Raw genomic sequence first — 66,070 nt, forward strand, 5'->3', positions numbered from 1 at the left:
CTTCCGGTAAAACAATTCCAAATTAGTTAAAGGATTGATTTTTATCGTTGAACTTGGGAAAACAGTCCCGTAAACAAACACATATTGCCCGTCCGGTTTGGCAACACACCCCGTTGATGTACGTACTGTAGGTAAGGTTAATTGGGAAATCACCGCTCATTAATCTTTGCATGGAAGTATAATACTTGACTCTATAGGAAAAATAAATTTACAACTATTTTTCAATTGTAAATTCAACGGTTGAATTTCCAGGCAATTAATGCAAAAATCAGTTTCGATTTTAAAATGTTTACGAAACGGCGAAGAAAGATATTTTCAACCAAAACAAATAAAACAATGTTTGTCACAAATACTTTAAACAACACATGAATGATGTTATTATCAAATAGGAAAAGAGATATGGCAAGATTATTATTTCTTATTTTTTTATATAAATTTATACTATTTAATGTCCGATTTTTCTCATTTAAAATCAAATTCCTAGCCAGTTACTTCGCTACCTCATTGGAAATAGTTTTATGTAAATGACATGTTCTAATCCTTTGAACAGCTAGAAACTCTTTGTTAATATTCACTGAAAGTACACTTTAAAGTATACGTTAATTGAGCAAATATCGAACAAGAGTAAACTTGTTGTCCGTTGCTTCAAATCTAAATTATACATGATTTAAATGAAAAACACAATTCTTGATGCAACCTTCTTTTTAATAAGTTACTTTATCTATAGTTACTTTATATATAATTGCAATGAGTTTCTATCTCATTAAAGCAAAGTTAACATAAAGTTTGTATAACATCAAAGCTCTTTATGTATTTTAATAAAGGCTTACCTGTTTCACATGGCTGACGTTGTTTAATGTTTTGTTTAGGCACGACTGGTTCTCGAGGCGGAGTTAAAAGGAACTAAAGAAGACTTGAATCGAGTTGAAAGGGTAAGCAGTGATAGCTAAAATACAACGTAAGGGCAAAAAGAACAGTGCTTGTTTACGATTGATTAATGTAATAATATACGAAACAGCGATGGCTTAACGTCTATTGGTAAAATATATAGTCATGCTCTGTTTGTTACGTTGTGTATATCACTCGAAATGCGTTGATAAATCAACCATAAATAATGAAAGTCATTGATTAGTTATATGTTTTTAGGAAAGAGCAATATTCCAGGCGAAGTTTCCACACGTTAAGGAACACTTGAATTGTAAGTTACCCTTAAATGACCTCGTACTATACAGGTACTTAAACATCAGTAATTGACAAGGAATTTCAATCTTGATTATTGTAAAGTGAATTAAATTAAATTGCTTTATTATGCTTGAAGTAGTTTTAAATGTTTTCTCTAATAATTAGGGAAATGTAAGCTGGTACGTGTAGCTCTTTAATTAGATAATGATATCAATGTTTAAAGCAATAATAGATGCGTTCCATTCTAGCCTATTTAGTATGTTGTTGATAGGATTTTCGGAATCACAATGCGTGATTAAATCTGTTATTGAACGGACATTAATAACTGTTATTTGGTTTCTAAGGGACTCAACCCAATGGAACAGTTGAAGTCAAGACCAGCATAGAATACCCTAGAGATTGCGCTACGCGTATCATCGTGTTGAATTTTACATTCCCGGATAGCATACAGATGGTAATACATTTATGTAAATGTCTTTTTTTATAAATAATGTGTTTCATGCTAATATATACTTACACAAAAGTTGGATATGCTTACAATATATTATCACATAAGTGAGCACGTAAACCAACGTGGTGTGCATTGTTTGCCATTTACGGATTTATACTCGACTCATAAAACGTTTAATTTATTTATTTTCAAAAAGTTATTTTTCACAAATGGAAGAAAGAAAATTGATATAGAAAAAAATCTGAAAAAACTTGCACTTACGCAGTGGAATTATTCCAGAACTTCCGTCAAACTGCAACGTAATCGAAAACAGACCAGAACAGTTGGAGCAGATCAATGTACATAAATGTCGTTAAATCGGCAAACTGAGTTATGAAAGTCATAGTTACGAGCTTTTTCAAAAACAATTAATGTCAATTAATAAGTATATATATATGTTATATATGTATATATATATGTAGCCCTGTGAATATTCCAACATTCTTTAAAAGTGTTGTCTGCTGCATTTCTCATATTTTGTGTTGTCTGATTCCCTTGATTGATATTTGATGTTGTGAGAATAGCAATCTACAGGGTTTTGGCACATTTTACTTCTTTGGTTTTAACTGAGATCTAGAGTCATTTCCATAGAGCATTTCGATGTTAGGTATGTATTAATTGAATTCTAGGGAGTTATTCTTTTAATTGCAATAGTTGTATTGGTTGTGCATTTTGTATTTTTGAAAGGTTTAGTAAATTCTCTTTCTTTATCAGTATTTCAATATAGCAGCTCTTTTTAGGTAACCCTTTGCATGTGTTTCACTGTTTGCATACTTGTTTAAAGAAGTAACCAGTTTCATAGTTATCATGGATGTGAGATGAGAGATACAGAGGTTGCCAGTGAGAACACTCAAAACTATTGTTCGAATATAAATCCGATGCTAGAGCGCGTATTCACTATGTTTTCAAGCTGTCTGACTTTGTTCTACGAATTTACGTGGAAATTAGTCCAACAATTAACTGAAATGCCAACCACACGTCTGTTGATAGCTACCAATGCTTGCATGGGATGTGGTGTGCTGAGCTAGTAACAAATCTGTTGATAGCTACCAGTACATACATGGGATGTGGTATGATATGCTGGTAACACGTCTGTTGATAGCAACCAGTGCATGCACGAGTTGTTGTATGATATGCTAGTAACACGTCCGTGTATAGCTACCAGTGCATGCATGGGATGTGGTATGATACGGTAGTAACACGTCTGTTAAAAGCTACCAGTGCATGCATTGGGTGTTTTATGGTATGCTAGTTACACGCCTGTTGATAGCTACCAGTGCATGTATCGGATGTGGTATGATATGCTAGTAACACGTCTGTTGATAGCTACCAGTACATACATGGGATGTGGTATGACATGCTAGTAACACGTCTGTTGATAGCTACCAGTGCACGTATGAGATGTGGTATGATATGCTAGTAACACGTCTGTTGAAAGCTACCAGTGCATGCATGGGATGTGGTATGATATGCTAGTAACCCGTCTGTTGATAGCTTCTAGTGCAATGCATGGGATGTCGTATGATATGCTAGTAACACGTCTGTTGATAGCTACCAGTGCATGTATGGGATGTGGTATAATATGCTAGTAACACGTCTGTTGATAGCTACCAGTGCATGCATGGGATGTGGTATAATATGATAGTAACACGTCTGTTGATAGCTACCAGTACATTCATGGGATGTGGTATAATATGCTAGTAACACGTCTGTTGATAGCTACCAGTACATACATGGGATGTGGTATGATATGCTAGTAACAGGTCTGTTGATAGCTACCAGTGCATATATGAGATGTGGTATGATATGCTAGTAACACGTCTGTTGATAGCTACCAGTGCATGTATGGGATGTGGTATGATATGCTAGTAACACGTCTGTTGATAGCTACCAGTACATACATGGGATGTGGTATGATATGCTAGTAACACGTCTGTTGATAGCTACCAGTTCATGTATGGGATGTGGTATGATATGCTAGTTACAAGTCTGTTGATAGCCACCAGTTCATGCATGGAATGTGGTATGATATCCTAGTTACACGTCTGTTGATAGCTACCAGTGCATGTATGGGATGTGGTATGATATGCTAGTAGCACGTCTGTTGATAGCTACCAGTGCATGTATGGGATGTGGTATGATATGCTAGTAACACGTCTGTTGAAAGCTACCAGTTCATGTATGGAATGTGATATGATATGCTAGTAACACGTCTGTTGATAGCTTCCAGTGCATGTATGGGATGTGGTATGATATTCTAGTAACACGTCTGTTGATAGTTACCAGTGGATGTGGTATGATATGCTAGTAACCCGTCTGTTGATAGCTGCCAGTGCAATGCATGGGATGTGGTATGATATGCTAGTAACGCGTCTAATGATAGCTACCAGTGCATGCATGGGATGTGGTATGCTATGCTAGTAACACGTTTAATGATAGCTGCCAGTGCATGCATGGGATGTGGTATGATATGCTAGTGACACGTCTAATGATTGCTACCAATGCATGCATGGGATGTGGTATGGTATGCTAGTAACACGTCTAATGATAGCTACCAGTGCATGCATGGGATCTGGTATAACTTGCTAGTAGCTCGTCTGTTGATAGCTACCAGTGCATGCATGAGATGTTGAATGATATGATAGTAACACGTCTGTGTATAGCTACCAGTACATGCATTTGGATGTGGTATGATATGCTAGTATCCCGTCTGTTGATAGCTACCAGTGCATGTATGGGATGTGGTATGATATGCTAATAACACGTCTGTTGATAACTGCCAGTGCAATGCATGGGATGTGGTATTATATGCCAAAAGCTCATAACATAAAGCAATTATTGCATAAACTTAAAAGTGACACAAGTGTGTAGCAAGATAAATTTAAATTGGTTTAACGGCTAGCATGTGTTTGCAAGAATTCTGTTGAAACGAAATTGACAAGCCCAATAGTCGAAATTCAAATAGTGTTAGCAATATAGGTATTCCAATTATGTTATGTATTTATTGTCTCAAAGGATGAATATATAAATTATACAGTACACCAATTTTATGTTTGCCGCGGCGACATCAACATGCATTAAATGTTCACATACCATGTTGTAATCCGCATTTATATAGTAGATTGTAAAATGTCTTTTTGCACAAGTAAAATTAAAAAAAAAACAGTTTGAATGCCACTCGAAATAACATATGTATTTGAATGCTATACGATGTACAAGCTACATAAATGGCATTTTTCCTACTCCTGTAAGCAATACAATTAACAGAAATGTATCTTGGTTCCTGTGTTATTGTTTCTACTAAAATAGCCGAGCAATAGTTATACATATCCATTAAAATCATGTCTTTTCTCCCTTAATTAAAGTTGCTTGACAATGAATACACGTCGAATAATCGATACATTGTAGCAATAAGATAAGTTTTGTAACTAACTTATTGTTTGAAAATGGCTGTTAATTTAAGTTGTACGTTGTTTGGTAAAGAATGTTGTACTAGATTTGTCCTGAAAATATTTATTTCTTTTTTGAAATAAAAGGTTATTTTGATTATTATATCAAACTAAGCGCAAAAAGACCTGATATCATTATACAGTGCTAGAAGTTTAAAATGATATTGGAATGGTAGTATGGTAGTGCTTGTAGTCAAGTCAGAGAGTGACGACTTTTAAACAGTATATTATGTATGACGTCAGCGTAATATGTGACGGTATTTTGCGGAATATCATTGATAAACGTGGAAGAAATCATGATGTGAATAATACATTGTTTTAAAATGTTTGTAAATGAACATCTGTGACGGTGCACCGTCCTTAATTTCCAGATTTTTCTAAAACTGTTTATATTCAATACACATTAAATGTACAGACTTATTTTATATAGTCTATGCAAAACACTTTGAATAAGATGTTGATGAATTCGTAAAATATTTGGACGGAAAGTATAGAAAAAGTCCACGTAACTCTGGATCGCCCCTAGAACTCAAACTGTCATATTTTACTTGCATATACGTAAAATAGTTCGTCATGATACTCCATAATGCATGTAAGTATACATCCTTAAAACTTAACAAGGTATTAATATAAAAAATTATTTGACAAACTGATTGAAATATAACTTTTTAAATACAAAAACAGGAAAATAAGAGTTAACTTAGCTCATCAATATATTATCTTTTTTGCAGAAAGAAACAGATTAAAATCATTCGCTATATTTCCTAGCAGCACAAACGTCATATTAACGATTTTAATACCAACTTTTATTTTAAAAATCCATAACGTTCCGTTCTTATGTAAAGGTACAAATTTGAATTCCGAAATTACATTATACTCATTTCAAAATATTAGTTTGCAATCATGTTTATATTCATATATATATATATATATATATATATATATATATATATATATATATATATATATATATATATATATATATATATATATATATATATACATACATACATATGTTCAAGTACGTTGGGTTGTATTTATACACATACTATCTATTGTCCTATAGAAGTTAATCGATATATGTACTATTGTGGTAAAATGATTTACACACCAGCACACTTATCAAATATAGTTGTGTTGTTTTTTTATTTGGTTAAAATATATCCCAAAATCGGGATTTTATAAAAATAAATCACCGCAGAACAAGATAATATGCTACGTTCAAAGAATGGGCGATTTTATTATACTTATATATTATATAAGCGTCCATTAAACAGCTTAGTAATGCAACATAACATTTGCCTTGTTTTAAGTAATTGAATTCACCAAATATAGCCTGTATGCAGTAACGTAATATGAACATTTTTGCGTGTACTTTTTTGAAAACAAATAAACTTGTAGATATCACAATGTATTCCGTATAAATAAAACCTATTTAAATATACATAACAATGCCTGTGCCTTTGCTTAAATGTCATTTATTAAACCATTAATATTATTCCACCTGCCTTTGTTGTACAATATAGTGATTATTATACACGGAAAAGCATACATTAAGAACAGACATATCAGGGATGCTTAAATTAATATCAAAGTACTATTGTATCTTTGTACCATGTATTCATTTTCCTGTCCAATACATTGTATGTTATATTTGTACTAAGTAGTTATATCCATTTCATCACGTCTTATACAACGTTTGTCTTCCCTACTTGCAGATGCACCATCCGTCCCCGGGAAACCCGATAACAGGCTGCACGTTCAAAGGATGCTTGAGGTTGAACTATGAGGGCGAGCTGCTATGTAGAATGTTAAAGGCAGCATTTAGGAGAGGGTTGATGTTCATGTTGGGGAAGGAAGGAAAAGTTGTTTTGAATGGCGTCTCATTGTATGATGATTATGTGTATACTCACGGGTAAGAATAATCTTATATGTATAATAAGAATCAGCAAAGTGTGTTCAGTGTTTAGTGTTGTGAAGTAGGAGGAAGTGTTCTGAATGCCGTTTCGTTAAGGAATCCATGCATGAAAGTTTTAGGCTAGTATTACTTTTTAGCGTACAGTAATCAAATGCATCACATATATTAAGCAGTTTATAAGTTGTAGTCTGGGTAAGCCAATATTGATAGCATATACAGTTTCCATAGGCCAATGATGGAGTTCAATAAAGGTAAAATTAGTTAGGTATACATGTCGGATAATTTAAGGAAAGAATGAAGATGAGGAAAATAAGGAGTTTTATCAGTGAAAGATCTGCAGTTAAATACCGATTTGATAAAAAAAAACTTCAAACTTAGGAGTGACAAAATCAAATTCAAGAACTATTAAAGCAATTGTATTAACTTCCCTTTATAAAATACGGCACTTTATAATCTGTAACTCATGAAAAATAATCATTGATCGTAAAGACAGATTGCATATGTTTCAATAAAAATATTTTTAGAAAAAAACCACACAACTAATCGCTTATTAGGGAAATGGCACTCCCAATTTTCGAACGTTTTGTTTCAAAACATTTCCTTTTGTACAAAACATTAGACGGAAACTATTGTTCGAACTTTACGACAATGTTATACCATGTATTCAATAAAAAAAAATCTTCTTTCATATTTGTCTCACATTTTAATACGAACTTCCTGGGAAATGCACAAAACAATAGAATGATAAATTGAAACACCCCACTCATCGTCATTTCACCGACGACAAGTAGTGTAAAAGGTAAAATATGATTTTCTGAAACATGCAAATATAATTCTCGTACCCATCTAATATTCTGTATTAAGCATTGAAAGTGTACGATGCAAAGTATACGGATGATATCAGACTAATTTAAGTTTGGACTTTTATATAAATTATTCAAGCAATATAATTATTATATTCAAAAACAAATCTCAAATTATCTAGTACATGTATGCATAGTTCCATCAACTTTTTTGTTTATAAAGGGGTTTAAAGTTTAAAAAAAACAACCATGTATAGTGTACACAAAGCACGACGTCGACGTCCATGAGTTTGGTATTTATGTTGTCCTTGTATAAAATGATGTCGATATTATTTACGTAATATTCAGCCTGAAGCGTCAGTTGGATCATATAGTGATTTTCCTACAGTACCAATAATGACGAAGTTTCCGCGCGTTTCAAAGTATTTACGAGCTACGTATCAGTGAAAAAAGCATACCCATTCCACCAAATGTGTTCTGTATTTAATGACAGTTTTAGTCAGCGAACTCACATTTGCATTATACATTAAACAAAGGCGCACGTAAAGCACGGCCATTCAATTGACGCCATGGATTCTTGAATGTTTGCAGTCAAATCCTTAACATATAAACATTAGTTTTAAATGTAATAGGAAATTGATATACAGGTATTCAAATTGTGATTCCTTAATAGCAGTTGCTTTTGCATGATATTTCTAGAAAGATAAAATGCGATACAGGGAATTAATTAGCATGCATGACTTATTTTTGGTGTGTTTCGCAAAAGGTCTTATATCTCGTTTAAATTGCTCTTTCAGTTGGTCAAATTGTACGTTAACGCTGGTTCGTCTATGTATAAACAGTCGGGTGAATATTTGTAAAAACAGTAAGAAACGTAGCTAAATATATGCATAAAGACACATATGCTGAAATTCCTTACATATCACAATTTATGACTTTAAAATAATTCACTCTCTATAAGTAGTAATAAGTTATTTTGATTCGTTATTGAAGTTCAAATGAATATTCGTTTTTTCGTTTGTTTCATCTTCTAGTTGAAATTGCGTTAAACAACCCTATCAGAATAAGTTTAATTATCAAAACCTTTAAAACACAAATCACAGGTTTACCTTCTAGGATCCGGTTCACGATCGGATAATACAATATATTTAGAACATTGGAGATTGTTTTTTTTTTATTTCTTAAGAAAGAAGAACTTTTGACAAAAAAGCAATACCACTGGTTCAAAATTGCTGATTCAATTTTATAATCATGTATGAAATATCACAAATGTGTTTGTGCTCATGCTATATTTTGAGTGCAATGCAATGTTCACAATATTTTGTTGTTTTTATTCAATGTTTGTTAGAAATGTCATAATGCATGTATCATAATGCGTTTTTAACTATTTGATACGCACATTTAATTCTTGGTTATTCATGACAACCGTATTTTTTTAGCAAGAACATCTTTACACATACTCTCATAAAATTTATGAGCTTGTGTTAGAAGTCGCATCACAACATAGTGTTTGAGTTATGCCCCTCTAATTTAGTGACCTCAAAGTGAAACGGATGAGCGTTGAACATCCAAGTACAGTGCTTTTGTTTAGTAATTATATTGCTTGTATACCGTATGTTAAGGTATAATATATTGTCTGCTAAATGGTAATTTATATTTTGCAAATAACATAAATTGTGTTGTTGTATCTATATACACATTAAAGCATTTGACTTACGTGTTGTCTTCATGCAAATAATTTATCGAGTGTCATTAGTACCATGGAACCTTTTATTAAATGCAATACCACTCCTTCACCGTTTTGTTGAGAAAACTATATTGTCTTCATTTCGGTCGCTTTCAAAGTGTTTTGAATGAATCCGAAAATAATTAATTCATGCTCTTAATTGAAACGTTGACGAAAATAAATACATATTTAATGTAAGTTTTGCTTGGAAATCCTTGAAAATAAAAAATGCTGACCAGCATATTTTTACTGTCACAATTGCTGTGATATTTATTATTGTTGAACACTACAGCAAAAAAATAAATATAATAATTACATTTTTAACGGAAGTATCAAACAAATGTGATCTGCTCGTCTTTTATTAGGCGGACAGAGTTAGGTGACTTCAGAAGTTGCGTGCTTATAAATATGCTCTGTCTGTAGTGTTGAAGTTAACTTCTACTTATAGAGGGCGGTGTCGTTATTCTCAATACAAACAGTCGTTGGAAGTGGTGCTTGCATCCAAAGGCATCACAGCGGCGAACGTAGTTGAGACGGGCAGCCTGGAAGAGACTTTCGCTGTTGATGGTCTGTAACATTATTTAGTCTTATGTTGTCAAAAGTCTTACCACTAATGCCAATCTGGTGTCATTCTCACATTTATCGAGTTCGCTTTTGTGCCAGTGTTGAGATAAATTTTTAATATTATGTCTACTAGGATAAAATAATTGTTAAATTAAAATATTCCTAGCGGCATCATTGGTTTCCATAAATACGATGAACTATTGTGCCAGTTTACATCTTAAAACTCTTATTGATAATAATAATAATAATAATAATAATAATAATAATAATAATAATAATAATAATAATAATAATAAGAATAATAATAATAATAAAAAATGGCTATACTTCACTTAATTGTATTTCTTTGTAAAAGTATAAAAACAGGGGGGTTTTATCATTATTTTTATCATTTCTAAGAAAATAAATGAAAAGGTATATTGTGTTTCCATGTCACAATAGTTCCTGTTTTGGTTTGAGTATACAATGTACATGTGAACAATTATTTTTGAAGTGTATCAAAACACAATCAGAATAGGTATAATATTACATTGATAAAAGAAAATTCATTGTATCCTTTACAATTAATAATATCTTGACACAATTTTGTTTCCCGTTTTGTTTACCACTGTTCTATTGTGTTATGTCTCCATGTCTCAATATTTCAAAATTGATGTAATAGCTTTGATTTCATATTGTTTGACAATTTGAGTGAATGCAACAAAGATGATAAATACTGTTGATAAACATTTGTTTAATTATTGCGGTATAATAAAATGTTTCATTACCTTATTTTTATTTTTGCTCGAAGCTGCACGCAGTTCATAAGTACGATGATAGCTGAGTTTGCAGACTAGTTAATAACAGAGGCGAATGCAGAACTTGAATATTGAAAAGAGATGTTCACGGTCGTCTGTCTGTTGTTCGAGGTCGTATGTAGTGGATTTTTTTTCAAATACTTGGTTTTGAAATAGTTTAAATGAATATTAATCCATTACGTGTGTAACCTAGAATAATTTATACAAATATTTTGATTTGTGTGAATTGTTTCTAGGGTGATTTAACTGTTTCTGTGGTGATATTCTTTTTGTTAAAAGTGTTTAGTGCATGTAAGGTCAAAACGTGTTGATTGTACGTTTTGTGTATCTAGTGTATTTTAGGACCTAGCTGTTTGCCTATTCAGAGTTTTTGTTCAATTGTGTGACCATAAGACTTGGCCCTGAAGTTTGCATTGTATTAGTACAATTAGATAAAGAGAGATTTCGTGTTAAAGTGAAACTTGTGGTAGCATTACACTAGATGAAAAGTTGTAGATTTGTTATGTTACAAACAAGCTAAGGACAATCATATTATAAGTATCAACATTTTCAAAGATATTTATTGAACAATGTGTTTTATGTATACATAATTTGTTATACTATATGCAGTGCATGTATTCATTTGTATATGACTTTAAACAAAACGTCAATTCTCTAGGAACGATGTTTTTACATTAGCAAACATAAACTTTTTTACTTCAGTTGTAATTCACCTAAACTGAGATTTAGATGTACTATAGTTTTATCATCTATGTCAACTCGTAATACTGTAATAAACATTTCGTTAGGTGATACTAGTAACTAGTTGCGAGGTTAATATAGCGTGACAAACTATTTTATAGAAAACAAACGTACTGCTATGCAGTTAAAATTTTATATTGTCTTATCTGATCTTACAATGTACAATTTTGTTTTGGAAGCGCTGCCAGAAACCGTTTCATAATATACACCCTGAAGGTAGTCATTTCTTTACTTTGTTTGCAAACTTAATGTTAATTGTAAAAATGCTTTGTATTACGTGTTATTATATATTTTCTTTTTTTTAAAAGTACATCATGTAAATCAGAAAATATCGATTGCTTTACATGCTTTAGTGACAACTTGACCTTGAATTTTCATAACCCCTACTTGTTTTAAAGATATATAAAGCTTTTTTAAGATGACCAATGTCAGGTTAGCCATTATGTTTTCAGTAAATATATTAATCCAAATGACTTTTTTAACTCTACCGGCATCGGTTCGCTCTCCACTGTCACCAGGATTTTTTCTTAAAATTGTTAGTTTTGTCTACAATTTTGGTATCAAAGAGTCAAATGGTTATTATATTAGTGCTTTTAGACGCATTACGGGAAAAAACTGTTTAAGGCGTAAATTGTGATTTAATCCTTTAAACAGAAAAAGTTTGCCAACTACCAAATTGATCATAACTTTGTTAATAAAATCTTTACTACGTTGTTTAAAGAGAACGTTCACCAAATTTTAACCAAAACTGTTTATTCCGATGTCTGATACCATAAAGCCTTATTTAGGTTTTAGGCAGTTATGACTCAACAATCGATGGTTGGAGCCAGGTATGGACGCTAGAGGTTGCGTAACTTAGGGACAAAACCTTTTGACATATACCCGCCCTCAGAACCAATAATTAAATGGTTTAAAATGTTGGAAGGGTTGCCCCCTTTACCTTTTTAACAATTCCCAGTTTGTCATGTTGCTTTATCAGCTTATTTTATTTCTCTGTTCTCCCATCTTGACATTGAAAGCTAATATGGATGATTTTAGTGGAGGGAGTGGAGCACAATGGATGCGCCCAAGCCAAATCCACAAGCGATGACATTCATTGAAATCGTGTCTGTGACCTAGTGGTTAGGTCGCTCACGAAACGTAAGGTCTTGGGGTCGTTGGTTTACTCAGTACTGAATTAAACCAGGAAAGTTGTACTCCGTGTATCGGTGATTTACAGTGAAACCCTAAAAGAACCAAGGGGTCCCATTCTGAGGGGATTTTACTGATTTACCATGCACTGTTGACCGTAAAATTACTATATGCCACTTTTAAAGATGAAGGCCAAAACATTCAGTCTTAGTTTGTAAAGCTCTTACTTTGTATACTTTTATATTGAGGACAATGACATAGCGATACACAGGTACAAATACTTCTTTGTTTGACATGAGATGTGTTATTTCTGAAATACCTAGGTAAATACTTCTCCCATCCCCCAAACATTTTTTCAACAGACTTGAGTGTTTGACTGTCAATTGTTAAAACTGAATATTTGTATTGGTGAATTTTTTAAGCAAGAATAACTATTAACTAATCAAATCATGTAAATGTGCAAAATTCCCGACACATGACCTTTGGTCAACATATTCAAATCGACGTATACAAACACGTGCGTCTATATTATTACTTTATAATAGCAGAACAGAATATAGCATGACAGAACATCTATTGTTAATTTGAACATTTACCGTTCACAGTTGTTATGAAAGCATAAACACATGTTTTAACGATCGCAAACTGCAAACTATCCATTAAATACGTCACTTACCAGGTCATTTTATGTACGAACACGGATCTAGTATTCTATGGAGGCTCAAGTGCACTTAAAGATCGGCCCACGGTATATTGACAAATATTTAGAATCTGATCTAACGGTCATGAGTATGTACAAAAAAAAATAATGTGTTATTAAAATTATGTAAAAGGTTTTACTTAAGATTAGTATGTTTACCATTGCATTCCTTCACGTCTGTACATTATAAACTTTGACAGTAACATCTAACTCAAAATGTTAATCTTTAACGTGAAATATTAGTACGTAGCTCGGCCCTAGTGTTTCATGATTAAATCGCTATATTGTATTTAAAACATGTATCTGAAATATTTTTTAATTAAATCGTTGGGAACGAAAGAACAGAGAAGGCCTTATTTAATTTTATGTCATTAATTTTAACAACATTTAAAAAAAAAGAAATATGCAGATGCTGTTGAATACTTTCAAATATTTTAACGCCGAAACAGTCACTTCTGTTCTGGGGTTGTCCCCGTCATTCAGTAATTAAATTATTTTGACAAATGAAGATATATTTATGTATACGGCAGAGAATCGTTTTCACGTCAGTCTGTAAAACTAAGAATTAGCGCGATTGTTTTTTTTTACAAAACACGTAATTAACCACATCTTGAATACCTTGTTTCCCCAAAACGTCATTGACAACTAATGAATAGCATGAATTGAAAATTTCGAAAAACCTTCTGATACAGTGAATACGCACAAGAACCATAACATGCAGTTAGTTCTATAATTATAATACCCAAATCTGATTTACTCTTTATTATATTACATCGTTTATGTGTACTGACGTATCCCTATTATTGCTCACATCAATAGTTGACTGTCCACATGATAATTATGTGATATTTTGATTACACAATTAAATATCTTTGTTCAGCAGTTAAATCAGTTGGGTCACTATCAACTTACCTAAGATAAACGGTCCAATATGAAACGCTTTCGGAGACAAATCAAGATGAGGTATAAGAACACTGATAGTCCCCTACTCAGCTACGAGTGATCCAAGTACCTAAATCATGATATCAATTGCTATCTGAAAGCTACCTAATTTTATCTATTAATTTTCTTATTCTATTTCCATAATCCGAATTTAATGACAGATTGAGATATTCATAATCAGCTAGGTTCGCCTTTGATATCCACATATGTTTAAATGATTTCACTTGAAACAATGTAATGTCTTAAAACATGCGAATTAAAGGTAATTCTATAAAACAGTATCACAAGCGATTTGAAGTTAATATCTTAAAACAATGCCAAATGCAAATTGATTGTAATCACGTAAAACCCAGTCAAATGCAAATAAAAGGTAATCTCGTAAAATAGTATCACAAGTGAAATTAAGGTAACATCATATAACTTTACCACATATAATTTAAACGTATTCTTGTATAACAGTGTAACAAACGGCATTCCGTTTGGGCCATCGCCTATGAATGTGTTAATCTGAAACGCGATACTCGATAGTACGATGATGAGATCGTGAAATCATTAAACTACGATAGTAAAACGCGACAGTACGATGTTGAAAACGCCATCGTACTTTCTCATTTTCACAATTGTAATGTCGTGATTACGCGTTTTCAACATCGTGCAATCGCGTTTTCACCATCGTACTATCGCGTTTTCATTATCGTACTGTCATGTTTTCATTATCGTATTGTCGTGTTTTAATCATCGTACTATCGCGTTTTCATCACCGTACTGTCGTGTTTTCATCATTGTACTATCGCGATTTTATCTTCGTACTATCGCGTTTTCATCATCGTACTGTCGCGTTTTCAACATCGTACTATCGCGTTTTCACCATTGCGTTCTCATCATCGTACTTTCGTTTTTTTCAATGTCATACTATCACCTTCCGGTGCGCATGCGCATAGAAATATTGTCGGTTTCAGGGGTGCTTGTGTTAAATCATTGAAACATATCTTCAACTAAAGCTTTTAATAAATAAATAAGGAAAATAAACGTACACCACTGTATCTATTCACTTTCTTAGAAAAAAATATGCAATATTTGTTTACCTAAAATATATGAATCTGTATATCAATGCGTTGGATAGCGTCCTTGAAAAAGCACACATCTCCAAAAAAGGAAGGATGAGTTTTCTATCTTTAACCTCTTGTTTAACAACTTATACAGCATAAGTTCACATAATATAAAACAATTTTATGGGTGATTAGAAACAGGAAAGGCGATTTTGATATATGTATATGCTGCATTGCTTTTAAGATATAATGCATAATGTTTTCGTTTAAGATTTGTATGCATAGTCGCGTATGGTCACTGTCGGTTGATACACTTTAGCGACCTATGGCTCAAAATTTCGCTTCGCCGGTGTTGTTCATAATTTTATAATTTGGCTTTGACCATTTAAGGTTTAATAATTGGTGTATGCAGTATCTGCTGACAAATCTAACAGTACAAGTTACTGGGTAACCATCATTGTACAATTTACGCATCTGAATATTTATATTAAACAGTAAAAAATAATAAATATTACAAATTATTACCTATCAAAAAGTCCAGAAACGAGTTTCAATCGTCCTCCAATCGTTTTCCATTCATTAGTGTTTCCTTTTCCTTTTGTTGCATGTTATGAGGTGCTCCTGATAACATATGCCGAAAATAAATTTCATCTTTGTTAAATACTATTTACATTTCTGGCATAACATACACTTTGAAACTTTGAATTTTAACAACTTATATTTCAGTTTCATAAAACTGGTCAATCATATGTCTTTCTTAACCTTTGCAAAATAAGAAGAAATTTCTCTCATTGTTTGTTTTTGTTCAAATAATTATCAGGAGCGAAAGCTAGAGGCATTGGATGTACAAATTTTACTATTTGGTCCAGTAAGACTTAATGGTATGACCGATTTTAATTGAAGTACTGCAAGCATACCTGACTACTATACCACAGGTTTACAAATATTGCAGATATTAAAATATAAGCGTTTTAATTTCAGACTGTCCCTATCTTGGTATATCTTTGGTAGAATAGCTTCGAGTTGAAAATGCGAAAAAGAGAACATATTTAAGATTACGATGTTAAAAATGACGAAACTTATTCTGTTAACCAAAATAACACCTGATCCATACAAACGTTTATCTTATATAAAAAGAACTAGTTTAATGCTATGTTCATTAAGTAAACCATGCCTGGTATATCATAGCTTGGTGTGAGACAGTGAATGCTTATTTACCCTCACAGTAATAATGATATCTTCACTACTACCAAGCTTGCTTACATATATATATAAATTGAAACGTTAATATAAAGTGTATTGAAACTTATGTAAGAGAAAACTATAATGTTTATAATTCCGAGCTTCAGTAATTAAGCATTAAGGGGTGGTATTTACTATTATCCAAAATCTATTCTGATAGCGTGTGATAACATACCAATACAGCAAATAAGATCTATGATGTGTATCCGTTAGACTTGGCAAAACAGTAAAGAAATCCCAGAAAAATCAGATACCAAACAGTTTTATTGTTTTTATTTTGTTTTAAAATGAAAACGAATAATAAGTGTCCAATAATTGAACCAAAATGTTCTTTTGGATGCTTTAAATATGCATTACGGTATAGGCTTTCTGTACTTTTATAAAATTATACAGTAATTACATCCCAAGTTCATGCCGTATAGGATGAGATTAGCGATGATTATATATATTTGTAAATTGGCATTTTAAACAATAGCCAGTCTGGATAGTTATATATATATAACTCCTAAATATAACAGTTATTCATTATATCCCATCAGTTCAATGTCAGTTAATTCACTCTAGTTAGTTATTTTGTATAAAAGCATACGCTGTTCTAAACGGTAAACATGTGTTTTATTCACATCAGAAAATGAATCACTTACACCCCACGAAAACGGTTATTCTGATACATACTCGAATGTGAGAACAGTAATTGAAAACAATGATTACATGGTCGATTACACAAGATATCCATTTTATTACATATTACACTCTAGTTTCCTCCCGTGAGCTTATTTCCTACCTAGATGCATACTTTCTATCGAGATCATATGACATGACTACGCATTTACCCGCTTGTCGAGTGCTAATATGGAACAAAGAAGTAAATATTATTTTAACCTCGACTATTCGAAAAATATGGAGAGCTATACTACTCACCCAAGCGTCGGCGTCGGCGTCGGCGTTGGCGTCACACCTTGGTTAAGGTTTTGTGTGCAAGCACACATAGGTTAATATCTCAGCAACTAATCGAGGTATTGCATTGAAACTTTATACAATGGTACTTAACTATCCAACCTACTTAATTAACCTTGCATTAAATAACAAAATAGGCGTTTATTATTCGACGTAGAAATTCTGGTTAAGGTTTTGCGTGCAAGCACACATAGGTTAATATCTTAGCAACTACTTGAGGTATTGCATTGAGACTTTATACAATGGTACTTAACTATCCAACCTACTTAATTAACCTTGCATTAAATAACAAAATAGGCGTTAATTATTCGACGTAGAAATTCTGGTTAAGGTTTTGCGTGCAAGCACACATAGGTTAATATCTTAGCAACTACTTGAGGTAATGCATTGAGACTTTGTTCAATGGAACTTAACCAGCCAACCTACTTAATTAACCAAGTTAGATAACTCTAACTTGCATTTAATGCAAAAAATAGGCCTTTTATTATTCGACTTAGAAATTCTGGTTAAAGTTTTTCGTTCAAGCACACATAGGATAATATCTTCGCAACTTCTTGATGTATTCCATTGAGACTTGATAACTTCCAACTTACTAAATTACCCAAGTTAGATAACTCTACTTTGCATTTAATGCAAATAATAGGCCTTTATTATTCGACTTAGAAATTCTGGTTAGGCTTTTGCGTGCAAGCACATATAGGTTAATATCTCAGCAACAACTTGAGTTATTGCATGGAGACATGATACAATTGTACTCAACCATCCAACCTAATTATTAACCAAGTTAAATAACTCTACTTTGCATTTTATGCAAATAATAGGCCTTTATTTTTCGACTTAGATATTCTAGTTAAGGTTTTGCGTGCAAGCACACATAGGTTAATATCTCAGCAACTAATCGAGGTATTGCATTGAGACTTTATACAATGGTACTTAACTATCCAACCTACTTAATTAACCTTGCATTTAATAACAAAATAGGCGTTTATTATTCGACGTAGAAATTCTGGTTAAGGTTTTGCGTGCAAGCACACATAGGTTAATATCTTAGCAACTACTTGAGGTATTGCATTGAGACTTTATTCAATGGTACTTAACCATCCAACCTACGTAATTAACCAAGTTAGATAACTCTAACTTGCATTTAATGCAAAAAATAGGCCTTTTATTATTCGACTTAGAAATTCTGGTTAAAGTTTTTCGTTCAAGCACACATAGGTAAATTTTATGCAAATAATAGGCCTTTATTATTCGACTTAGATATTCTAGTTAAGGTTTTGCGTGCAAGCACACATAGGTAAATATCTCAGCAACTACTTGAAGTATTTTATTCAGACTTGATACAATGGTACTCAACCATCCAACCTACTTAATTAACCATGTAAGATAACTCTATTTTCATTTAGTGCAAATAATTGCCCTTTATTATTCGACATAGAAATTCTGGTTAAGGGTTTGCGTGTAAGCACACATAGGGTAATTTCTCAGCGACTACTCGATGTATTGCATGAATGTTATTCAACCACTCAATGTAATTGAATAACCAAGATATCTGTATTTTGCAAATAATTGCCCTTCATTATTAGAATTGAAAATTCTGGTTGAAATTTTCAATGTAACCATATTAATGTTAATATCTAAGCACATCATGAATTGCATTGAAATCTTATCTAACAGTGATCCATGCATGTCTCTGTGACAGCTCTTGTTATTGTTTACACTTTACTTGCGAAACTACGTTCTAGGGTGTAACATGACAAGTTTATGTAAGTATGCTTTAACAGGAATTATGCTTAATCTTCGGTATGATCTTTCTATGTCTATATTTGTAATGTTAAACATAAAAGGATTTATGTTACACATGCTGTATGACATTTAATACTGATTGATAAACACCCTTTAATTGAGATAATCAATGGCACATTAACTAGCATGTAGCTAAAAAGTAGAATGTCCTACTTAATGAACTGCATTAGGTCATAGCGACTTACCTTAGTTAAGTTTTGTCGGCTATATAACTGTATTATGTCATACCGACTTACCTGGTTATGTTATGTCGGTTATGGACGTATATTAGGCCAAACCGACGTAAATTGTAAAGCAAGTTTTTTTTTCTTCTTTTATTGTGTATTTTTAAACCTAAGCAGGAGTGGCTTCATTCACTTTTCATCACTCACGGTGTATATTTTTTTTCTTTTTAAATAGTGCCCTATCCCTGAAGTTTGTACATTGTATATTATGACGAGCCTGTATTGGTCCCTGACGTGACTTATGAGTTTTGTGTCCAAATATGTATTAATGTAATATCTATAACTTAATCTAAAATGTAATACTTTATGCTAGAAATCGCCCATTTCAAATGGTTCTGTAAACAGGAGCCAACTTTTTGGTTATTTAAATTATTTTCAGGATTTTTGAGCCTCAGCATCGACAAGTATCTACGTGTACACCCACCCTAAAAAAGGTTGTATCAGTTACATTGATCAACAGTCGTACTAATTCAACACTAGTATTACAATTATGAGTACATTGAAGCATTATTGTGCGTATACACAAAATTTTGCAAAGGCTGTAGCATGATATTTTGATTGTAATTATAGTGTGATGCTACCAATATTTTTAACAAATACATTGAATAAAATATTTTTCTTTACTGTACTGCCGTGGTTTCGCTCCAAACTCTAACCAAGAATTTATTCTTAAAAGTGCTTGTTTTTTCTACAATTTTGGTATCACAGAGTCAAATGATTTTAAAATCATTGTTGACAGATCCATTCCGGGAAAAATATTTCAGTTGCCAAAACAGAAGCGTATAAACGGCAATGTTTCGGCAGATACTCAGTCGATCACAAACTTTAAATGAGAGCTTAAAACGTTGTATACAGAGTAATTTTAAATTCCACACGAAAACGCTAATTTCCATGTCTGGAATCGTTTCACAAGTACCAGGGGCGGATCCAGAAATGGACGTTAGAGAGTGCGTAACTTTTGCAAAGGCTGTAGCATGATTTGTTGATTAACCTTATAACGTGATGCTACCAATATTTTCAATAAATATATATATATGATGTCCATGTGGGCGATTGAATAATAGATCGGTTTTCCAACGTTTTCCAATCTGTACCGAAGTCGATTCACTGTAAGCAAGAGTGTGTTCTAAATTGTGTTTGTTTGTTTTTTACAATTTTGGTAGCAAAGAGTCAAATAATTATAATATAAGTGTTTTCAGATGCATTACGGGAAAATTATTTTAGTTGCCGAAACATGAGCGAGTCCCTTAAAACGGCAGAATTTGGGAAGAAACACAGTTGATCTTTACTTTGTAAATCTGAGCTTTAAAATGTTGTATACAGAGTACGTTTAAATCTCACTCGAAACTGTTTATTTTGATGATTGATACCATATAACTTGGCAATTATGACTCAACAATCGTATTTCAAGTACCAGGGGTGGAGCCAGGAATGGACGTTAGAGGATGCGTAAGGTAGGGACAAAAACTTTTGACATTATACCCGACTTCAGAACCAAAACTAATAAATGGTTTAAAATGTTGGCAGGGTTGGATTTGGATTTCTAATAATTTCCAGTCTGAAATGATGCATTATCAGCTTATTTTAATACCCCTTTCTCCAAATATGACAATAAAATTAAAAACAGATGATGTTAGGGGTAGGAGTGGAGCGCAATGTGTGCGCCCGCACCGAATATGCTAGCGAGGACATGCATTACTATCGTCGCTTTGATCTAGTAATTAAACATGTAAACCGTCCGTCTACGGAGCGGGGAGAGGGCGGTTCGCATTCGCAAATCGCAAAACAAGGCAAGGGCGACTTCAGGAAATGACGTTTCAGGGGCATAAAATTTTTGACATTGTCCCTCACTCCGAACCGAAATAAAAAATTGTATAAAGTATTGGCAAGGGTGTTTGGGGTTTACAATTTCTAGTCCGAAATTATGAATTTTGATCACGTTTTATAGTTTTTCTCTGACGTTTACAAAATAGTAATAGACGATTTTAGGGGTTTTGCAACCGGGTGCACTTCCCTCCGCCTTGGATCCGCTAGTGCAAAGAACCCTGTTAGAAATAAGAGCTAGTTCTTTCATGGTTTGTATTTACTCTGGACTATTAACTTTGTCCTTAATATGCGCGATATTTGAAGATGATATCTAAAATAATAATTAAAAACTTATACCGGATGCTTTTAACACTTAACTGCAAATCTGAAATGGAAACTCGCGTGACTTTCCTAGCGTGAGGCATTGATTTATGACCCAAAGGTAAGACGCAGAAGCTATATTTAACAAGATTATACAAAGCACTTAAATGTAACATAAATGAATGAAATATAAAGGCCAAACACATTCAGACTTAAGTTTGTAAAATTAGTTCTCAAATTTGCAGAATAGTTCTATGTATACATATATTGATAATTAGAACAATGACATAGCGATATACAGGTGTATCAAAATAATGGAAACACATAATTCTTCGTTTAACATAAGTTGTATTTATTTCGGAAATACCTGGTTAGTCAACATACCTCGTGAATAAAGACCAATTACACGAATACAGTCTTACCAACAGACTTGAGTGTTTGACAATTAATTGATTAAAACTGGTGTATCGTTTAGTTTGGTCAAATAAACCGAACTGTTTCTTGATAGTTCAATGTGTATACAATAATCATTATTAACTGATTGAGTCTATATCATTTCTCTGATTCTAGCCTTCAGCTTATAATGTCATAATTACAAATGCGCCGACAGTGAGTTTCTGTATAAAATCTTCATTTCAATTTATCAAAAGTGGTTTTCCACAAGGCTGCATCCTAGGAGCTCTTCTTCTTTTGACCTACATTAATAATATATACCTTAAACTCAATAATTCCTGTATTCAGCTCTTTGTGGATGATTCCACCTTGCATACATCGGGTTATGGAGTGATAGATGTGCACAAAAAACTTTGCAGAACGATTTGGATTCAGTAGCTTCTTGGTGCTCTAACAGCTACGTGCTAATATTCGGGAAAATCTAAATGTATGTTGATCAACAAAGGTTACTAATCAAAACCCATATCCCTGTCATTGTTTTAAAACAATACGATTATTGAACAAGTAACAAGACATACAGTTGTTATTCATAATATCCAAATGAATTGGAAAGAGCAAGTTTTTAATGTCTGTAGGGAACAGAATTCTAAAAAAGCACATCTAAAACGAATTGATAACCTCTTGAGCTATGACATGTAAAAACTATTTTACAATGCGTTTATGTTATCCACAATGGACAATTGTTGTTTTGAATGGAGGAGATGTATACTTTTCCACACAAGTTATAAAGCTCCAAATATAAAGTTACGAAAACCTGTTCAAACGTCATTCAGTCCATTTTAAAAGGATTTCATATCGTTATCGTTTGATAATAGATGTAAATTTAATGTTGGGATCATTAACTACAAGGTTTTGCATGGTCTCATGCCTGAATTCTTACGTAAAGTAATTTCATTTACCATAAACACAAACTACTCACACACATAATGATTTAAGGTCCCTTTGCTACAAGACTTACTATGGTATGAAGTCATTTACTAATGCTAAATTTGTATGGAATTCTATTCTGCTCTTTATTCAAGAATCATCATCCTTATTTGCATCCAAATCACAATTCAAGAAACTCCTTACGAGAAAACAATGACTTGAGTGAATGATTTTTTTTTAAATTGTTTGTTTAAATGCAATTTATTTTTGTCTTTCATAATTTTGAACATTGTATTTTTGTGTTTGAATACTGTCTTGCTTGTTATTGTTTGATTGAAAAATGTAACCTTACATGTTTGTAGAATCCATTGATGACCACTTTTTAATAATATACATATATATCTTGTGTTATCTTCATGAAACAAAGTCATTATTATTATTATTATTATTATTATTATTATTATTATTATTATTATTATTATTATTATTATTATTAATAATATTAATAATAATAATAATAATAATAATAATAATAATAATAATAATAATAATAATAATTATAATAGTAATAATAATTATGCAAAGTTCCCAAAATATAACCTTTGAACAACTTATGCATGTCGTTTACAAATGGCTGCGGGTATGAATTGTTAACTTGAAAATTTAACATTTATCGTTGTAACAATAGCATGCAAACTTGGTATTACAATTGCAAATTGCAAAAAAATAAATATAAATTTAATATAACCAGGTAACTTTACGAACGAAAACGGATCTAGTATTATATTTATACCTGCTCAGGTGCACACAAAGATCGGCCCAAGTTATTTTGATTCATTTACATTTAAGCTTATAGAAAACCAACTCGGTCATATTGTGAAACCATGATTGTATGCTCGTTTATTACAAACGAGATCAGGTGACATTTAATGCGTTTAAGCATTTCAGCAATTTGGACATATTTTAAAAATACCCTCCTCCAGCTTACCTACATGTTCATGGAGAATGATCGGGTACCATGACCATGACATTATCGTCTTCACATTGTGGCAAAACGTGCTTAGTAAAGTAAATATTACATTTTAACAATTTAAATATATACGTACCATAACATATGTTATCTAATGGTCTAAAAAACTTGACTACGAAGCTCCTAATATTGCTCAAAAATAAACTGCGCATGCAGACTATGTATTTGAATTAGTAAACAGATATATGGATCATGCATTATAATAGACCTAACGCGTATATTGTTTCATTCTACCCTCAAATATATCATTTTCAGCTCTATTTTGATCGTTCTAAATTTTACAATATATCTTAAAGTTTAAAAAAAAGTAAATCAATGTAGCTTGGATCAAACTTAAGCATCGACGATAGATAATATTCAGAAATACAAGCTTAAAGGAATTACAATTTTGCTCGCATGTTCGTTATTTCGAATATTGTTTTCTAATACTGTAGTGTATACGGTCAGTCAAATAGTTTCATCTTTAGTCTCTTTCTGTAATAATGTCTATTTTTAAATTAAATGAAGTTTTTTGCGTTCTGACTTCCGATCTTGCTTTCTGACTATTACATCTTTCATTTTGACTTGTACATCTTGCGTTTGGACTTGCACAGCTTGCGTTCTGACAAGTACATCCTAAATTTTGACTTGTACATATGCATCCTGACATGTACATCTTGCAATCTGACTTGTACCTATTGCGTTCTGATTTGAACATCTTACGTTCGGACGAGTACATCTTGCCTTTGGACTTGTACATATTAAATCTGCATTGTATATCTTGTATTTTGATTAATATATTTTGATTTCTGCATTGTACATCTTGCATTCAGATTAATACATTTTGCCTTCTGCATTGTACATCTAACATTCTGATTAATACATTTTGCCTTATGAATTGTACATCTTGCATTCTGATTAGTACGTTTTGCTTTCTGCATTATACATCTTGTATTTAGATAAATACATTTGGTCTGATACATTGTACATAATACATTCTGATTAATGCATTTGTCTTTCTGTATTATACATCTTGCATTCAGATTGATACATTTTGCCTTCTGCATTGTACATCTTCCATTCTGATAAATACATTTTGCCTTCTTCATTGTACATCATGCATTCTGATTAATACATTTTGCCTTCTGCATTGTACATATTGCATTCTGATTAATACGTCATGCCTTTTGCTTGGTACATCTTGCATTCTTTCTAATACATTTTGCCTTCTGCATTGTACATCTTGCATTCAGATTAATACGCTTTGCCTTCTGCATTATATATCCTCCATTCTGATTAATACATTTTGCCTTATGCATGTACATAATGCATTCTGATTAATACACTTTGCCTTCTGCATTTTATATCCTGCATTCTGATTAATACATTTTGCCTTATGCATGTACATATTGCATTCAGGTTAATACACTTTGCCTTCTGCATTGTATATCCTGCATTCTGATTAATACAGTTTGCCTTATGCATGTACATAATGCATTCAGATTAATACACTTTGCCTTCTGCATTTTATATCCTGCATTCTGATTAATACATTTTGCCTTATGCATGTACATAATGCATTCTGATTAATGCACTTTGCCTTATGCATGGTATATCCTGCATTCTGATTAATACATTTTGTCTTATGCATTGTACATAATGCATTCTGATTAATGCATTTGTCATTCTTTTTTGTACATCTTGCAATCCGACTAGTACATTTTGCCTGATGTATTGAACATCATGCATTCTGATTAATACATTTTGCCTTCTGCATTGTACATCTTGCATTCTGATTAATACATTTTGCCTTCTGCTTGATACATCTTGCAATCCGATTAGTACATTTTGCTTTCTGCATCGTATATATTGCATTCAGATTAATACATTTTGCCTTATGCATGTACATAATGCATTCTGATTAATGCACTTTGCCTTCAGCATGGTATATCCTGCATTCTGATTAATACATTTTGTCTTATGCATGTACATAATGCATTCTGATTAATGCACTTTGCCTTCTGCATGGTATATCCTGCATTCTGATTAATACATTTTGTCTTATGCATTGTACATAACGCATTCTGATTAATGCATTTGTCTTTCTTTTATGTACATCTTGCAATCCGATTAGTACATGTTGCCTTCTGCATTGTACATCTTGCAATCTGATTAATGCATTGTGACTTATGCATTGTACATCATGCATTCTGATTATTACATTTTTCCTTCTGCATTGTACATCTTGCATTCTGATTAACACATTTTGCCATTTGCTTGGTACATCTTGCAATCCAATTACGACATTTGCCTTCTATATTGTTCATCTTGCATTCAGATTAGTACATTTTGCCTTCTGCATTGTACATCTTGCATTCAGATTAAGACATTTTGCCTTATGCAGTGTATATAATGCATTAATGATTAATGCATTTGTGTTTCTGTATTGTACATTTTGCATTTTGATTAAAAAAAATTGCCTTATGCATTGTACATCAGGCATTCTGATTAATACCTTTTGCCTTCTGCATTGTACATAATGCAGTCTGATTAATGCGTTTGCCTTTCTGTATTGTACATCTTGCATTCTGATTAATACATTTTGCCTCCACCATTGTACATCTTGCATTCCGATTAATACATTTTGCCTTCTGCATGTTCATCATCCATTCTGCCTTTTGCCTTCACAATTGTACATCTTGCATTCTGATTAATACATCTTGCCTTCTGCATTGTAAATATTGCATTCTGATTAATACAATTTTCCTTATGCATTGTACATCATGCATTCTGATTAATACCTTTTGCCTTCTGCATTGTACATAATGCAGTCTGAATAATGCGTTTGCCTTTCTGTATTGTACATCTTGCATTCTGATTAATACATTTTGCCTCCACCATTGTACATCTTGCATTCCGATTAATACATTTTGCCTTCTGCATGTACATCATCAATTCTGCGTTTTGCCTTCACAATTGTACATCTTGCATTCTGATTAATACATCTTGCCTTCTGCATTGTAAATATTGCATTCTGATAAATACAATTTGCCTTCTGCGTTGTACATCTTGCATTCTGGTTAATATAATTTGAATTCTGAAATGTACATCTTGCGTTCCAACAAGTCAATCTTGCATCCTGAATTATATAGCATTGCGTTCTGACTTGCATATCTTGCCTTCTGAATTGCACTTTTTTGCATTCTGACTAGTACATCTTGCGTTCTGTCTGGTCCATCTTGCGTTTTGACTTGTACATCTTGCTTTCTTACTAGCACATCTTGCGTTCTGACTTGTACATATTGCGTTCTGACTTGTTTATCTTGCTTTCTGACTGGTACATCCTGCTTTCTTACTTATACATATTGCGTTCTGACTTGTACATCTTGCGTTCCGACTTGTCTAAATTGCAATCTGACTTGTAAAGCTTGCGTTCTGAGTTGCATATCTTGCGTTCTGACTTGTACATTTTGCGTTCTGACTTGTATATTATGCCTTCTGACTTAAAAATAATGCGTTCTAATTTGTACATCTTGCTTTCTGACAAGAACCTACTGCCTTCTGACTTGTACATTTTGCGTTCTACTTGTACATCTTGCATTTTCACTTGTACGTCTTGTGTTCTGGTTGAACTTCTTGCGTTCTGACGTGTACATCTTGCGTTCTGACGTGTACATATTGCATTTTAACTTGTACATCTGACATTCTGACTTGGATATATTTTGTTCTGACTTGTACATCTTACATTCTGATTTGAATATCTTGCAATATGATTTATACTTAATGAATTTTGACTTGCACATATTGCCTTATGACTAGGACATATAGCGTTCGAAATTTTACATTTTGCGTTCTAACTTGTACCACCTGCAATCCGACTTGTACCACTTGCCATATGACTAGTAAATCTTGCGTATTGAATTGTTCATCTTCCGTTCTGACGAGTACATGTTGTATTTTGACATGTAGTCCATTCATTGTGCCTCGTAATTCTTGCCGTCTGATTTGTAGATATATATATTGCTTTCTGACTTGTACATTTTTCGTTCTTAGTATTACCACTTGCCTTCTGACTAGTACATATTGCATTCTGACTAGTAAATCTTCCGTTCTGACTTGTATATCTTGCGTTCTGACTTTTACATCTTGCGTTTTGACTTGTACATTTGGCATTCTAACTTATACATCTTGCCTTCTTGCTAGTCCACCTTGCTTACTGAATTGTACATCTTTCGTTCTAACTTTTACATCTTGCCTTTTGAATTGTACATCTTGTATTCTAACTTGTACCTCTTGAATTTTGACTAGTACATAATGCGTTCTGACTTTTACATCTTGCGTCCTGACTAGTACATCTTGCGTTCTGACTTGTACATATTGCGTTCGGACTTTTACATCTTGCCTTTTGAATTGTACATCTTGCGTTCTGGTTAGTACATCTTGCGTTCTGACTAGTACATATTGCGTTCTGACTTGTATATCTTGCGTTCTGACTTTTACATCTTGCGTTTTGACTTGTACAACTTGCCTTCTTGTTAGTACACCTTGCTTTCTGAATTGTACATCTTTCGTTCTAACTTTTGCATCTTGCCTTTTGAATTGTACATCTTGCATTCTGACTTGTACCTCTTGCATTCTGACTAGTACATATTGCGTTCTGACTTGTAGATCTTGCGTTCTGACTTGTACATCATGCCTTCTGGCTTGTATATATAACGTTCTTTATTGTTCATTTTGCGTTTTTTCTTGTACATGTTGAGTATCATTCTAATTCAGTATTCAAAAAGGAGATACTGTTACACCATCACATATTTGCTCATATTTTCATATTAGATTCCGCACTTAACTTCTTCCTTATGGCAAAATAAATTACGAGATGTCGAGTATCAGCTTATTCAGTATTTAAAAAGGCGCTTATTTTACACCATCACAATTGTTGCATATCAATATCTTAAACGTTAACATTTTATTGGGTATGGACAAAGAAAAAATCTCGACGTGATCAATGCAACTATTGTATCTCGTAAGTGTCCGTAAACATACCCTTATGTAACTGAAGTATTGTATTTCAAATAAATGTGACACTATACTTCCATTCTCAAACTTCGATAAAAGGGATAATGCAAAAAAAAAGAAAAGAAAGAATACAAGGAGTTTAACAAATTATCACTTCCAGCAGTATGGCCAGGTTTAACACTGTTAAAAAAGTGTTGTACATTTACAGTCATTGTGACTAACAACCATATTTTTTATGTAATCAAAATATTATATATGCCACGAATTCATCTATGAGTAACGCATTGTGAGCAAAGCTATACAATAAGAGACACGAACGTTTATAGTATGTTCATTCATGCACAATGTCGGTGGCTTGGTCAAGGTCATCATCCTGTGCACGTTTCAGCTGTATGCGCGCATTTGCTAAATAGATTGTTCGAACAATGCAGCCTCATCATACAATAGAACGCTTATATACGACCGTTCAAAATATGTTCCTACATGAATAATGTGGGTTATTATGTCAAGGTAATCATCGTGTGCAGGTTTTTCCAACCATTGGATTAATTTAAGCATAATATTAAAAAATGTCCTCTTAAATAACTAGTCCTAATTTATTCCATTAAACTGCAGTATTTATGATAATTTGGTGTGTCATATAACATGCAATAGGAAGTTTCAATGCAAATAAATACATCGGTAAGATATAAAATGACGTGATTTTTTATACTTCAAATGCAGATGTTTGCTATGCTATGCTTGCTGTTTGTATCTTTGTTATATTCAGTTCATATTCCATCAAATTTTGAGTTTGCCTTTTACTTCTTTCAAAGCATATATTTCAAGTTAACTTTTTCAAACTTTGGGGTTTGCACTGCGAAATAGATTGTAAAAAAAAAAACGTCGCTCGATATTTAGTAGTTTTGCATTCTAGGAACAGTTGCTTTTTTGACATTATTACAAATGATACAAATGATAAAATTATGTATACAATTGTATCTAAATTTCTTTTTCATGTGCATTTGCATGATACTGCAATGCGTACTGCAAGATTTACTTTGATAGGGAATATAGAAGAACTCTGACACAATATATATGTTTCAATGTAAATAATACAAATTACTTTACTTCTTTTTTTTTGTTGAATACATTTAGTAGTTTACGAGTTATTCATACGCAGAGCGTCGTTTTCCACCCGTCCGTTCCTTGACGTCTATGATCATTTATTCCGAATCTGATATTTCAACGGTTGCTCCATTGTGCTACTGTACTAGTCGGTACCGTTCAATTGCCCTTTCAACAAGAGAGCAAAGTCCGTGATGACATTGCCGATTGAAAAGAAATTTGCGGTCAGTGTTCTTTGTATTTGTTTTCATCGGGACAGCCATATGTCTCGGGTACAGGCTGTCACTTATGTTTCCAATGGCAACATTTACATGAAACAATATGCTTCTCTTGTTTAATGGTTCAATAAACCTTCCTCGTCCTGTCGGATGTATGGAGCGCCCGTAATTTTGTCAGGTGTAACGGACATCAGGCATCGCCTATGAATGTTTCAGAACGATGTGACTGCTTTACTGATTTTTCAATTAACCACGACGTTGTTTTATAGTTTAATCAATATGTTCTTTGTGTATGAACGCAGGAGGAAACGCTAGTAAATACCATGGCGCCATTCTTATAAGTGCGTATGTTTTAAACAAAGTCATATTCTTGTTTTCCTTCCTTCCTTATGTTTGCTGTTTGTTGCTTTGACTTCCAATTGAATAAAACGCTCAAATATATAGGTTAAGTTCAACCAAGGACAACATTGAGTATTTGTTCGCATAGTTTTCTATGTCCAAGCTGTGTTTGCTCTAGCTAGAAGGTAAAACAATGTACAAATCTCAATGCTTTAGCTTATTTAATCATATGATTTCTAAGAAAATAAATGAAAAAAATACAAAGGTTCTGTATCATGAAAATTAAACCTATTTGAAGGATAATGCTTTTTTAATCAAAGCAATTTGGTTATAATTGGTCACGGAGTTATGGTTGTTGTACACTTCACAACATAACACTGCCATATAATGATGCTTCAAGTTTGATTCAATTCTGTTCAAAGGACATCGACTTCTGATGAATAGTAAATGAATTTGCTGAATTTGAGTAAGTTAAGGGTCATAGAAAGGACAATCGATACGCAATGGTTCTGTTACATATCATTAAAGAGAATATATTTAGTGGTTAGTGTATAAAGTGTTTTCAGTATTTTTAAAGTTGCTAAGGAAGCACACTTATAAACAATGTGAACGGACGTATCAAAATTAACGGTTAATGAGGGTTTCATTATTTTAATGAAACCTCATAAGTAGGTGGTTAGATGATTTTTTTATATAAAATCAATAAATTATAGAAATTATTATGGCCATAAAGAGGGGCGGACGATCGGACGATCCGATGGACGGACAGGCAGGTTGATCACTTCAGGGCAAAGACATGTTTCCATTAATTTAACACCCGATTTTAAAATTCTGATATTTTATTTAGTCATATGTCAAACGTGTGTTAATAACATCACATTTGGAATGTAGATGTATTGGGGTAGACAAATATTGCATTAATAATTAAAAAAACTTTATCAAGTTGATAAATACACCACATTCCGTTTATTAAACTCGACTTTTAATGAAACTGGTGTACCGGCGTACTCAGTATTTCCACATAAAATATACACCTATCTGAAAGAATCATTAACTGGGTAATGCTATTGATTAACCGATCTGAAACTCGATTTATACACCTTACACGACTTTATGTTTCAAGTCTGAGAAACTCTTTATACTGTAACACCTTTAAACGCATAACTCTGATGACATGACGGCCTGGATATTTGAGCTTACGATGGAATCATTTGTTTTGTCACATTTGAACTCAAAGTCCTTTTGTAACCATACTATTTTGTTAACTCTTAACCGTACAGTAAGAAAGTTAAACATTCCAAAGCTTTTATTTTATGTGCCATTTTGATGCGCTTAAACTGATGTAACATTGCATAGAGATATTCAAGACCTTTTCCTAAAATTCGATTTGACCTTTAGGTCTATAAGGGGGGACAAACAAACAATTCAGGTAGTTTTTCAGAATTCATTTTACAGGACAGGGGCAGGATTATTTGGGGCAAAATAAATACGAAGATAAAATTACAGGTGGGTGTTAATTAAATATACGATGCTGTTGAATTTATCTAAACATGCAAGTTATTTTATTACTGCGAATATGCTTATTGCTTCAAGTTTAAATTAAAGAAAAATGCTAACACTAGTGATATACAATGGTAGATGTAACACTTCTATCGATAGCATGTATTCAATTAAAAAGAAAGTTCGAAATCTTACCGTTTTCAAAATCTCGCACACTTATACAAATTTGCGTTGATAGAATTTGAAAAATATAGTTTTTTTTAAAGCAAAATCGGATATGAGTGACAGCTAAAATAATGTTAAAGATTGTTTTTTGCTGTTTTTCTTAAAATGACAAGATTCATTTTTTAATAATTATTTTATGTTTAGTGCATTATTATTTCGTATCTTTTTGTTTTGCTTTGATGATTTAAGTCAAATGAGTTAAAAATAATAATTGATTAAAATAAAAAGTTAATAGTTTGGTATCAACCTGATTTATGCCTCTTAAATAATAATAATTAGTATACATTCCAAAATTTAGAGTTCGTCAGGCAACTAATTAACACTGTACGTAGACACTCTTTCGCGATATAAACCCCTCATCAATCATGTTTTGTTTTTATAGCCTTTCTGTTACAACAAAAACCGCGCTTGTGACAGATCTATGGCTTATGCCGATATGAACGTCTCCAACCCCCAGGGACTGCCTGCAAGACCGGCCTGTTTCTGAATCTCCCGAATCGCATTCTTTCACTGAAAATTGATTCAGAAAATAAACTTAAGGTGTTAAACATTTACGCTGTTGATTCTGAATATAATTTCTTACTATGTTTGTACTGCTTATTCAAAGCTTTTATTTTATGTGCCATTTTGATGCGCTTAAACTGATGTAACATTGCATAGAGATATTCAAGACCTTTTCCTAAAATTCGATTTGACCTTTAGGTCTATAAGGGGGGACAAACAAACAATTCAGGTAGTTTTTCAGAATTTATTTTACAGGACAGGGGCAGGATTATTTGGGGCAAAATAAATACGAAGATAAAATTACAGGTGGGTGTTAATTAAATAGTACCCATACTGGTAGAAACTGCTTAGACCTGCTCATTACGGAAACAGTGAATGGTGTTGAGGTTCATTCATGTAAACCGGGTCCATATATCTCTGATCATTGTGTAGTAAAGACAGTTCTTAGAATCAAAAAAGAAAGCATAACAAGCAAAACTGTATCCAGTAGGAACTTTCGGGAAATTAACCCATCAACTTTCTCAAATGACCTCGGCAAAATTGATATAGTCGAAACTGGTATAAATGATTTTGTTGACAAATTTGAAGAAGAGATCACACAAGTATTAAACTGCCATGCACCACTTATTGAAAAAACTAAAATATGTAGAAAACCTAAACCATGGTTTAATGAACATATACAGTCTCTCAAACAGCAGACCAGAAAGTTAGAGAGACTATGGCGCAAATACCGCGAAACTCAACAGTTTGAAGCATTTAAAACATCAAGAAACAAATATAATTGTGAAATTAACAATGAGAAGACCAGAGTTTTGACCGAAAGGGTAATTAATGCAAAAGGTGACTCAAAGAAACTATACTCCTTGGTGTCTGAGTTGACAGGAACTAAGTCCGACAATCCTATGCCACCAAGTGAATCTGACACTGTTCTTGCTGAAAATTTCGCTGACTTTTTCATAAACAAAAATTGATAAAATACGCAATTCGCTGAAAAACTATGCTAGTTTCCAACCACAATGTAAGGATGTTCCGCATATTGAACATTTTGAAGAGTTAAACCAAAATGAAATAAATAAGCTTATATGCGAACTCAACACAACATCATCTGAATTAGATGTTCTGCCAACACACATCTTAAAGCAATACCTTAGTAACCTATTGCCAACTATTACAACATTAGTAAATTTATCTCTTAAACACGGTGTATTTCCGGTCAAATATAAACAGGCTATCGTGAAACCTCTTCTTAAGAAAACTGGACTTGATCTAGAACTTGCTAACTACAGACCAGTAAGTAATCTATCATTTCTATCAAAACTTGTAGAAAAGGCAGTTCTGCTAAGACTCAACGCACACGCAGACAAACACAACCTTTTACCAAAACATCAGTCAGCATACAGGCGACATCATTCTTGTGAATCGGCACTTCTGCGACTTGTCAATGATATTCTTGGTGGAATGGAAAGACAAGAAGTCACCGCCTTGATTGCTATTGATCTTAGTGCTGCCTTTGATAATGTTGATCACACCATTTTGGTAGACGTACTTCATAATCAGTATGGAATGTGTGGTACTGCGTTGAATTGGCTAGAGTCGTATCTAAGACCACGGAATTGTAGAGTTAGTGTTAATACGTCTCTATCATCACCCCGTCCATTAGAATGTAGCGTTCCCCAAGGAAGCTGTTTGGGTCCCTGGCTATATCTAACCTATGCCGGTACTCTGTTTGATGTCATTCCTCCGTCGATTTCGGTGTACGGGTTCGCTGATGATCATATCGCCCACAAATGCTTTAGTCCAGCGTCTCCAATACATGAACAGCAAAATATTCACGAACTAGAAACATGTGCAGTTACGATCAACAAGTGGATGAACGCAAACAAACTAAAAATGAACACTTCCAAAACAGAATTCATTATGTTTGGCAGTAAGGCTCAACTAAATAAATGTGTCACTACAAATATAGATATTGCTGGTGATGCTGTACACCGAGAAAGCTGCATTAGATACTTAGGTGCCTTTCTTGACGAAACCTTATCCTTTAAGGAACACGTGAAGCGTAAATGCCGCACTGCAATGTTGAACTTTTTCAGGGTGAAGTGTATACGAAAATATTTAACCAGAGCTGCAACCGAAATCCTTTTACTTTCACTTGTTATCTCTCATTTGGACTACTGTAACCTTATATTGTATGGTATTTCTGAGAGAGAGTTAACCAAAATGCAGCGCATCCAAAATATGTGCGCAAAATTAGTTCTTAACCGAGGCAATTATGACGGGGCCAAGCAAGCTCTCTTTGATCTGCACTGGCTGCCAATAAAGGCTAGAATCAACTTCAAGATATTGACAGTTATGTTCAACAGTGGCACTGGTAGGGCTCCTGCTTATTTGACTGAGTTATTGTCTGAGAGTGTCAGTCGTAGACAAGGATTAAGATCAGCTAGTGACCCTGGTATCAAGTATGATGTACCATTTAACAAGAGAACAAGGTTTAACGATAGAAGTTTTTGCACAATCGGACCAAAACTATGGAATAGTCTGCCATTGTATATCAAGCAGTCAGTGTCTATTGATGTGTTCAAGAAAAACCTCAAAACTCACTATTTTACACAGTTTTATGACTTGTTTTAAAACCGACTCCGATAAGAAATGTCTGATATTATATTTGATTTTTTAGAGTCTTAGAGTTTGTTTATTTTTCATTTTTTATCGGTTGCTTTGACCAATTATGTTTTTACTTCATGTACATATATTACTACTTTAGTCAATTACAATCTAATGAATGTTGCAAGTTTTAATATCTTATTGTTTAACTGCTTTATATTGTCTTATATCAAAATATGTTCAAATATTATGTTGGATATATAGAGTATGCATGTATTGTACAACGCCATTGAATATTATGTATAAAAATAGGCGTTTAATCAAATAAACACGTTTAACGTTTAACGTTTATTCAGTACTAAGATATGTATGACTAGCCAAACACGGTTAAATTTAAATTACTGATTTCAGAGAGAAGGAGCAAAAAATACAACTAGATTATACTCTAAAAACACGTTTTTGTTGTACATATAATTTGAGCCACAACGCGCATTTTGGGGTCTTAAAACATACTTATGATTTTATTGGTTATATTATTATCAGATATCTGAGGAATCAAAACGGACAATGGCATGATGATATTTCTAAACATGCGTAAAATATGTGTTTACAAGTAAGAACATGCATTGCGCATTTCAAATTCTGAATTGAATGTTACACATTACGTCCAAAAAGAAATACATTATTCACAGGGATAACTAACGAATCCATACGTTTGGAAAGAAATACATGGACAACTTCAATATTTCGGCATCTGTTTCATCAATAATTAATGTGATATTGATATCCGAAGGTCCAAAATATCGCCATGTGCTTCATGCATGTTCATTGTAATTATGCACTTATTTCACTATTATATATTTGTTTGGGCCATTATAGGGTTAAATGGCCAAGGGCAACCTCGTTGATTCACCAAAATCTCTGAGAAACTCTGAAACAGTTTCCATATCATCTCTTTCACAGACGGCTAAAAAAAAACGTAAGGGTACAAACCCTGAATTATTTCGGAAAATGAAAAGAGCCTGCACATATTAAGACAGGTATAAGTGGGAAGGACAGAACATATCGTGACAGAAAAAAGAGGAAAGAGAGTCTGTCAAAAAACATAATCAAATTTGTTGGTGAGTTTAATGCACAATCACTCAAAACTCCTCAGTACACAAACGACATTATCGGTTCGATTGAATCCGTATATAAACAAATCCAACACTGACAACATCCGCTTGTACATATGATAGGAATTGACACGATATTTACATTGGGACTAACAACGATAAAACTATATGGATTAGAGAAAAGCTCTTTTTCCTTCTTAATGGCGGATCAATGGCATAGTACTAACCCTGTCTCGCAGGTTCGGTTTCTCTCCTCAACACAAAACACTTATCGTCTTTCGTAAAGCCGCTAAATTTCCCATGTGGAGTTGGTATGCGCTGGTGTACGGTTATGAACCATTGTTACTCCAGGGGGGGGGGGGGGTTAAATTATGTATATGCACTATGACTCAAACTAATCACTGGGACCAAAGACCATGGATAAGTCAGTAGCGCTAGCGCCTATGAATAAACGTGTGGTCACCCGTTTCTGTGTATATCGCAATGTACTTCAGGCGTATATTTACTTTTTGTATTCAAAAGGTGAAATGCAATGCAATCTTAAACTGAAACAACCTTTTTATCTTGTTATTATACGAGCATGCCTAAGCAGGAGGTAAATGACTCGTCTTTGAAGTTTATCCGAAAAACGAGTCCAATTGTAAGCATAAGCAGACTATAGGATCGTGGTTTTTTAAACAGTGGATATATTAAGTGTGGATTAATCACTACTACCACCGTTAAGCAATTACACATCATTTTGTTGAAAATGATACTTGATTATTTATGTACCCATAACCAACAGACAGAAACGAATTTATATAATGACATGATATTGACCTTCCTTGTTTGTCATCACTATCAAGACCAATGTGCAGCACGCAGTCCATCGCACATTTCTCATCACCGTCGCATTCGGCAAAACACTCCCTGCATTCCTGGTTCCCATCACAGTCAATCTCGCTGTTACCAGTTGTCTGGACCTAAACAGCGTTACAGAAACAGAACCAGTTAAAATATAACGAAAGCAGTTTATTTTAACAGTAGCGATTATCCTACCGTCATAGTTTAATATCTTAGACTCTTTGCTTAAGATATCAAAGCGGAATCAAACTGCATTAAAACCGTTAGCAAACATGTTTCTTTTCCTACCTCTCTATCCTTGAGTTGACCAGCTAGGGGTCGCTCATCCGCTTCTAGGATCTCTTGGTCGGTCAGTGCATCTGCAATTGAATCATTTACATAATCGAACTTTTTCCGACAAAGGTCACGTACATACTTAAGCAACTTTCCAGCGATTGATAGTAGCAATATGTTATATAGATAGCACCGTTCGGCTTATGAGTTATTGAATACGTAGCTAGTTAAAATTTTTATCTTCAATCAATTAAATTCAAAATATATGTATGCCGTGTGTTGATTCTCTAGCATCAATGGATTAACATAATGAAGTTTTAATTGATTTATCACAATGGCACTTAATCGGGGCCAATTAGACAAAACAGACACTATAAACAAAGGAACCATTTCATCAAGGGTCCTACGCGCGGCATTGTACCAAGGAGAGACAGAGATGACAATGCAATTCGTAGTTATTAAAATATTGGTAGTACAACAGGTCATAATTGTATCATTCAACTTCGCACAGCCATTCATACTGAAGGATAGACAGAGAAATATATTCAAACGCAAGCATACAGATGCTTGAAATAGAGCAGGAGCACAATCGTTCCAAATGGTGTTTGAACATGGTTTAACAAAACAGAAACGCCTGTTTATTAACAAGGTATTGTCAGATGTCTGCAATACTTTCATTTTTCAAGAAACCCATGTATGCATATGTTTGAAACATTTTGGTACATAAACTTAACAAACTTTTCAACTTTTAATGATAAAAACAGTAGTTTTTGTTTAACTTAATGGCAATTGAAATGAATGAATGCTGGAGTGGTCCGTGTATGGTGTAATGTATTGGTGTTTGTGATGTTCATACATGTGTTTCTCTTGTTCAATGCTTTGTCAATTGGGCATTTGCATTGTGTCTTTAAAAAGGGTTTATAGTGCTTCACTGCTATGCTTGTCAGGGTTGTTTATTTATTATATTTTCTTCAAACTGTTTATTGACCGTTTCAAAAAATGTAAAAATATCAACGCAGTTTATGCTATATTCTATATTTAAATCGTAGTTGAGACATATTTAAGAAATATTACACACCACGGAGGGTCATATGACAGTATAAGGACCGGCAAGTCAGTCACCGAAAGTGAAGTGTATATGGACCGAGGCGCTGACTGGCCAGTATTTATAATGTCATAAAACCCGAAGTGGTATGTTATATTCCTTATATTATACCGAACATTTTTCATTACCATTCAATATGTTTTAAAGCGATTTTAATGTGTTTTATTGAACGAGGCTAACAATGTTTACAAATTTTCGTCATTTTTAATATAACAAGCCGCACTTACCCGTTGTATAACGTCAGCGGTCCATATTATATTTTTGGCGAGGTCCGGACCACCCAATACTATAATATGGACCGCTGAATTAAACTGGATTTTCATCAAAATACAGTGATATACGGACCGATCGAGTTTATATATACAAAGAAGGGACATATTTATGTGAGGTATAATATATAATAGTATCCAAGGACAATTTAATAAATAAAAATGGACCAAAAGCTGTATAGTTAAAGATTTTTCAGCATACATACATTATATGTATAGAAATGAAATACATCACAATGTTTCAGAGGATTAGAAAACAAGATATAACTGATAGTAATTCTGCTCCTCATATATTATTATTATTACTATCATATAATTATCATAATTTGCATTATTTTAAGAGTTAAAATTAAAACAACTTATAACAAACTTATAAATTATATACGATGTTATGCTTATTTCGCACAAACCATTTGTAAGCATCAATTATCTCCTACTGTAAATATAGAACAAAATAAAACAAATGGTGTTATATACTATTCTGAACGATCTGGACTAATTGTCACTGGTGTTTGTATAATACACAATAAAAAAATTTTTCATTGTTAATAAAAGTCTCTGCGAAGACTTAAGAAGAGAAACATACCGTCAGTCCTAATAGAAGGAAGCGAAACAAACACTGCCACAATTAGTCCCAAAAGTAGAAAACGAAGCATTTTGACAAATCTGGATGAATGAGCCAAGCGCTCGCTCACATTGCTTTATATGTTATGATTTAGGTAGGACTGATCCGGATGGGTGCGTTTTAGCCTTTTGCAAGTAAGTAAACTTCGAACGCCAATGGAAAAAAATAAGTAGAAGATATGAAGTAAATATAGACAACAAGCGGATGCAAGCACGTCGGCCTCTTTTTATATCAATTTAGTATACAAATTTAAACATACTTTAACGATATAACTTGCTATTTATATAACGCCAATTCTTAAGATACCATCAAAACCGTTCACTGTTAAATTACTAAACCAAATGTTAACACAAAATTATATATAAAGGCTACAAGTACAGCCACAACCAAACACAAAAATAGTCGTATACAAATTCATTTCATGATGTCGTCAACACATATTTTAGTGTTTAGTATTCGTCATTAACACATACTAATGGGCGTCTTCTATCATTGTTTTCAAAAGACGATTGGTGGCGTGGTCGTGATCGTCAACAGACAGTAATGGACGTCATCATTGTTTTCAACAGATGATTGGTGGCGTGGTCGTGATCGTCAACAGACAGCTATGGACGACTTCCTTGTTTTCAACAGACGATTGGTGGCGTGGTCGTGATCGTCAACAGACAGTTATAGACGTCTTCATTGTTTTCAACAGACGATTGGTGGCGTGGTCGTGATCGTCAACAGACAGTTATGGACGTCTTCCTTGTTTTCAACAAACGATTGGTGGCGTGGTCGTGGTCGTCGATAGACAGTTATGGACATCTTCCTTGTTTTCGACAGACGATTGGTGGCGTGGTCGTGGTCGTCAACAGAACAGACAGTTATGGACGTCTTCCTTGTTTTCAACGGACGATTGGTGGCGTGGTCGTGGTCGTCAACAGACAGTTATGGAGGTCTTCCATGTTTTCAACAGACGATTGGTGGCGTGGTCGTGTTGGTCAACAAAACGTTATGAACGTCTTCATTGTCTTCCCCGAACAAATGGTGGCGTGACCATCGTCGTATGTCTTTGGAGTTTACCAAGTGCCATTAAACCGGGTATACGTTTACACATTATGCTACTGAGCTTGTTTCTGTAGCTTTTCACATAACTATGGACGCCTTCCCTGTCTTCAACGGCCAATTGGTGGCATGGTCATCGTCATCAACACACAGATAAACATGCAGTGTTCGTCGTAAGCACACTATTACGGTCTTCTTTCATTGTCTTCAACGAACATGGGTTGGCGTTGCCGTTTTCGTCAACACAAAGTTGAGTGTGTAGTTTTCATCGTCAACACACAAATATGGTCTTTTTCGTTGTTTTCAACGAACATGTGTTGGCGTTCCCGTTTTCGTTAACACACAGTTGAGTGTGTAGTTTTCGTCGCCAACACACAATTATGGTCTTATTTTGTTGTCTTCAACGAACATGGGTTGGCGTTGCCGTTTTCGTCAACACACAGTTGAGTGTGTAGTTTTCATCGTTAACACACAAATATGGTCTTATTTCGTTGTCTTCAACGAACATGTGTTGGCGTTGCCGTTTTCGTCAACACACAGTTGAGTGTGTAGTTTTCGTCGCCAACACACAATTATGGTCTTGTTTCGTTGTCTTCGACGAACATGTGTTGGCGTTGCCGTTTTCGCTAACACACAGATGAGTGTGTAGTTATCGTCGTCAACACACAATAATGGTCTTATTTCGTTGTCTTCAACGAACATATGTCTGCGTTGCCGTTTTCGTTAGCACACAGATGGGTGTGTAGTTTTCGTCGCCAACACACAATTATGGTCTTATTTCGTTGTCTTCAACGAACATGTGTTGACGTTGCCGTTTTCGTCAACACACAGATGAGTGTGTAGTTTTCATCGTCAACACACAATTATGGTCTTCTTTCGTTGTCTTCAACGAACATATTTCTGCGTTGCTGTTTTCGTTAACACACAGATGAATGTGTAGTTTTCGTCCTCAACACTTAGTTAGTGCAAAGTCGTTGTCGTTAGCACACGTTAAGTGCAAATTCGTTGTCGTTAACACCCAATTATTGGCGTTTTTCGTTTATTTCGACGAACGTGTGTTGGCGTTGTTGTTGTCGTCAATACACAGGTAAGTATGTTATCTTAGTCGTCAACACAAGATTGGATGGAAGGCGTGCGTGTCCCTTACCAAATCTAATGAGTACCAGATCCAGGCGGAAAACCGTTTTATCGGTTTTTGTTGAATTTCGGTGCACTTTAACAGTGCTTTCAACGAGCTATCGAGTTGTCGAAGTATTGTGACCTATAACGGTTGGTGGGCGTACGTGTCCTCTTAAATGCCTACAACTGTTCTAGGAAGTATCGGATCGAGCGGGAAAGCGGTTTTCGTGACGATTTTGGTTGACTTTTGCGTATTTTGAAAGTTTTGAAACCATTTGACGAGTGTTTCCAGTATAGTGACGTATAAGGTTTGGTAGGTGTACATTTTATTTACACCACCTACTAGTTGATACTCATCCAAATCGTTTTAGTGAGCCAAACCCAGCCGGAAATCGGTTTTTGTATCGATGTTGTTCAATTTTGTAGTATTGTGAAAAGGCCTAACACGAGTTACGTAGTTCGGAGACCTATTTAGGTCGGTAAGTGAAAAACATTATGGCACCTATTGGGTGGTACTTTATCTAAACCTTTCTAGTGTATACCAGATCCTGTCTTTTTTATCAACCTGGTTTTTGATAGTGCCCCTTACAAATTTAAGAGTTATCCCAGTATGGTGATCTGCATGATGATAGGTGTAGGTGTCTCCTACTATACCGTCTAGGTGGTACAACGCCCGTCTTCGCTTGTGAGTACCAGACCCAGGCGGAGAACGTATTTAGTGTCGGTTTGGATGAATTTTGGCATACTTTGAAAGTTGCTTAAACGAGTTGAACAGTTTTCCTGGTATAGTGACATATATGAGGTGGAAGGTGCAGGGGTTCCAGTCCATACATTCTCGGTGGTAATCAACAACCAAGCAGAAAATATGTTTTTGTGTTAATTTGGGCATAATTTGAAAGTGCTTGGGAAATGTTAGAGAGTTTTTTAAAAATGGTGAATTATTCATACCAACTTGGTTGTTTAATGTCAGTTTACTAGCGGAATGTTCTCTTTAATAAGCTTTAATCAGTAACTTATCTTTAAATGCATTGCAAATGATGTATGTTTTTGTACAGCAATGCTTTGAAAACCATGAATCAGACATAAAAAGTAACCCAAAACCAGTCGTTAAATTTCACAATTGCGCAGTTTATTAACGCATTTAAAATTTACCCATTTACATCTTGCGGTGTATTTGTTAAGCTCAGTACATGCGACCCCCTTTTTTATTCTCCACCGAAAGGCGAAGGGGACATAGTCATGGTAAATGCAAGTGTGAGTGCGTTCATGCTCCTGCGTTTACGTGTGCGTGTGCGTGCGTGCGTGCGTGCGCGCGCGTGCGTGCGTGCGTGCGTGCGTGCGTGCGTGCGTGCGTGCGTGCGTGCGTGTGTGTGTGTGTGAGCGTGTGTGTGTGTGTTTTGTCCAGAACATGACTTGCAAAGTCTTTGTGGAGTTGACTTTAAATTTTATATACATTTATACCTCATATATATATAGTAATATTGCAGTAATATCAAGTTGTATCCTTTTATAACAGTTCATATCGTTTGTCTTGAGTATTACTTGGATAGTGTTAGAGGTATTAATTTTAACTTCAAATGCAGATATATCATGCATTGGAAGTGCAGTACATAGGTACCAAAACTTTATGTGGAGTTTTCACTCTGTTAATCATCATACGTATTTTTATGTAAACTGTTTAATAGTGAAATACAATGCCTGAATAAGCGACAATAGCTCTGTCGTTTGCATGATTTTGAATGTAGTGGTATACACAAAACAACATCATTTATCATTTGCAAAGCATTCATAGATGAAATGATATGATACGATTTTTAAGCTGTTTAGATAACCCGTCCATAAAAAGGTTTGGATGCCAAGAATAAACTCATGCCATTTAGTTTATTTGAAATGTACAGGTAATATGCAGTTTAACCATTTGTGGCCCGTTACAACCATAAATAATGAGGCTTAAAGGGGAAAGGTGGTCTGGTCAGACGGTGTTTGGATACCCCTCATTGTTAGCGCCGTTTGATCCCGGAATCACTTGTATCAAATGTCTATTGAAATAGGTTCATTTCGAATGAGGGTAGGTTTGTTCTGCTTCTATCAATCTCGTGCTAAAGGAATCAAATGTCTCACTCACTTCGAACTAATTTGCTGGCTAGCAATGCTCCTACTCTGTTCTGGATACGTTCATAAAAATCCTGGCCCCGCTCATTCTCCATCCTCCTCCTTCTCTTCTGAAATCCCAGTTGACGTTACTGGATGCCTTAATATCGTCCACTATAATGTTCAAAGCTTCCGCAGCAAAAAGGACATCTTGTTTGCTGATCTACGAAATTTTGACATATTAGCCTTCACGGAAACATGGCTCACTCCTAACTCAGCAACCCCCGATTTGATATTTCCAAACTTCCATGTACCTTATAGAAGAGATAGACTTTCTGATGCACATGGTGGTATTATTGTATACATAAAGTCAGACTTGTTTGCATTAGAAAGACATGACCTCGAGATAAACGACATTGAATGTATTTGGCTTGAACTGCGAATTAAAAATAGACGTCTTCTACTTGGTACATTCTATAGTCCTCCTAACTCCAATCCATATGTCCTTGAATGTATTACCAACTCAATTTCACTGGCGGTTGATACTGGTATTACAGACATTCTTATCACAGGGGATTTTAACCTAGATATAAATAAACCCTTAACCCGTCAAAAGATTGACTCTATTTGTCAACAGTTCAACTTGACCCAAGTAATACGAGACCCTACTCACTTCACCGAGTCCTCTGAGTCTCTCATTGACCTATTTTTTGTCTCTTCAAAAGATATTGTCCTCGACTGTGGAGTAGGTGAACCATTCCTCGAACAGTTAGTACGGTATCATTGTCCAGTTTATTGCGTTCTTCGATTCGATAAAACTGTCGGTTCATCATTCAAACGTAAGGTTTGGAAATTCGATCAGGGTGATTATGTAAAGCTAAGGAACCTTATCTCTAACTTTGACTGGATGTATTGTGTGCACACAAATATCAACATATATACCGATAATTTCACTAACCACTTCATGGCTATGAGCGAGATCTGCATACCTACAAAGACTGTTGTAATTCGCAATAAAGACCCCCCATCATGGTTTCATAATGAAATCCGAAAATCTCTTCGACAAAGACGGCGCGCTTATAGAAAGGCAAAACGTGTAAATTCCAAACACCAATGGTGTATATAGAATCAAATACGAAATCGTGTTACCAACCTTGTTTGATCTGCCAAGCAGTCACATTATGAAAAACTAGCTACACGACTCAAGGAAAAAAAACATTCCCACCTCCGACTTTTGGAAAACCATAAAGAACTTCGCTATACCAACAATTTCATCTAAAAAATCCCACCACTTAGCAATAACGGCATCATCTACGAATCAGATACAGACAAAGCGAACCTACTTAACACTTTCTTTCAATCTCAGACTCAATTAAATAGGCCAAACAGGCCACTTCCTTCCTCCATTGATACTGATAATCCAAAACTACAATACTTTGCTATTTCAAATCAAGACGTAATTGATTCAATAATGGTTCTTAAAACAGGCGAAGCAACTTGACCAGACACTATAAATAGCTTTGTGCTGAGGGAGGTAGCAATTGAAATTTCTTACCCACTTCGTGACCTTTTTAATACCTCACTTTGGCTTGGTAAAGTTCCATGTAAGTGGAAGCTAGCTCATGTCTGTGCTATTTATAAGAAGTCTGACCCCCAAGATGTTGGAAATTATCGTCCTATTTCCCTATTGAGTGTTATCAGTAAGGTTCTTGAAAGAATTTTGCATAAGTATATGTTCAATTTCCTGCGTCAAAACGACTATCTAACACCATTTCAATCTGGTTTTGTTCCTAAAGACTCCACTGTCAACCAGCTTGTATCGATCTATCATTCTTTTTGCCTCGCTCTAGATGAAGGCAAAGAAGTAAGAGCAGTATTTTGTGATATTTCGAAAGCTTTTGATCGAGTATGGCATGACGGTCTAATCCATAAACTTTGTGAAAGTGGCATTACCGGTTCTTTATTGTTATGGCTTTGTGATTATCTCAGCGAACGTAAACAACGTGTTGTTCTATCTGGTTCTATGTCTAATACAGTTACAATATCAGCTGGAGTCCCTCAAGGCTTCATTCTTGGGCCTCTGCTCTTTCTTATCTACATTAATGACATTGTCTGCGATATACAATCACATGTACGGCTATTCGCAGATGATAAAACCTTGTTTTTAATAGTTGAAGACCTCGTGCTTGCCGCGCAGCAACTTACTGATGACCTAGACAAAATCCATATGTGGGCAGACAGATGGCTTGTTACATTTAATCCTGCGAAAACCAAATCGCTACTTTTCACTAGGAAGTCTAATAGGCAAGTGCACCCCTCAATATTTATGAATAATACCCAACTATCCGAAGTTACAACTCATAAACACTTGGGCGTCACTCTTTCTAGCACATGCTCCTGGCACGATCATATTCAATCCATCAAACAGAAGGCTTGGCAGCGAATTCACTTCATGCGATCATTCAAATACGTTCTTGATCGTAAATCGCTTGAGATTCTGTATTTCACATTTATTAGGCCTTTGTTGGAATATGCCGATGTTGTCTGGAATAATCTGACTCAAGCTGATGAGGATGACTTAAAAAAAGTACAACATGAGGCGGCCAGAATTATATCGGGTGCAACTCGACTAGTATCTCTAACTAATCTTTATGTTGAAACTTGAATCGAACCACTGAAAGAAAGGCGACGTAAACATAAACTTATCCTATTTTACAAGATGTTTCACTCCCTTGCACCAGCATATCTAACTTCACTAATTCCAACAAGAGTTGGCGATACTACCTCGTATAACCTTCGAAATGCAGATAACCTTCGGAACATTTCATGCAAAACACAGTTGTTGACGAGTTCATTTCTGCCATCAACTGTATCCGCATGGAACGCACTCCCGGAAGAAATTCGTTCATCGCCATCCGTACCTTCTTTCAAATACAAACTTAAAAAGAACACAAAACAAGGATCTGACTTCTACTACGAAGGTGACCGCAAATCCTGTGTCAATCACGCGAGGTTACGTATGCACTGTAGCAATCTTCATGAACATCTATTCTCAAAAAATATTGTAAACAGTCCTAATTGTCAATGCGGTGAAATTGAGGACACTTTCCACTTTTTTCTTCACCTGTCCATTATATAGCGTCCAAAGAAATTATCTGATTGTTCAGTTATCCATCGTTGGGCAATTGTCTCTTCAGCTGTTACTCTTTGGGTCGAAGGAAGCCTCATATCAAAAGAACAAACTTATCTTTGATAGCGTCCAAAACTACATACGCCAATCTAAACGTTTTTGAGTACACATTATAACAAACCTTATCCCAATCCCGATCTGACCAGTGCTTGTACCACCTCTCTCGTTCAGCTTCCTTTTATTCTATCGTTATCTTTTCCTCCTTCTAACTAAATGATTTCAGACAAAAACAACTTGTTTTACATACCATAGTTTACACAATACGACTATAAGATTATATTTATTCGAGTAACCGCAACTTGCACACTGGCCTAAGCAGCGTAAATGACCTACAGAATCGAGACATAGTATAAGCCTTAAGGCTTTCTTCTCAATTCTGTTACACTATTGTTTTGTGCATAATTAACATATTCGTTGTTTATATGCATTACATATTTGGTCTTTGTTAACGTTGATTATGCTCAAATTTGTTAAACTAAACTAATTGTAAATATTATATCGAAATAAATATTGTTTAAACCAAGCCAGAGCTAATTCAACATCATTATGGCTACCATCAACCCAGATCTGCCATACAGTCACCACTGATAGAGTGTTTTTAAGTCCACTGTGTGTCCAATAAGCCTTATGTGCCAAACAAACAATAAAGAAGCTCTATATATGATGTGCACAATTGACAATAGTTTAGTAAAACTAGTACTTGAGACAATTTGGGGAAAAGAAATCAAATCAATTCAGTGCCCCGTAAATCTAAATTCTGCTGCAATAAAGTTTATCTACAGTTAAACATACCACAGTAAGGTTCTTCTACATCCAACTCAGTTAAAAACAATCACAAATGCAGCTACATTTAAGTCCATCATGTGTCAATCAAACACCAAAGCAGCATAGCAATCGGTATTCTTAACCACAGATGGTTTCTACACGAACCTTTTAGGGTCTGACGATTATTTTTGTGAATGCAGTCAAGCGTATTCATTGATCAAGAAACTTCAATGTGTCAAACCGTAGGTCAGTCCATTTCTCTATTATTTTGATTATGACTACCATAAAGTACATTCAGATACATACAAACGCATATGTAACTCTAGTTAAGACTATTCAGTGATACATTGACCACAATTTGGCAAACATAATGCCAATTTACACCCAAACAAGCTCATGTGCAGCGGTCATTAAGCATTCTCGGTGCCTAATATACCAAAACAGTAAGGCTTTTATAGCAAAGCATACTAAGTTATGACGGTTGACCTTGGCATCGAAGGTAGGGACGCCGGTTTTAACGGCGACACTTCCTCATAGTATGGTGGTCACTTCTGCCAAACTTTTTGTTTTTCAAATCCGACCATCACTTCTGCCAAAAAAATCAGGACATAAATAAGAAAGATATAGAATTGACAAAAACAGGACGAGGGACCGACGGTCGAACGAACAGATGTGATAGCGCGAGCGATTCCTAGATAATCGCCACCTGTGAAGCGGGAATATAATGAATACACTGTTTTATGTGGCCATTACGTTAACAAATCAGGTGCATTGGTTTGTAAAAAAAGTGCAAACAAAATAACCTTAACAAAAAACAGCAAAGTGATGCATATTCCACTCTTTATCAAACACAATAACCGAACAGAAAATATTCTGAGTTCATGTTTTAACTCTTAATTCGCCAATTTGTGTAGACTAATGAGGTGTAGAAATGCTCTAGAAGGGTTTGTGTGTATACTTTTTTGGTATGCAAGCAAGAACGTTTCTAGGCTTGAGCTTTAACCCAATACTTTTGTAATAGACAATAAAAAAGTCCATGCAGAGTTGAAAATCATACTCGAAAGTACCAAATTTCAATGAAAATCAGTCTCTGAAACATACCTGAAATAATGTTTGATTTACAAAATAAGTTCATGTACGAGTATGTAATATTTTGCGTATATTAACAATAAAAGACATGTATACATACGGATATGAAAAGGAAAATTCCCATAAACTAAAAAAACTAATGGGCTAACTGTAATTGTATTGCATAATAATTCTATAAATAAGATACTACAGGGGAGGACATTTAGATCATGGTACAATTCGTGCGGGTTTCTCCCTTCTGTCTGCCCTGTTCTAGAAGTGAAACTATATAAATATACCCAGTAGAAATATACCAAGTAGAATTGTATGTAAGATGGAAGAATATATATCCTTTATATTAGCCATTACTATATAACTCGGATTTTGCAAACGTATATTGACGTTCATACACCAACTTCTAGGTAAGGTAGGTCATTTTCCTCTGTACATGTATGGTTTTGTGTGTAAATCAAACAATATATATGCATTCATGTGTAAGTTATATGCATATGAATATTCTAATGAATCTTAGTTCCATATAATGCGGTTATGGATAAATGGTTTAAATATGTGCATTTGTAAATACTTTGAATGGCTACATGTGACGGCCGTAGTGTGGCTTCTGCTCACCTTGGATCCGGTCGCACAGGGCAACTCGTTCATCGGCACTTTCAACCAGGCTACAAACAAGCTCGCCAATGATGACACAAATGTCGAAATATAATTGTCCCCAAACCCCACTCACCCATCCCACACTCACCACAACAACACCGGAAAATACAATATTATAATCAGTATAACAAAAATACAGTATAAAAGACCCTGTCTCCCGAATTACTAACCTTGAGTATTTTTTGTGGACACATAGCCCTCATGTGTTCTATGGTTGGAGACCTGTTCTTTTGGCCTCTAGTTAAGGACATCTATACATGTTTTCGTACCGAGGAATGCCCATATATATCCTATGTTTATATCGGTTCAATCGGAACACCTCGGCCATTTTCCATCGAAAAGAACCCCGGATGTATACAGATGGTTTCCAATGTGATAATTATTTACACTTAACTACGCTGCAAGTAGATCGCATAGTAATGTCCATTAAGCAGGTAAGCCTTAGGATTTTACTCTCAGGAATCTTATTTGTTTATGCAATAATACACTTCACTGTGTATCAATTTGCACTTAGTAATACAAAATTCACACAGGACGCGTTTAATTTTATTACAATATATCAAGAGAAATTTATATCGTATATAAACCCCTCAGGTATTTCATCAAGTTTTATTTTCATTTTTGTATGAACAAAAGGACAATATCTTGAAAAATTTTGTTTATCAGAAACATTTTCAATTTTGACACTTGACCAATCAATAATGCACTTTCAGGTCATGTGACCGCAGTGATATTTTGAATGTCATATAAAGGCAAATAATTGCTTCATTATTTTAGCTAAATCATGACATGATTGCCTTCCTTATACACATTCAGCAGAGATTTGTTATAAATATAATTATTTTATTATGTTTAACTTTGTTTAATTAAATGAATACAACATTTTAAAACTCTGTATGTACATTTTTTGGTCGGTCTAATAAAAAAGATATCATATGGCAGCATATGTGACATAGATATTGTCAACACTCGAAACAGAACCCCTCGGATGACATTCTGCTCTAGGGTTGACAGTATCAATGTCACACATGCTGCCATGAGATAGTTATATAATATAGTGTGTGTATAATACACTCAGAAAGAACGGTATTATGTTACATAAGTTTGTTCAAAACCGACTTCTCAAATTTACCTGAGAGTTTGACAGTGTATGACACGGGTTTTCAACCGGTATCAAATTAATAAATCAGAAAGTGTTAATGCCATTATAAACCTTATACAGTGTATCGAGTAATAGGAATGAAGTGAAGTATTTGTCATGTAATACGGGTAATACTGACGAGATCAAATACTTAAGGTTGCACGACATATTGCTGTAATCATATGGTTGCGTGATTTGCTTATGTAGTTTATATTGAACCATGACTTTATTTTGAAATATATTTGTCATCCTTATATGAGTAATCATTTGCGTCTGCCTTAAATCATTTGTGAATACACCTATATTGAAAGATTGCTACGATGAAGTTTGTGGAGTAATAAATATCAATTCGCTTTACCAGACGCTTTAAATCCTTTCTGTATATGGGAATACATGCTTTACAGCTGTTTCTGGGATTCCGTGCTATAGAGGTAAATGGGAATCAGTGCTATAGGGCTGTATATTGGAATTATTGCTACAGAGCTGTATATGGGAGTCCGTGCTATAGAGCTGTTTATGGGAATCCATGCTATAGAGCTGTATATGAGAATCCTAGCTATACAGCTGAATATGGGAATCCGTGCTATAGAGATGTATATGGGATTCCATGCTATATTTCTGTATATGGGAATCCATGCTATATTTCTGTATATGAGAATTCTTGCTATAGAGCTGTTTATGGGAATCCGTGATTTAAAGCTGTTTCTAGGAATTTGTGATATAGATCTGTCCTTGATATAGAACATTATAGAATCCATGCTATAGTGCAGTATATAAGAATCAATGCTTTAAAGCTATATATGTTAATCCGTGCTATAAAGCTGATTATGGTAATCCGTGCTATAGAGCTTTATATGAAATCCTTGCTATAGGGATGTATATTTGAACCCGTGATATCGAGCTGTATATGGGAATCCATTCTTTACTATTGTTTATGGGTGTCCTTGTTACTGAGCTGTATATGAGAATCCATGCTACTGAGCTCTATATGGGAATCGGTTCTACTGAGCGGTATATGGGATTCCTTGTTACTGAGCTGTATATGGGAATCCATGCAATAGAGCTGTATATGGTAATCCAAGCAATAGAGCTGTATATGGGAATCCATGCCTTAGAATTGTTTATGGGAATCCATGCTACTGAGCTGTATATGGGAATCCGTGCTACTGAGCTGTATATGGATGTCCTTGTTACAGAGCTGTATACTGGAATCCATGCTACTGAGCTGTATATGGAAATCTGTGCTACTGAGCTGTATATGGGAATCCGTGCTACTGAGCTGTATATGGGAATCTGTGCTACCGAGCTGTATATGGGATTCTGTGCTACTGAGGTGAATATGGGAATCCTTGCTACTAAGCTGTATATGGGATTTTGTGCTACTGAGCTGTCTATGGGAATCCGTGCCATTGAGTTTTTTTGGGAATCTGTGTTACTGAGCTGTATATGGGAATCCGTGCTATAAAGTTATTTATTGGAGTCAGTGCTATAGAGTTATATATAATAATCCATGCATTAGAATTGTTTATGAGAACCCATGCTATTTAGTTGTTTATGGGAATCCATGCTATAGAGCTGTATATGGGAATCCATGTTTTAGAATTGTTTATGGGAATCCATGCTATAGAGCTGTATACAAGAATCCATGTTTTGAAATTGTTTATGGGAATCCATGCTATAGAGCTATATATTGGAATTTTTGCTATAGAACTGTAAAAGGGAATCCATGCTATATACTTATGTTTGTGAATCCGTGCTACTGAGCTTTATATGGGAATCCGTTCTATAAAGCTTTTTATGTGAATCAGTGCTATATAGCTGTATATAAGAATCCATGCATTATAATTGTTTATGGGAATCCATGCTATTAAGCTGTTTATGAGAATCCATTCTATAGAGCTGTTTATGAGAATACTTGCTATAGAGTTGTTAATTGGAATCCGTGTTATAGAGTTGTTAATGGGAATACATGCAATAGAGCTGTATATGGGAATCCATGCTTTTGAATTGTTTATGGGAATCCGTGCTTATAAAATTGTTTATGGGAGTCAGTGCTTCTGAGCTGTATATGGGAATCCGTGCTATAAAGTTGTTTATGGGAATCAGTGCTATACAGTTTTTTATGGGAATCAGTGCTACTGAGCTGTATATTGGAATCCGTGCTATAAAGTTGTTTATGGGAATCCGTACTACTGAGCTGTATATGGGAATCCGTGCTATAAAGTTGTTTTGGGGAATCCGTACTTCTGAGCTGTATATGGGAATCCGTGCTATAAAGTTGTTTATGGGAATCAGTGCTACTGTGCTGTATATGGGAATCCGCGCTATAAAATAGTTTATCGGAATCAGTGTTACTGAGCTGTATATGGGAATCCGTGCTATAAAGTTGTTTTTGGGAATCCGTACTTCTGAGCTGTATATGGGAATCCGTGCTATAAAGTTGTTTATGGGAATCAGTGCTTCTGAGCTGTATATGGGAATCCCCGCTATAAAGTAGTTTATCGGAATCAGTGCTACTGAGCTGTATATGGGAATCCGTGCTATAAAGTTGTTTATGGGAATCCGTGCTATAAAGTTGTATATGGGAATCAGTGTTATAGAGCTGTTAATGGGAATCCATGCTATAGAGTTGTATATAAGAATCCATGCTATTGAGTTGTTTATGGGAATCCGTGTTATAGAGCTGTTAATGGGAATCAGTGCTAAAGAGCTGTATATAAGAATCCATGCATTAGAATTGTTTTTGGGAATCCGTGTTATAGAGCTGTTTATGAGAATCCATGCTATTGAGCTGTATATGGGAATCCATGATATAGAGCTGTTTATGGGAATCCATGCAATATAATTGTGTATGGGAGTCCGTGCTATAAAGCGGTTTGTAATTGTAAACGGTGATACTCATGTTGAGTAGATAAGTGAAGATAACACTTCATAAACCAATACACATAATCTTTAACGTCGTTTGTCTTTTCTTACGCGTACACATTTCAGGGGTAGAGGCAATACAAGTTTGTACTATTACAGGCGGATTAAGATACATTTATATAAAAAACTAATATAAGCACAAACAATATATGTATTTTGAATTTATGTAGGATGAACGTTCAGAACATGTGGGCACGTGTAAAATCCAATCAGCTAATGAAGAGATGTATATATTTATGACGTCATCGGTATGGTAATACAGTATCAGATGGAAGCGTTCGTACAAGGCCCAAACTTCTCGAAACACTTAAAGTTTCTAACATGATTAAGCTAAGCTCACTGTATTGGTATGGTATTCTTGATATATTCAAATACTGTTTGTAATTTAAAACGAAATCATGTTTATAGAAACACGATAATCTTATTTTGCTTTATTTAAATTAAGATTAGGTAAGAATTGTGACTACTTGAATTAGAAACATAATTCTGGTAAGATTATTAAGTTTTGAGATATTGAGGCCAATATTAAGAAATAACAATTCCTTGTCATACATGTTGAATAGAAATAGTTAAACAAATATATTAATGGCCCTTTCCTGTGGGTCTCTTTCAATGGCCATCCCACGATCGTCAAAGTGCAGAATCTGTTAATAATATGCATAGAGGAAATCTGATTAGTAGTCAATGAGGCAGACTCCTCCTTTTATTTTACAAAGTTATCTTTAAGCGACGTAAATTGTATACACAACTTTTAAGTGTTGTGCCTCTGTATTGTATTAGTTTGTATTAAATGCTGTTATTTATATATATGTGAACATATTTCGTCGTAAGTATATACACTATCGGCGATGAAAAATGAGCAAGTCATAAATAAACTGTCAGACGGTAGGACTATGTTTCTTAAGATTAAACGAACGCATTAAAAATATGAATTAGTTAAAATCGCAATAAAACGGTAACTCTGATACATACTAGAACGTGAAAACAGATGTGAAAATTAATAAGATGATAACAGGGCATATTAATCATATAGCTATTTAATGAAATACACCCTAGTTTCCTCCCCTGATTGTATTTTTAAACTAGATGCATACTTTATAATCGATGTAATGGTAATGGTTACCCCTTAGTCACAACTGGGTTATACCCGTTTATTCCTATGTCTTATATAAATATTATAATATCGACTTTACAAACGATTTATTTAAGATAATACTTTAATACTGGTAGCATTTAAGTATTATAAGCCCGCGGTTTGTATTTGTAATGATTACAGGGCAGGTTACTCAATATAAAGTTATCTATTTCATGAGACATATACTCTAGTTTCCTCCCCTTATCTTAAGTATAACCTATTAATATGCACTCTCTCGAGGTCATATGATACGGTTGCATCTGAGTGATAGCTTAATCCGCTTATCTAGTGCAAATATAGAAGAGACAGGTAAATAATTTCCTTATTTGTACATTTTACATCCTCAATTACGTTCAAGGGTGTTGCATTACAAGTCTATGCGATTATGCTAATACTGCGATATGACCGTTCTATGTTTATATTTGTAAAATTTAACATTCTAGGATTTAAGTTACACACGGTGTCTTATATTAATATTGGCATTGATATAAACGCTTTAAGATATCCAGGTACGATTAGCTATCATATACCTAAATGGTAGAATGTCAAAGCCGGCATTGGTTCGCTCCCCACTGTAACCATGATTCTTCATTATTCTTGAAATTGATTGGTTTTTTCTACACTTTTAGTATAAACGAGGCAAATAGTAGTTATATAAGTGCTTTCAGATGCATAACGGGGTACCTCATTTAAGCTGCCGAAGCATGAGCTAGTCCCTTACACCGTCAAAGTTTTGGCAGATAAACAGTTAATCATTACTTTGTAAAGCAGAGCTTTAAAATGCTGTATACAGAGAACGTTAACGTTTCACACGAAACTGTTTATTTAGATGTCTGATACCAATAAACCCCATTAAGGTACTATTATGACTTAACAATCGAAATACAAGTACCAGGGGTAGAGCCAGGATTGGACGTTGGCGGGTGCGTAACTAAGGGACAAACCTTATGATACCCGCGCTCAGAGCCACAAATTAAATGGTTTCCAATCTGAAATGGTGAATGATCAGCTTATTGTATTACACTTTTCTCCCAAATTAACATTGAAAGTAAATTTGGATGATTTTAAGGGTGGGAGTGCAATGCATTGGGTGCGCCCCCCACCCCCCTTCTCCGAATCCGCTAGCGAGGACATGCACTAATATCGTCTCTGTGGCCTAATGGTTAAGCCGACCGCTTACATAGCGGGAGGTCGTGGGTTCTATCCATGACCACGTCATACCGAAAAAAAATAAAAGTTGATAACGCTGGACATATAAAGGATAACGCATGGAAAAGTGGTTTACTCAGAACTGATTTTACGTTGTACCCTGTGTATCAGTGATTTACAGCGAGAACGTAAAAGAACCAAGAACCTTCAACATGAGGTAGGGTATCGCACCCTGACTTCCTTGCATCCCAAAACTCTCTTTTTCGCGTGCTTTCCCTAAAACAAAAACACGGCAGGGGCGGTCCAAGAAATTACGTTACAGGGGGTGAAACCTAGGGGCATAACCTTTTGACATTGCCCTCAGTCCGAACCGAAATTAAACATAGTATAAAATGTGGGCAGGGGGTCGGTGGTTCTGGTATTACAAATCTTGTCCGAAATGTGTCATTTTGAGCGCATTTTAATAGTTTTGTTCTCCGATAACACATATACAGCTGTACGATTTTAGGGGGTTTGCGTGTCGGGTGCAACTCCGCCTACCCTGCCTCAGCTAGTGCAAAGGACGCATGGTTAATCATAATCTAAAGATATACATGACTACAGTATCCTCTTTACTCTTATCGAGTATATTTAGTTTTAGAAGTGAGCATACAAGGAAGTTGGTTTAAATTTGTAAAATTTAGCAAAAAGATTGATTTTATGTTATATTTGCAAGTGAAATGAGCAACATTTTTCAGAAAACGGATAATAAAAACATACATCTGACGCAGTTGTTGGTATTTAAACTGGTTTAGGTTGCACATGTAAAATATGAAGTAAAAACGCTTATGGAATTCGCGAAATCAGGTAACAGTTTTCCGTTTAATAATGTTGTATAATCTAGCACTAACACATAAATATAATTGTTATTTTCGTTTCCAATTAAAAAGATTTCATTTTTTTCCAAATATTGATTAATTCCCCAGTTTAGGCTCATATGGATATTTCTCCTAAATTCCCTGGAGTACAAAAAATCTAGCCAACGGTGTGAAATTAATTTTGGAGTTTAATTTTCATACTTATTCAAACATTGTTTTGAAATTTACTGATGTTTTAATACTTGCCGTGCTCTTTTTATCTTGAACCTAATATGCGCCTCTTTTGAAGATGATATCTTAAATAATAAAAACAACCTGATACCAGATGCTGTAAATATTAAACTGCAAATCTGAAATGGAACTCGGTTGAGGTTAAAGTTAAAACGGAGAAGCTAATTTTCACTAAAGTATACATAACACTTAAATGTTCACATAATTGAAAGAAATATAAAGGCGAAACACATTCAGACTTAGTTTGTAAAATTAGGTCTCAACATTGCAGAACAGTTCTATGTATATATAACTTTATATTGTGGACAATGACACATCGATTTACAGGTATATCCAAATCATGGTACACATACTTTGTTTAACATGAGGTGTATTTATTTAGGAAATACGAGGGTAAACAAAATACTTCGTGAATAGAGTCCGATTACATAAAAACAGTCTTTTCAACAGACTTGAGAGTTTGACTGTCAATTGTTAACAACTGGTTAATTGGATTGATATGTATACAATAATAACTATTAACTAATGAAAGTATGTAAATGTGCAACATTCCGAATACATAACCTTTGGACAACTTATCCAAGTCGTCGTATACAAACATCTGCGGGTATTTATCATTACTGTCTAATAGCAGAACAGAATAGAACGGAACAGAACATATTTTGTTAACTTTAATATTTACCGTTCATCGTTTTACAATAGCATGGATACATAGTAGTACGATTGCAGTTTTATTTTTATTTAAAATAATAAAGTCATTTTACGCACGAAAATGGATATAGTTTTTTATGAATTATACCTGCTCAGGTGCACTGAAAGATCGGCCCATGTTATTTAAATTCATTTACGTTAGGTTAAAGAAAACCAATTCGGTCGTATTGTGATACCATGATTGCATACATGTTTATGGCAGAGGAGTTCAGGTGACATTTTATGCGTTTAAGCATTTCATCAGTTTGGACAGATTTTGAATTTAAAACCCCCTAGCTTATTAACATGTTCATGGAGAATGATCGGGTACCATTACCATGATATTATCGTCTGCACATTGCGACAAAACGTGCTTAGCTAAGTAAATAAGACATTTAAACAGTTGAAGTAAACGTACCACAACACATGAGAACTTATGGTCTTCTAAAATAACTTGAATCCAAAGCTTCTAATATTGCATGCACATAAGCTGTGCATTTAGTCTAAATATGTGGTTATCAATTATATATCTAGATCATGCAATTTAAAGGACCTATCGCGTTCTGACTCGTACATATTGCGTTCTTACAAGTACATCTTACATTCTGGCTTATATATTTTGCTTTCTGACAAATATATATATATTGCGTTCTTACAAGTACATTATGCGTTCTGGCTTATACATCTTGTGTGTTGACGAATACATATATATTTATATGTTGTGTTTTAGCTTAAAAAAACTTGCATTCATACTTCTACATCTTCCGTTCTGACTTGGAAATCTTGTGTTATAGTGTATACATAATGCGTTCTGACTTGTACATATTTCCTTCTGACTTGGATACCTTGCGTTCTGACTTGTACATATTGCGTTATGACTAGTACATATTGCGTTCTGACTTGTACATATTGCGTTCTGACTAGTACATCTTGTGTTATGACTAGTACATCTTGAGTTATGACTAGTACATCTTGCGTTATGACTTGTACATATTGCGTTATGACTAGTACATCTTGCGTTATGACTAGTACATATTGCGTTATGACTAGTACATATTGCGTTATGACTAGTGCATATTGCGTTTTGACTTGTACATCCTTGCGTTCTGACAAGTACATATTGCGTTATGACTAGTACATATTGCGTTATTACTAGTACATATTGCGTTTTGACTAGTACATATTGCGTTATGACTAGTACATATTGCGTTCTGACTTGTACATCTTGCGTTCTGACTTGTACATCTTGAGTTATGACTAGTACATCTTGCGTTATGACTTGTACATATTGCGTTCTGACTAGTACATCTTGCGTTATGACTAGTACATCTTGCGTTCTGACTAGTACATCTTGCGTTATGACTAGTACATATTGCGTTCTGACTAGTACATCTTGCGTTCTGACTAGTACATCTTGCGTTATGACTAGTACATCTTGCGTTCTGACTTGTACATATTGCGTTCTGACTAGTACATCTTGCGTTATGACTAGTACATCTTGCGTTCTGACTAGTACATCTTGCGTTATGACTAGTACATCTTGCGTTATGACTAGTACATCGTGCGTTCTGACTTTTACATCTTGCGTTCTGACTAGTACATCTTGCGTTCTGACTAGTACATCTTGCGTTCTGACTAGTACATCTTGCGTTATGACTAGTACATCTTGCGTTCTAACTTGTACATCTTGAGTTATGACTAGTACATCTTGCGTTATGACTTGTACATATTGCGTTCTGACTAGTACATCTTGTGTTATGACTAGTACATCTTGCGTTCTGACTAGTACATCTTGCGTTATGACTAGTACATCTTGCGTTCTGACTTGTACATCTTGAGTTATGACTAGTGCATCTTGCGTTATGACTTGTACATATTGCGTTATGACTTGTACATCTTGCGTTCTGACTAGTACATCTTGCGTTCTGACTTGTACATATTGCGTTATGACTAGTACATCTTGCGTTCTGACTTGTACATATTGCGTTCTGACTTGTACATCTTGCGTTATGACTAGTACATCTTGAGTTCTGACTTGTACATCTTGCGTTATGACTAGTACATCTTGCGTTATGACTAGTACATCTTGCGTTCTGACTTGTACATCTTGCGTTATGACTAGTACATCTTGAGTTATGACTAGTACATCTTGCGTTATGACTAGTACATCTTGCGTTCTGACTTGTACATCTTGCGTTATGACTAGTACATCTTGCGTTATGACTAGTGCATCTTGCGTTCTGACTAGTACATCTTGCGTTCTGACTTGTACATCTTGAGTTATGACTAGTACATCTTGCGTTCTGACTAGTACATCTTGCGTTCTGACTTGTACATATTGCGTTATGACTAGTACATCTTGCTTTATGACTAGTACATCTTGCGTTCTGGCTTGTACATCTTGCATTATGACTAGTACATCTTGAGTTATGACTAGTACATCTTGCGTTATGACTAGTACATCTTGCGTTATGACTAGTACATCTTGCGTTATGACTAGTACATCTTGCGTTATGACTAGTGCATCTTGCGTTCTGACTAGTACATCTTGCGTTCTGACTTGTACATCTTGAGTTATGACTAGTACATCTTGCGTTCTGACTTGTACATATTGCGTTATGACTAGTACATATTGCGTTCTGACTTGTACATATTGCGTTCTGACTTGTACATCTTGCGTTATGACTAGTACATCTTGAGTTATGACTAGTACATATTGCGTTATGACTAGTACATCTTGCGTTATGACTAGTACATATTGCGTTATGACTAGTACATCTTGCGTTATGACTAGTACATCTTGAGTTATGACTAGTACATATTGCGTTCTGACTTGTACATATTGCGTTCTGACTTGTACATCTTGAGTTATGACTAGTGCATCTTGCGTTATGACTAGTACATCTTGCGTTCTGACGAGTATATATTGCGTTATGACTAGTACATCTTGCGTTTTGACTAGTACATCTTGCGTTATGACTAGTGCATCTTGCGTTCTGACTAGTGCATCTTGAGTTATGACTTGTACATCTTGCGTTCTGACTAGTACATCTTGCGTTATGACTAGTGCATCTTGCGTTCTGACTAGTACATCTTGCGTTATGACTAGTACATCTTGCGTTCTGACTTGTACATATTGCGTTCTTACGAGTATATATTGCGTTATGACTAGTTAATCTTGCGTTCTGACTAGTACATCTTGCGTTATGACTAGTGCATCTTGCGTTCTGACTAGTGCATCTTGAGTTATGACTTGTACATCTTGCGTTCTGACTAGTACATCTTGCGTTCTGACTTGTACATCTTGCGTTCTGACTTGTACATCTTGAGTTATGACTAGTACATCTTGCGTTATGACTTGTACATATTGCGTTATGACTAGTACATATTGCGTTCTGACTTGTACATATTGCGTTATGACTAGTACATCTTGCGTTCTGACTAGTACATCTTGCGTTCTGACTTGTACATATTGCGTTATGACTAGTACATCTTGCGTTCTGACTTGTACATATTGCGTTATGACTAGTACATCTTGCGTTATGACTAGTACATCTTGCGTTCTGACTTGTACATATTGCGTTCTGACTTGTACATATTGTGTTATGACTAGTACATATTGCGTTCTGACTTGTACATATTGCGTTCTGACTTGTACATATTGCGTTATGACTTGTACATATTGCGTTATGACTTGTACATCTTGCGATCTGACTTGTACATATTGCGTTCTGACTAGTACATATTGCGTTATGACTTGTAAATCTTGAGTTATGACTAGTACATATTGCGTTATGACTTGTACATCTTGCGTTCTGACTTGTACATCTTGCGTTCTGACTTGTACATATTGCGTTATGACTAGTACATATTGCGTTCTGACTTGTACATATTGCGTTATGACTTGTACATATTGCGTTATGACTAGTACATATTGCGTTATGACTTGTACATCTTGCGTTCTGACTTGTACATATTGCGTTCTGACTAGTACATCTTGCGTTATGACTAGTACATATTGCGTTATGACTAGTACATCTTGAGTTATGACTAGTACATATTGCGTTATGACTTGTACATCTTGCGTTATGACTAGTACATATTGCGTTCTGACTTGTACATATTGCGTTATGGCTAGTACATCTTAAGTTATGACTTGTACATATTGCGTTATGACTAGTACATATTGCGTTATGACTAGTACATATTGCGTTATGACTAGTAAATATTGCGTTATGACTTGTACATATTGCGTTTTGACTTGTACATATTGCGTTTTGACTTGTACATATTGCGTTATGACTTGTACATATTGCGTTCTGACTTGTACATATTGCGTTATGACTTATACATATTGCGTTATGACTAGTACATCTTGCGTTCTGACTTGTACATATTGCGTTCTGACTTGTACATATTGCGTTATGACTAGTACATCTTGAGGTATGACTACTACATCTTGCGTTATGACTTGTACATCTTGCGTTCTGACTTGTACATATTGCGTTATGACTAGTGCATCTTGCGTTATGACTAGTACATCTTGCGTTCTGGCTAGTACATTTTGCGTTATGACTAGTACATCTTGCGCTCTGAATTGTACATATTGCGTTATGACTAGTACATCTTACGTTCTGACTAGTACATCTTGCTTTATGACTTGTACATCTTGCGTTCTGACTTGTACATCTTGCGTTCTGACTAGTACATCTTGCGTTATGACTAGTACATCTTGCGTTCTGACTAGTACATCTTGCGTTATGACTAGTACATCTTGCGTTCTGACTTGTACATATTGCGTTCTTACGAGTATATATTGCGTTATGACTAGTTAATCTTGCGTTCTGACTAGTACATCTTGCCTTATGACTAGTACATCTTGCGTTCTGACTAGTACATATTGCGTTATGACTAGTACATCTTGCGTTCTGACTTGTACATATTGCGTTATGACTAGTACATCTTGAGTTATGACTAGTACATCTTGCGTTATGACTTGTACATCTTGCGTTCTGACTTGTACATATTGCGTTATGACTAGTGCATCTTGCGTTATGACTAGTACATCTTGCGTTCTGACTAGTACATATTGCGTTATGACTAGTACATCTTGCGTTCTGACTAGTACATCTTGCGTTATGACTTGTACATCTTGCGTTCTGACTTGTACATCTTGCGTTCTGACTAGTACATCTTGCGTTATGACTAGTGCATCTTGCGTTATGACTAGTACATCTTGAGTTATGACTAGTACATCTTGCGTTATGACTTGTACATATTGCGTTCTTACGAGTATATATTGCGTTATGACTAGTTAATCTTGCGTTCTGACTAGTACATCTTGCCTTATGACTAGTACATCTTGCGTTCTGACTAGTACATATTGCGTTATGACTAGTACATCTTGCGCTCTGACTTGTACATATTGCGTTATGACTAGTACATCTTGAGTTATGACTAGTACATCTTGCGTTATGACTTGTACATCTTGCGTTCTGACTTGTACATATTGCGTTATGACTAGTGCATCTTGCGTTATGACTAGTACATCTTGCGTTCTGACTAGTACATATTGCGTTATGACTAGTACATCTTGCGCTCTGACTTGTACATATTGCGTTATGACTAGTACATCTTGCGTTCTGACTAGTACATCTTGCGTTATGACTAGTACATAATGACTTTTGACGTGCACATCTTGCGTTCTGTATTGTACATATGTCGTTCTCACTTGCATATATAGCATTCTGACTATAACATCTTGCCTTCTGACTTTTTCATCATGCGTTCTGACAAGTATACCTTGCGTTCTGATATGGAAACCTTGCGTTCTGACTTGTACACCTTTGCTTTTGAAAAGTACTTCGCGCCTTCTGACTAGTACATATTGCGTTCTCACTTGTACCTCTTGCGTTCTGACCTTTACATATTGCCTTCTGACTAATACATCTTGAGTTCCGACCATGACATCATGCCTTCTGAATAGTTCGTATTGCCTTCTGAGTAGTTCATTATGCGTTTTGACAAGTACATATTGCCTTCCGAATCGTACATCTTGCGTTCTGACTCGTGAATATTGCCTTTCTAGTTAGTATATATTGTGTTCTAACTAGTACATATTGATTTCTGACTAGTACTTCTTGCGTTCTGTCTTTAACATCTTGAGTTCTGAATTGTACATATTACCTTCTGACGAGTACATCTTGCATTTTGACTTTTACATCTTGCGTTCTGACTTAAACATCCTGAGTCCTGAATTGTACATATTTCCTTGTGATGATTACATCTTGCATTCTGACTTTTACATCTTGCGTTGTAACATGTACATATTGCCTTCTGACTAGTTCTTCTTGCGTTCTGACAAGTACATATTGCCTCTGAATCGTACATCTTGCGTTCTGACTAGTGAATATTGCCTTCTGGTTAGTTTATATTGCGTTCTTACTAGTACATATTGATTTCTGACTAGTACATTTTTTGTTCTGGCTTTAACATCTTGAGTTCTGAATTGTACATATTGCCTTCTGACTAGTATATCTTGCGTTCTGACTTTTATATCTTGCGTTCTGAATTTTACATATTACCTTGTGACGAGTACATCTTGCATTCTGACTTTTACATATTGCGTTCTAACATTTACATATTGCCCTCTGACTAGTAAATCTTGCGTTTTGACTTGTACATATTGCGTTCTGACTTGTACATATTGCCTTCTGACTAGTACATCTTGCGTTCTGACTTTTACATCTAGCGTTTTGACTTGTACATATTGACTTCTGACTAACCCATCTTGCGTTTTGACTTTTACATCTTGCGTTCTGACTTGTACATATTGACTGCTGACTAACCCATCTAGTTCCTCTTGCGCACTGACTTATATATCTTGCGTTTTGACTTGTACATATTGCCTTGTGACTAGTACATCTTGCGTTCAGATCTTTACATCTTTCCATCTGACTATTATATATTGCCGTCTGACTAGTACATCTTGCCTTCAGATGTTTACATCTTGCCTTCTGACTTGTATATATTTCATTCTGACCAGTACATCTTGCCTTCTGACTTGTATATATTTCATTCTGACTAGTACATCTTGCGTTCTGACTTGTACATATTGCGTTCTGACTTGTAAATATTGCGTTCTGACTTGTACATATTGCGTTTTAACTAGTACATATTGCGTTCTGACTAGTATATATTGCGTTCTGACTAGTACATATTGCGTTATGACTAGTACATCTTGCGTTCTGACTAGAACATATTGCGTTCTGACTTGTACATATTGCGTTCTGACTTGTACATCTTGCATTCTGACTTGTACATATTGCGTTCTGACTTGTACATATTGCGTTCCGACTTGTACATCTTGTGCTCTGACTTGTACATCTTGCGTTCTCACTTGTACATATTGCGTTATGACTAGTACATCTTGCGTTCTGACTAGTACATATTGCGTTCTGACTTGCACGTATTGAGTTCTGACTTGTACATCTTGCATTCTGACTTGTACATATTGCGTTCTGACTTGTACATATTGCGTTCCGACTTGTACATCTTGTGCTCTGACTTGTACATCTTGCGTTCTCACTTGTACATCTTGTGTTCTCACTAGTACATATTGTGTTCTGGCTTTTACATCTTGCATTCTGACTTGTATATCTTGCGTTCTAACTTGTACATATTGCATTCCGTTTTGTTCAGATTGCGTTTTGACTAGTACATATTGTGTTTCGACTTGAATATATTGCCTTCTGACTAATACATATTTCGTTCAGACTTTTACATATTGCCTGCTGACAAGTACATATTTGGTTCTTACTTGCACATTTATGCTTTTAGACAAGTACATGTTGCTCTTCCTCTTGGCCTAAAATTTGAGTATCAACTTATTCAACATGCAAAAATGTGTTTCTGTTACACCATCACATATTTGCTTATGTTTTCATATATGATTATGCACTTAATTCCTCCCTCTCGGCCGAACAATTTGGTAGATGTCAAGTGTTAACTAATTCAATATTCATTAAGGAGTTTCTATTACACCATCATTTTTTTCATAGTAATATCTTA

At 34.7% G+C, this 66,070-nt stretch overlaps 1 protein-coding gene across 1 annotated transcript; it reads right to left on the minus strand.

Moving 5' to 3' along the window:
• Window positions 1-32,327: 32,327 nt before the first annotated feature.
• LOC128239898 (uncharacterized) lies at window positions 32,328-40,014 on the minus strand. Its single transcript, XM_052956342.1, has 4 exons — window positions 39,882-40,014; window positions 37,937-38,007; window positions 37,625-37,767; window positions 32,328-33,092 (listed from the first exon to the last, which is right to left on the minus strand). Exons 1-4 carry the CDS (start codon window positions 39,949-39,951, stop codon window positions 33,002-33,004), a joined length of 375 nt encoding a protein of 124 aa, XP_052812302.1. The 5' UTR covers window positions 39,952-40,014; the 3' UTR covers window positions 32,328-33,001.
• Window positions 40,015-66,070: the final 26,056 nt, after the last annotated feature.

The sequence above is a fragment of the Mya arenaria genome, chromosome 7 (assembly GCF_026914265.1).
Source record: "Mya arenaria isolate MELC-2E11 chromosome 7, ASM2691426v1".
In the NCBI taxonomy this organism is placed as follows: domain Eukaryota; kingdom Metazoa; phylum Mollusca; class Bivalvia; order Myida; family Myidae; genus Mya; species Mya arenaria.

What these genes read in the sequence shown, in the direction of transcription:
- LOC128239898 (XM_052956342.1), bottom strand. Translation starts at nt 39,951, where the DNA reads ATGCTTCGTTTTCTACTTTTGGGACTAATTGTGGCAGTGTTTGTTTCG. An exon ending in GTCAACTCAAGGATAGAGAG is followed by an intron (nt 37,768 to 37,936) that starts GTAGGAAAAGAA and finishes AACGCTGTTTAG; the next exon opens with GTCCAGACAACTGGTAACAG. An exon ending in AGTGATGACAAACAAGGAAG is followed by an intron (nt 33,093 to 37,624) that starts GTCAATATCATG and finishes ATCAATTTTCAG; the next exon opens with TGAAAGAATGCGATTCGGGA.